Raw genomic sequence first — 72,089 nt, forward strand, 5'->3', positions numbered from 1 at the left:
CCCAACATAAATGTGAAAGACTGGTGGAGAGCATGCCAAGACGCATTAAAGCTGTGATTGAAAATCAGGGTTATTCCACCAAATATTGATTTCTGAAGATAAAACATTAGCATTGTGTTGTTTAAAAATGAATATGAACTTATTTTCTTTGCATTTTTCGAGGTCTGACAACACTGCATCTTTTTGTTATTTTGACCAGTTGTAATTTTCTGCAAATAAATGCTCTAAATGTCAATATTTTTATTTGGAATTTGGGAGAAATGTTGTCAGTAGTTTATAGAATAAAGCAACATTTTTAAACACATACCTATAAAGAGTAAAACCAGAGAAACTGATAATTTTGCAGTGGTCTCTTCATTTTTTCCAGAGCCGTATATCTAAATTAGGGGTTCAACAATGGGTTCTTCTAAAATCATATGGGTTCTTGCAATAAAAAATGCCTCTAATGGTCTTTCTTATTGAACAGACCCCAATAGTTGGTGGGGTTCTTAGAGGAACCCAACTGAAAATGAACTAGGCAAGTCAGTTAAGAACAAATTCTTATTTACAATGACCACCTACTGGGGAACAGTGGGTTAACTGCCTTGTTCAGGGGAAGAACAACAGATGTTTGCCTTGTCAGGTCAGGTATTTGATCTGGCAACCTTTTGGTTAGTGGCCCAACACTCTAACCACTAGGCTACCTGCCACCGCAAATCTACAGTGCCTTCAGAAAGTATTTGTACCCCTTGACTTATTCCACATTTTGTGTTACAGCCTGAATTCCAAATATATTAATATGCTTATTTTCTACAAACAATACCCATTAATAACAAAGTGAAAACATGTTTTTATAAATTGTAGCCAATTTATTGAAAATGAGAAACTTAAATATATCATTTACATAAGTATTCACACCCCTGAGTGTGAATGTTAGAATCATTTTAGGCAGCAATTACAGCTGTGTCTTTCGGGGCAAGTCTCTAAGAGCATTGTACACCTGAATTGTACAATATTGCACATTAGTCTTAGAAAAATTATGCATGCTCTGTCAAGTTGGTTGTTGATCATTGCTAAACAGCCATTTCCAAGTCTTGCCATAGATTTTCAAGCATATTAAAGTCAAAACTGTAACTTGGCCACTCAGGAACATTCAAAGTCATCCTGGTAAACTAGGGATTTGATTAATTTGTCACTAAAATTATAACATCATTATACAAAGTGTACTTGGCAAGTATTCAGACCCCTTGACTTTTTCCACATTTTGTTGTTGCAACCTTATTCTAAAATGGATGACAGTTTTTTTCCCCATAATGACAAACCAAAAACAGGTTTTTCAACATTTTTGCAAACAAATAAAAAAGTGAAATATGCCATTTACAGCACCATATTCAGACCCTTTACTTTTGTTGTCAGTTAAGATTAAGATCAAATTCAAATCTTTCCATCTTTCTTGACGGCCTACCCTAGCCAAAGACAGACGACGCTGGGCCAATTGTGCACCACCCTATGGGACTCCCAGATGTGATTCAGCCTGGATTCAAACCAGGTGTCACCTCTTGCATTGAGATAACTGCGCCACTCGGGAGCCCAAACAACACAACATTTTCAGTCACCTCTTTGTCTGAAGGACAAGTGGATAAACCAGTAAACGTTTTATTTTACCTTTTTTTTATCTAGGCAAGTCAGTTAAGAACAAATTAATATTTACAATGACAGCCTAGGAACAGCGGGTTAACTGCCTGTTCAGCGCTGCCTGTTCAGCTCCCTGACCAAGGCCCTTCTCCCCCGATTGCTCATTTTGGCGGGGCCTGCCAGCTCTAGGAAGAGTCTTGGTGATTCCAAACTTCTTCCATTTAAGAATGATGGAGGCCACTGTGTTCTTCGGGATCTTCAATGCTGCAGAAATGTTTTGGTACCCTTCCCCAGGTCTGTTCCTCGACACAATCCTGTCTCGGAGCTCAACGGACAATTCCTTCAACCTCATGGTTTGGTTTTTGCTCTGACAGGCACTGTCAACTATGGGACCTTATATAGACAGGTGTGTGCCTTTTTTAATTGATTTTTTATTAAACCTTTATTTAACTAGGCAAGTCAGTTAAGAACAAATTCTTATTTACAATGACGGCCTACCCCGGGCCAAACCAGGCCTTTCCAAATCATGTCCAATCAATTGAATTTACCACAGGTGGACTACAATCAATTTGTAGAAACATCTCAAAAATGATCAATAGAAACAGGATACACCTGATCCCAATTTCTAGTCTCATAGCAAAGGGTCTAAATACTTATGTAAATTAGGTATTTCTGTTTTATTTGTTATGAATTTGCAAACATTTCAAAAAAACTGTTTTTGCTTTGTCATTATGGGGTATTATGTGTAGATTGATGAGGTGGGGAAAGTAATTTCATCCATTTTAGAATAAGGCTGTAACATAACAAAATGTGGAAAAAGGGAAGGGGTCTGAATACTTTCCAAATGCACTGTATGTATATTTTGTATATATATATATATATATATATATATATATATATTGTGTATTATTATTTATTTATTTTTATACATATTTTATTTATGAATTTTCGGTTTTACAAACATACAGATAATGACAGAAAACAATACATTGAGAATACCCCCTCAACTGAAAAATAAATAAATAAGGAATTAAGGTATTGGCACCTTGCTTCGTTGATATTTGACCTACTGTAAAGTATAAGGACTATGCTGGGCATTAAAAATAATGACAGTGGATCAGGGTTGGTTGCAGGTTGTGTGTTGTGTTTCCCATCATCATATGAAAGATACGCGATAAAGGGCTGCCATATCCTAACAAATGTACAGTTGAAGTCGGAAGTTTACATACACTTAGGTTGGAGTCATTAAAACTCGTTTTTCAACCATTCCACAAATCTGAACGTACTTTGGTGCGAAAAGTGCAAATCAATCCCAGAACAACAGCAAAAGACCTTGTGAAGATGCTGGGGGAAACAGGTACATACAGTATATATATCCACAGTAAAACAAGTCCTATATCGACATAACCTGAAAGGCCGCTCAGCAAGGAAGAAGCCACTGCTCCAAAACCGCCATAAAAAAGCCAGAATACGGTTTACAACTGCACATGGGGACAAAGATCATACTTTTCTGAGAAATGTCCTCTGGTCTGATGAAACAAAAAACTGTTTGGCCATAATGACCATCGTTATGTTTGGAGGAAAAAGGAGGAGGCTTGCAAGCCAAAGAACACCATCCCAACCGTGAAGCACGGGGGTGACAGCATCATGTTGTGGGGGTGCTTTGCTGCAGGAGGGACTGGTGCACTTCACAAAATAAATGACATCATAAGGGAGGAAGATTATGTGGATATATTGAAGCAACATCTCAAGACATCAGTCAGGAATTTAAAGCTTGGTCACAAATGGGTCTTCCAAATGGACAATGACCCCAAGTAAAAAAATAAATCTCCAAAGTTGTGGCAAAATGCCTTAAGGACAACAAAGTCATGGTATTGGAGTGGCCATCACAAAGCCCCGACCTCAATCCTATAGAACATTTGTGTGCAGAACTGAAAAAGCGTGTGCGAGCAAGGAGGCCTACAAACCTGACCCAGTTACAGCAGCTCTGTCAGGAGGAATGGGTCAAAATTCACCCAACTTATTGTGGGAAGCTTGTGGAAGGCTACCCAAAACATTTGACCCAAGTTAAACAATTTAACTTGGCAATGCAATGCTACCAAATACTAATTGAGTTTAAATGTATTTGGCTGAGGTGTATGTAAACTTCTGACTTCAAATTGTAATTTCAGCTAACCAGGTTTTAAAAACAGGTACTGTCTCCTTATTCCAAAGGCTTAAAATGTTTATTTTTGCAATAACCATGCCATATTGTATCTGTTCCCAGTGGGTTAAAGTCGTTAGATGAGGTGACCTGCCTAAAACTGCAGTGTCCAGGGCTGGTTTGAGGTTGAAGCTGTATACACCTGAGAAGCACTTAAACAATTCTGCCAGAATGTGTGCAGTTTGGGGCATGACCAGAAGAGGTGACCCAGGGTACCCTCTGCAGATGTGCACTTAGGGTATATCGGAGAGACCAAGGGGTAGAACGAGTGTAATTTGGTACAGGAATAGTGTAGTCTGTGAATCACTAAGTTGGTGTCAGGAGTTTATCGAGCACAAGTGAATATCTCGAAGGCAATCAGCCCAACAGTCATCAGTAATCTCCATACCAAGGTTTTCCTCCCAGGTCTACCTCAAATGTTGTGAGGATACAGCGTAATATGCTGTAAAGTGATCTACAAATCTGGAAATCAAACTCATGGAGCCAGGAGCAAGGTTCATGAAAATATACAATTCGCGGGCAGGTGTAATTGCCTCAAAATGTGGGATATTTAAACTAAAGTAGTTTCTTATCTGAAGATATCGGAAGAAGTCCGATACAGGAGGTCGTACATTTCCCTCAACTGTGCAAATGTGGCAAAAATATTATTGATGTAAAGGTCTGCAATAGTAGTAATGCCCTTCCTCTTCCAGCATAAAACGTCTTGTCAGTTAGTGAGGGGGAGAAAGCATGGTTATGGCAAGTAGGTGTACAGACAGGGGTCTCTGGGAGACCAAATACTTTCCTTATTTGATACTAAGTTTTTAATGCATTTTTTGCATAAAGTTATTGCCAGGAATACATGTATGGGATTTAGCTGATGAAAAGAGAAGTGCTGGAAGAGAGGTGTTGTGCATATCTTGTTCAATAGCGAGCCATGAAGGGGTGGAGGGATCCACCACGCCAGGGTATGCATCCTGCTAATAAACCAGTGCTCTAGCATTTGCTGCCCAATAATAATGCTGAATATTTGGCAGACTCAGGCCCCCTAATTCTTTGGGCTTGATTTTATGTTTTTTAGAGATATAGTGTACTTTGCATCCCCACACAAAAGTCAAGATAATAGAATCCAAGGATTTGAAAAAAGCTTTACTCAAACAATATAGGCAGATTCTGAAGAGATACAGGAATCTAGGGAGTGTAACCATTTTAATAGCATTAACACGGCCAATCATAGATAGAGGCAACACTCTCCAGATCTCAATGTTACGCTTCAACTTCTCTATCATGTCGAGATAGTTCACTTTATAAATCAAGTTAGGGTCCTTAGGGATGACAACCCCTAAATATTTAATTTTGTCTTCTGTGACTTTAAAATTAATATGTTTAAGGAACTCTGGGTTTAAGTCACCTTTAAAAGGCATACATTCACTTTTATCCCAGTTTTTGGTGTATCCATAGAGTTCTCTAAAATGATTCAATGAGCTCCAACAGTGGTGGAAGTGACTCTTCGGGGCGTGAGACGAACAAGATGATATCATCCGCATAGAGCGAGATGCTGTGATCAACCTTTCTTATGTTTAGCGGAACAATGGTAGGATGGCTTCTGATCCTGATAGCTAGGGGTTCCATAGCAATGGCGAATAGCAACGGACTCAAGGGGCATCCCTGGCGGCAGCAACGTTGAAGTGAAAACGGAGGTGATTTATTGTAATCAGTGAGAACTGAAGCCATATTATTTCAACCCAAGAGACAAAACTCTTGCCCAGACCAAACTCATTTATCACTGTCAGGATGTAGTTCCATTCCACTTGGTCAAATGCTTTTTGAGCGTCAAGTGCAAGTATTGCAACTTTAGAATCTTTGTCATGTTTGGAATACATGATATTCACCAGTTGCCTAACGTTGGAAAATGAAAATCTGCCTGTCGAAATGCATTTATTTAGTCTGTTCGCGAGTAATTTAGTAAAAACCTTGATCGCATCCGAGGAGGGAAATAGGACGATATGAAGATGGATCTGTTTCTTCTTTATCTTTCATTAATATTAGGGAGATATTAGCGGAGTATAAAGATTCTGGGAGTCTGTGAGTTTCAATAGAGTGTTTTAACATCCTGAACATAAGAGGAGTAACCTTTTCTGAGTAAGCTTTGTAAATGTCATGTACTGTCATGTTGTCTTGTCTCTGTCCTTTCCCTTCACCCTGTCTCCCTCTGCTGGTCGTGTTAGGTTACCTTTTCTCCCCCGCTTTCCCCCAGCTGTCCCTTGTCTCCTCTAACTACCCATTCACCTCGTTCCCCACCTGTTCCCTTTTTTCCCTCTGATTAGGTCCCTATATCTCTCTCTGTTTCTGCTCCTGTCCTTGTCGGATTCTTGTTTGTTTGTGTCATTCATGCCTGAACCAGACTGTCGTCATGTTTGCTGTAACCTTGTCCTGTCCTGTCGGAATCTGCCGGTCCATCTGAGCCTACCTATGTTTGGTAATTAAAGAAGCTCTGTTTAAGTTGATTCGCTTTTGGGTCCTCATTCACGCACCGTAACAGAAGAATCCGACCAAGAATGGACCCAGCGACTTCGGATCCTCTCCACTCAGCCGTCGAGATCCAGGGAGCGATGCTAGGCAGACACAAGCAGGAATTGTCTGCTGCTCGACATGCCGTTGAGACCCTGGCCACCCAAGTCTCCAACCTCACAGAACAGGTTCACCATCTCCGCCTCGATCCACCGGCCACTTCCAGGGCTTTCGAATCTCCGGAGCCCAGAATCAATAACCCGCCGTGTTACTCTGGGGAGCCCACTGAATGCCGCTCGTTCCTCACCCAGTGTGATATTGTGTTTTCTCTCCAGCCCAACACTTACTCCAGGAGCACTGCTCGTGTCGCCTACGTCATATCTCTCCTTATTGGACGGGCTCGTGAGTGGGGCACGGCAATCTGGGAGGCAAGGGCTGAGTGTACTAACCAGTATCAAGACTTTAAGGAGGAGATGATACGGGTTTTTGATCAATCTGTTTTTGGGGAGGAGGCTTCCAGGGCCCTGTCTTCCCTATGTCAAGGCAATCGATCCATAACAGACTACTCTATTGAGTTTCGCACTCTTGCTGTCTCCAGTGGCTGGAACGAGCCGGCCTTGCTCGCTCGTCTTCTGGAGGGTTTCCGCGCAGAGGTAAAGGATGAGATTCTCTCCCGGGAGGTTCCTTCCAGCGTGGATTCCTTGATTGAACTCGCTATTCGCATTGAGCGACGGGTTGATCTTCGTCACCGAGCTCGTGGAAAGGAGCTCGCGCTCTCCGTCGCCTCCCTCTCCGCATCACTACCATCTTCCTCTGCCGGCTCGGGTGCTGAGCCCATGCAGCTGGGAGGTATCCGCATCTCGACTGAGGAGAGGGAACGGAGAATCACCAACCGCCTCTGTCTCTATTGCGGTTCCGCTGGTCATTTTGTCACTTCATGTCCAGTAAAAGGCCAGAGCTCGTCAGTAAGCGGAGGGCTACTGGTGAGCGCTACTACTCCTGTCTCTCCTTCAAGATCTTGCACTACCTTGTCGGTCCATCTACGCTGGACCGGTTCGTCAGCTTCCTGCAGTGCCTTAATAGACTCTGGGGCGGAGGGCTGTTTTATGGACGAGACCTGGGCTCGGGAACATGACATTCCTCTCAGACAGTTAAAGGAGCCCACGGCCTTGTTCGCCCTGGATGGTAGTCCTCTCCCCAGGATTCAGCGTGAGACGCTACCTTTAACCCTCACTGTTTCTGGTAATCATAGTGAAACCATTTCTTTTTTAATTTTTCGTTCACCTTTTACACCTGTTGTTTTGGGCCATCCCTGGCTAGTTTGTCATAATCCTTCCATTAATTGGTCTAGTAATTCTATCCTCTCCTGGAACGTCTCTTGTCATGTGAAATGTTTAATGTCTGCTATCCCTCCTGTTTCCTCTGTCTCTTCTTCACAGGAGGAGCCTGGTGATTTGACAGGGGTGCCGGAGGAATATCACGATCTGCGCACGGTGTTCAGTCGGTCCAGGGCCACCTCTCTTCCTCCACACCGGTCGTATGATTGTAGTATTGATCTCCTTCCGGGAACCACCCCCCCCCCCGGGGTAGACTATACTCTCTGTCGGCTCCCGAACGTAAGGCTCTCGAAGATTATTTGTCTGTAGCTCTTGACGCCGGTACCATAGTCCCCTCCTCCTCTCCCGCCGGAGCGGGGTTTTTTTTTGTCAAGAAGAAGGACGGGTCTCTGCGCCCCTGCATAGATTATCGAGGGCTGAATGACATAACAGTGAAGAATCGTTATCCGCTTCCTCTTATGTCTTCAGCCTTCGAGATCCTGCAGGGAGCCAGGTTTTTCACTAAGTTGGACCTTCGTAACGCTTACCATCTCGTGCGCATCAGGGAGGGGGACGAGTGGAAGACGGCGTTTAACACTCCGTTAGGGCACTTTGAATACCGGGTTCTTCCTTTCGGCCTCGCTAACGCTCCAGCTGTCTTTCAGGCATTAGTCAATGATGTCCTGAGAGACATGCTGAACATCTTTGTTTTCGTTTACCTTGACGATATCCTGATTTTTTCACCGTCACTCCAGATTCATGTTCAGCACGTTCGACGTGTCCTCCAGCGCCTTTTAGAGAATTGTCTTTTTGTGAAGGCTGAGAAGTGCACTTTTCATGCCTCCTCCGTCACATTTCTCGGTTCTGTTATTTCCGCTGAAGGCATTAAGATGGATCCCGCTAAGGTCCAAGCTGTCATTGATTGGCCCGTCCCTAAGTCACGCGTCGAGCTGCAGCGCTTTCTCGGCTTCGCGAACTTCTATCGTCGTTTCATCCGTAATTTCGGTCAGGTGGCAGCTCCTCTCACAGCCCTTACTTCTGTCAAGACGTGCTTTAAGTGGTCCGTTTCCGCCCAGGGAGCTTTTGATCTCCTCAAGAATCGTTTTACATCCGCTCCTATCCTTGTTACACCTGACGTCTCTAGACAGTTCGTTGTCGAGGTTGACGCGTCAGAGGTGGGAGTGGGAGCCATCCTTTCTCAGCGCTCCCTCTCTGACGACAAGGTCCACCCATGCGCGTATTTTTCTCATCGCCTGTCGCCGTCGGAACGTAACTATGATGTGGGTAACCGCGAACTGCTCGCCATCCGGTTAGCCCTAGGCGAATGGCGACAGTGGTTGGAGGGGGCGACCGTTCCTTTTGTCGTTTGGACTGACCATAGGAACCTTGAGTACATCCGTTCTGCCAAACGACTTAATGCGCGTCAGGCGCGTTGGGCGCTGTTTTTCGCTCGTTTCGAGTTCGTGATTTCTTATCGTCCGGGCTCTAAGAACACCAAGCCTGATGCTTTGTCTCGTCTCTTCAGTTCTTCAGTAGCCTCCACTGACCCCGAGGGGATTCTCCCTGAGGGGCGTGTTGTCGGGTTGACTGTCTGGGGAATTGAGAGGCAGGTAAAGCAAGCACTCACTCAAACTCCGTCGCCGCGCGCTTGTCCTAGGAACCTTCTTTTCGTTCCCGTTCCTACTCGTCTGGCCGTTCTTCAGTGGGCTCACTCTGCCAAGTTAGCCGGCCACCCTGGCGTTCGGGGTACGCTTGCTTCCATTCGCCAGCGTTTCTGGTGGCCCACCCGGGAGCATGACACGCGTCGTTTCGTGGCTGCTTGTTCGGTCTGCGCGCAGACTAAGTCCGGTAACTCTCCTCCTGCCGGCCGTCTCAGGCCGCTTCCTATTCCCTCTCGACCATGGTCTCACATCGCCTTAGATTTTGTCACCGGACTGCCTTCGTCAGCGGGGAAGACTGTTATTCTTACGGTTGTCGATAGGTTCTCTAAGGCGGCTCATTTCATTCCCCTTGCTAAGCTTCCTTCTGCTAAAGAGACGGCACAAATCATCATCGAGAATGTTTTCAGAATTCATGGCCTTCCGTCAGACGTCGTTTCGGACAGAGGTCCGCAATTCACGTCTCAATTTTGGAGGGAGTTTTGCCGTTTGATTGGGGCTTCCGTCAGTCTCTCTTCCGGCTTTCACCCCCAGTCTAACGGTCAAGCAGAACGGGCCAATCAGACTATTGGTCGCATCTTACGCAGTCTTTCTTTTCGCAACCCTGCGTCTTGGTCAGAACAGCTCCCCTGGGCAGAATACGCCCACAACTCGCTTCCTTCGTCTGCGACCGGGCTATCTCCTTTTCAGAGTAGCCTCGGGTACCAGCCTCCGTTGTTCTCATCTCAGTTCGCCGAGTCCAGCGTCCCCTCCGCTCAGGCTTTTGTCCAACGTTGCGAGCGCACCTGGAAGAGGGTCAGGTCTGCACTTTGCCGTTATAGGGCGCAGACTGTGAGAGCTGCTAATAAGCGTAGAACTAAGAGCCCTAGATATTGTCGCGGTCAGAGAGTTTGGCTCTCCACTCAGAACCTTCCCCTTAAGACGGCTTCTCGCAAGTTGACCCCGCGGTTCATTGGTCCATTCCGTATCTCTCAGGTCATTAATCCTGTCGCAGTGCGACTTCTTCTTCCGCGATATCTTCGTCGCGTCCACCCGGTCTTCCATGTCTCCTGTGTTAAGCCCGTTCTTCGCGCCCCCGCTCGTCTCCCCCCCCCCCCCCCCCCATCCTTGTCGAGGGCGCACCTATCTACAGGGTCCGTAAAATCTTGGACATGCGTCCTCGGGGCCGTGGTCATCAGTACCTAGTTGACTGGGAGGGGTACGGTCCTGAGGAGAGGAGTTGGGTTCCCTCTCGGGACGTGCTGGACCGTGCGCTGATTGATGATTTCCTCCGTTGCCGCCAGGTTTCCTCCTCGAGTGCGCCAGGAGGCGCTCGGTGAGTGGGGGGGTACTGTCATGTACTGTCATGTTGTCTTGTCTCTGTCCTTTCCCTTCACCCTGTCTCCCTCTGCTGGTCGTGTTAGGTTACCTTTTCTCCCCCGCTTTCCCCCAGCTGTCCCTTGTCTCCTCTAACTACCCATTCACCTCGTTCCCCACCTGTTCCCTTTTTTCCCTCTGATTAGGTCCCTATATCTCTCTCTGTTTCTGCTCCTGTCCTTGTCGGATTCTTGTTTGTTTGTGTCATTCATGCCTGAACCAGACTGTCGTCATGTTTGCTGTAACCTTGTCCTGTCCTGTCGGAATCTGCCGGTCCATCTGAGCCTACCTATGTTTGGTAATTAAAGAAGCTCTGTTTAAGTTGATTCGCTTTTGGGTCCTCATTCACGCACCGTAACAGTAAAACTCGATACCAAAGCTGTCAGGGCCAGTCGCTTTTGCATTAGGGAAGGAACAATTTTTATTTATTTATTTCACCTTTATTTAACCAGGTAGGCTAGTTGAGAACAAGTTCTCATTTACAACTGCGACCTGGCCAAGATAAAGCAAAGCAGTGCAACACAAACAACACAGTTACACATGGAATAAACAAACATGCAGTCAATAATACAATAGAAAAGGTCTATATACAGTGTGTGCAAATGAGGTAGGATAAGGGAGGTAAAGGCAATAAATAGGCCATTGTGGCGAAATAATTACAATATAGCAATTAAACACTGGAGTGATAGATGTGCAGAAGAGGAGTGTGCAGGTAGAGATACTGGGGTGCAAAGGAGCAAAATAAATAAAATAAATAACAGTATGGGGATGAGGTAGTTGGATGGGCTATTTACAGATGGGCTATGTACAGGTGCAGTGATCTGTGAGCTGCTCTGACAGCTGGTGCTTAAAGCTAGTGAGGGAGATATGAGTCTCCAGCTTCAGTGATTTTTGCAGTTCGTTCCAGTTATTGGCAGCAGAGAACTGGAAGGAAAGGCGGCCAAAGTGGGAATTGGCTTTGGGGGTGACCAGTGAGATATACCTGCTGGAGTGCGTGCTACGTGTGTGTGCTGCTAAGGTGACCAGTGAGCTGAGATAAGGAGGGGCTTCACCTATAGATGACCTGGAGCCAGTGGGCTTGGCGACAAATATGAAGCGAGGGCGAACCAACAAGAGCATACAGGTCGTAGTAGTGGGTAGTATATGGGGCTTTGGTGACAAAATGGATGGTGCTGTGACAGACTGCATCCAATTTGCTGAGTAGAGTGTTGGAGGCTATTTTGTAAATTACATCGCCGAAGTCAAGGATCGGTAGGATAGTCAGTTTTACAAGGGTATGTTTGGCAGCATGAATGAAGGATGCTTTGTTGCAAAATAGGAAGCCGATTCTAGATTTAATTTTGGATTGGAGATGCTTAAAATGAGTCTGGAAGGAGAGTTTACAGTCTAAACAGACACCCAGGTATTTGTAGTTGTCCACATATTCTAAGTCAGAACCGTCCAGAGTAGTGATGCTGGACGGACGGGCAGGCAGGTGTGGGCAGCGATCGGTTGAAGAGCATGCATTTAGTTTTACTTGCATTTAAGAGCAGTTGGAGGCCCCGGAAGGAGAGTTGTATGGCATTGAAGCTTGTCTGGAGGTTAGTTAACACATTGTCCAAAGAAGGGCCAGAAGTATACAAAATGGTGTCATCTGCATAGAGGTGGATCAGAGAATCACCAGCAGCAAGAGCGACATCATTGATGTATACAGAGAAAAGAGTCGGCCCGAGAATTGAATCCTGTGGCACCCCCATAGAGACTTCCAGAGGTCCGGACAACAGGCCCTCCGATTTGACACACTGAACTCTGTCTGAGAAGTAGTTGGTGAACCAGGCGAGGCAGTCATTTGGGAAATCAAGGCTGTTGAGTCTGCCGATAAGAATGTGGTGATTGACGGAGTCGAAAGGCCTTGGCCAGGTCGATGAATACAGCTGCACAGTATTGTCTCTTATCGATGGCGGTTATGATATCGTTTAGGACCTTGAGCATGGCTGAGGTGCACCCATGACCAGCTCGGAAACCAGATTGCATAGCGGAGAAGGTACGGTGGGATTCGAAAGTCGGTGATCTGTTTGTTAACTTGGCTTTCGAAGACCTTGGAAAGGCAGGGTAGAATAGATATAGGTCTGTAGCAGTTTGGGTCTAGAGTTTCTCCCCCTTTGAAGAGGGGGATGACCGCGGCAGCTTTCCAATCTTTGGGGATCTCAGACGATAGGAAAGAGAGGTTGAACAGGCTAGTAATAGGGGTTGCAACAATTTCGGGGGATAATTTTAGAAAGAGAGGGTCCAGATTGTCTAGCCCGTCTGATTTGTAGGGGTGCAGATTTTGCAGCTCTTTCAGAACATCAGCTACATACTGCAGAAACAACCTCTTCTAAAGTTCTCTGGATTTAGCTCCATTTGAGCAGCACCCCATAAATTAGGTAGGGAAAGGGAATGGAGGAAATCAGACATTTTCGCGGCATCTGCAGGTGTAGAGGTCTTGATAACACTTTGTTATCACTTTGTGTTCTTTTGGGTCTGTAGTAACAGCTCCTGTACTAGATGTAATTATATGAATAGCTCTATTGGCCTGTATACCTCTCAGCTGGCGTGCCAGTAGTTTATCCGGTTTGTTAGCCAACTCTAAGTATGTTTGTTTAATCTTTAATAGCATTGTGTTTACTTGGTTAGAGAGAATAGTATTGTATTCATATTTGAGTTTTATTATGTCATTCAACTTGGAAGATAAGGGCGGTTCCATATAGACTCTCTCAAGCACCGGGAGCTGGGCCTCAATTTCTAATAATCTTCTCTGCCTACATTTTTTCATGGTAGCCTCATATATTATATGCCCACACATAACAGCCTTAAATACCTCCCACAAAGTCGAGTCGGATACATCAGCAGTATCATTCTGAGACATATAGTCCGTAATTAAATTGGCTGTTTGTTGGTGAAATTGTTCATCATTGAGCAATGTTGGATTAAATCGCCAACTGAATTGCGGCCTTGTTCTGCCGAAATCCATTTGTAATAAAATGGGGCTGTGATCGGAAGTTATTATATTATAGAGGTGACGTTAGATGTCAATTTAGAGCCTGTTTAAAAAGTAGTAAATTCTTGTGTATGATTTATGCACATGTGAGAAGAAAGAATAATCCTTATCCGTAGGGTGTTGTAATCTCCACATATCGACAAGGTTCATTGTTCCAATTAAATGATTCAAGACAGTAGTGGAATTCAGTGAAGTGGTAGGGCGAGTAGGAAGCCTATCCATATAATGATCCAAAATGCAGTTCAAATCTCTGCCTGTAATTAAATGTGTGGTTGATAAATCTGGTAAGAGACTGAAGACATTCAAAAATAACCCTGGTTCATCGAGGTTCGGTGCATAAAGATTTATAAATGTTACATGTCGTGATAGAATGTGGCCTATTACTATAATAAAGCGGCCATTGTGGTCGCTTATAGTTGAAATATGTTTGAATGGGACAGTTTTTCGAAATAATATGGCTACACCTCTAGTCTTGGATGAAAAAGTTGATTGGTAAATCTGTGATACCTAACTACATTTTAATCTCCATTGCTCTGTATGCTTCATGTGAGTTTTTCGTAGAAACACAATATCTCCAGATAAAGATTTCAAATGTGAGAAAATGTTTCCTCTTTTCAAATTCATTCTCAAACCTTGTACATTCCACGAAAGAAGGGTAATGTAAAGAAGTAATTATCAGTAGTCATAAGAAATAATTATTTGGTCCTCAAATACATTATAATTGTAACAGTAGGGTTGGCGCAACATGTAAAGAGCAAAGGACAAATGAAAAAAAATGAAAAAAAATGAAAAAAAATGAAAAAACATTCTCCACCTCCCTCCCCCGTCCACTTCCCCAAACAAAGTGGAATATAAATTCCCACATAAACATTGTGGAACTGCTGGACACTACAGGGAGGCATAGGTTTGCTAACCAATGTATAGTGAAACTAAATTTGTGTACCTTCAGGTGGTCCGACTGGGCCCCCTCACTCTTATGTCTATAACAATTGCTCTTAGAAAATAACTGAATTGAGCCAAACAATGTTGTCAATATGTCCCTACTGAAACAGGGAAATCGGTCAGGTGCAGATTTACCCGCCTGTAGGACTATGACAGCACTGTCATATCTGAAAACTGCGGGATAAACCGGCCCACCGATCACTGTGAACAGCTGCTCTGGCCGGCCCTAATGGTCCTAGGCCTTGGTGGCTATAGAAGTAATCCTGTCAATGAAAGACTTGGCATCCTGTGGTTTTTAAAACACCTTCTCTACCGTACCATGGGTAAGAATCAGCCAAGCAGGGAAGAGGAGGCCATGTCTGATTCCTGCATCTCTGAGCTTCTTCCGAGCTCCATCAAAGGCCTGGCGCTACTTGGTTACCTCAGCAGTGTAGTCTGGGTATATGTTAACCTGAGCTCCGTTGAAGGATATGGGGAATTGCTGGCGGGACAGGCGCAGAATCTTTTCCCTCTCGGGGCCGTGGTGTATTTTGGCAATCATGATGCGGGCAGCGCAGCGGAGAGCCACTTTCGGCCTTGGGGGAAATGGTCAATCCCTAACAGTTTTGGTATAAATACTGCCAAGAACTGTGTTGGTCTGCCCTTCTCAATTTTTTCTTCCAAGCCTGTGATTTTGATATTTGAATGCATTGAATGTCCCTCAAGGTCAATTAGCTTGAGTTTCAAAGCTTTGTTTGCTGTTAGTAGCTCTTCATACTGTCCCTCGAGGGTGGCGATGCGTGTCTCGTGGTCACCTGCGTTTCCTTCCAGATCAATAATGCGGGTTGTATATTCAGCCATGGAGGCTTGCACTGACTGTAAGGATGAGTGGAGATGATTAAATTGAGTGTTCATGTCCTCTTCCATTTTCTTGATAGCTGCTAATATAATAGTCGGTGAGGGCTCTGAGTCAGGGTTAGCCATGCTAGCAATTACAGCCAGGCTAACGCAAGCATCACCATCCTCGTCTTGTGCTGTGGTGGGGACTTTGCCGTCTTTCATTTCTGTTTTTTGATTAATTAGTTTTCCCTTGGCCTTGTTTCTCATGGAGTTGCTCATTGTAACATTTTGGTCGGGCAAAAGTAGAATTTAAATCAAATTTAAGCAGGGGTGAGGAGAAGGTAGTCGTCTACTCCATGTGGTGCTCACTAGTATTATTATTATTTATAAAGAGAAAATATATATATACTGTATATATATATATATTTACAAAGAAAATATATGATGCAGACAATTACATTGATGGAAGCTATAATCTATCTGCTATATTAAAGCTGATCTACCCCCTAAAACAAAAACTAAAATAATTTGTTGGTAAATGACAAGTCTGTAATGACTGAACAATGTGTGTGCTATATGAGATAAGACAACCTTTCACATGTTTAGGTCTGTTGCTCAACCAAGGAATTATGACCATATGACACACAAGTGTACACTTTCCCACAGACTGGGGATTTATGTTCTCCTTCCTTCCTATGATGACACAATGGAATTGGTTGTGATTGCAAAACTCTAGTTCCACTTTCAGCTTGTTAAATGACAATAGCATTAGAACTAGTTTAAGACAGGTTCTACAGGTTGCTACAAGGAAAATGGACGAGAAAACACCGCTAATAATCAAGCCCACATCGCGCACAAGGTAGGCTACAATCATATAATTTATGTGCTGCTTTCTATCAAAGCCATCAGAGATTCTGACCAAATGCTATTTAAAATAAAATAAGTTGTTTATTCGTATTACTTCCTTTTTTTCATTCACAGCAATGCCAGGCTATACCTCGCTGTTTTTTCTGCTGTTTTGGGGAATTTCAATTTCGGCTATGCCTTGGTGTACCCCTCCCCAGTGATCCCTCAACTCAAAAACAGTGATAACCCCCAATTGAGAATGGACACAGAACAGATAGCCTGGTTTGGGGTGAGTGAGACAGAGCGGGAAAAACAACAGATGTCTTCTCATTCATTCAGTGTCTCCTTCATTAAGAGAATGTTGTCCGATGACAGCCAATAAGATAATGCCTTAACTCAATGATAATGTATATATATATTTTTTGAAATAAAAGTACAGATATATTGTCAAGTCAATCAGACAATCCATATACTTGACCCATTCAGTATAAAGTGTGAGATGTAAGTGTAAGTAGCACTATGTCCTGAAACATTCCTCTTTAGTTTTAAGCATGTCCCTATTTGACTGTGCAGTGACTGTTTCTTTTATTAGTCTATTTTCACACTGGGGGCAGCAGCAGGAGGACTTGGTGCCATGCTTCTGAATGACCTGATTGGCCGGAAGTTGAGCATCATGGTGTCAGCAGTCCCCTCAACAGTAGGGTACGTAAGCTATGTACACATGTTCTGGATGGAAATATACATTTTCTGGTTATTTCCTGAAAGAACAAGGAACAAATACATTACTTTGTCATTAAGTGTAGATTGATGAGGGGAAAGAAAGTAATTTAATCCAATTTAGAATAAGGCTGTAATGTAACAAAATGTGGAAACGGGGAAAGGGTCTGAATACTCATATACACTACTACCAAGATGGCACCGATAGAGTTGGCAGCATCGCTTCTAATCCTTAAGAAAATGTGCAGTATTGTTTTTTTAATGTATTATTTCTTACATTGTTAGCCCAGAAAACCTTACGTGTTATTACATACAGCCGGGAAGAACTATTGAATAAAATTAACTGAAATTAAGCAGGAATTCATTGACAAAATGGACGAAAATGCAGAGATGCAGTTGGCAGAGCTACAAATTCAGGTTAGCCAGCTGAGAGAGGAGCTGAAAACTTCCACTGAACAGGCTAGATCCAACCAGAGAGACGTCAACTTACCATCACAACCAGCACTACGACCAGGAATACCACTTTCCCAAAGTGGACCCATTTGAACTGATTCCAGAGGCTGACCCAAAACAACGCTGCCGGAGGAGAGGGTGCCGGAGCGGTCTTCTAGTGAGGCTTCGGATGCGTGCCCACCACCCACCGTATCCTAGTACTGTATACTACTCGTTAATGTTCAATCCCTAAGTTAAAAAAGTCAACAAAATCAGGGCAATATTTGCTTTCCAAAGGCTCAAGGGTGGAGCGGCGCCATGTGAGACATACTTTTCTGAGCTCCTCACTAGAACATTTAAATATTTGATTGGTATCGTTGATTGTTGGCGTAGAGCTGGTCCCGGCCCCGGGCGCTCCAGTTGATAGATGTAACTGTTGCTGTGAAGAATATCTATCTATGCGCTCATGCTCGATACCGTTATCTAACAAAATACCGTTTGTTCTTGCAACACTACGTTCTGAATGTGCCCCCCCAACTCATTGCACTGTTCCTGTCTTCATGTTATTCTGTATTTTTCCATCATGAGAAAGGCCCATGGCCCTGAAACTGTTAACAATGTTTCAAGTCAGCTATGTTGCATAACACGTATATACATCCACACAAGCCAACAGCAGATATTATTCAATCACATATATGGTAACGGGCTATAGTGCATAACACAGAATGGCGAATGGACAAGAAGGTATTCTACAGGCATTAACAGAAATTAAGCAGGAATTCATTGCCAAATGGACGAAAATGCAGAGATGCAGTTGGCAGAGCTACACATTCAGGTTAGCCAGCTGAGAGAGGATGACCGCATGACCAGCCTGGAGACAGCCAGCCTGGAGACAGCGGCTAATGGCCACTCAGACTCGATCACCACGCTGGAAAGGCATGTTCTCCAAATGAAAAAAAGGAAATCAAGTAACTTCAAGAGAACAACTACAATTTGGAGGCTTTATCCCGTCATACGAATTTACGTGTGGCGGGTGTGAGAGCGAGACAAGAGGATGGCAAGCGCACTACAGAGTTCATGGCAGAGATGCTACAATTGGCACTCGGACTGGATAAAGTCCCACTGCTAGACCGCGCACATCGCGCTCTACGAGAGAGACCGGGAGATGACCAGCCACCACAAGCATTCGTGATAAGATGCCACTACTACCAAGAGAAAGAATAAATCCTCCGCAAAGCAGGCGAGGTCAAACAAGTGATATCCACATTTGGATTCGAATCTACCCTGACTACACTCAAGCGGTTACCAAGCAGAGGGCTATGATCAGGGGCTGTGAGGGAATCTGTTATGCCCTGTGGTACCCTGTGGATTTGAGGATAACAACCCCAGATGGCGTTCGGAAAAGCATCTCAGAACCAGCGCTAGCTAAGGGTTTCATTCTGAAGAATTTGACACACAAGTGAAGATCGAACACAACAGTAATTCAGTTCTCTTTCTAATGTTGGGTGAAATGTTAGCCTAACAAACCAAGCTAGGAAGCAACGGGCTATTTGGCAATCAGGAGGTAAACTATGCTAGCCAGTTTAAGGACTGAACTGGGCCATCCAGCTGCACGGGCGTTACTGTTGTTGATCTGTTAACAGACTGGTTACTTGTGCTGCAAGGGACTGTAACTCCACCTGGAGAAGATGGGTAACTAGCTATGACATTATGTGAATTTTCCCAGTAATCATCATTTTTGATTATGATGGCCCATGTTAATGCCAGATTAGTTAGTTAGCTAACATTTATGTTACAGATCTGACCTTTTTAGCTAACTTTAGCTGACATCACTTGTTCTCAATCTCAGATAATTCGGACAAGAGCACATCAGCATTAATATTCATGATGCTTAGACCAAAAGTGAAATAATACTTTAGTAATCTTGTTATTTTGCTTAGATGGCTACATAGTACAACATATATTGCACATTATGTACATCTAACGATCTCACTAGTTTGTTTAGCTGTCATTTTTTGAGGCAACCATTAGTTTACATATAATTTACAGCAAAGCGTTTCCCTTTTTTGGTTTAATGCTGGTCTTTTGCTTCTGTATCGTTAATCCATGGTGCAAGCGCAACGCAGCCATAGTTGTTATCTTTCCCCTGCATAGTTTGGAGTTATACATCTAAATTATCGTTGTAGATCATGGGCTTTCTACAAATCTTTGCATTACATGTCATACCAACTAAATTCACTAGAGGGTATACAAGTTAATGGTATATTTATTGACCTGCACAGCCCTGCTATTTTAGCAGTAAGAGCTGTTTGAACTGGGTGTTTTGAAAGGGGCTATTGTGAATTGCGGCACGTTACAGTATACTCAAATCTGTTTGTTATTGTTATATTTTTAAGGGAGTTTTGTTTCCTCTCCTTTTAATAGCCTGTTGACTGTAATGTGAGGTTATCTTAAATTAACAAAACATAATTGAAGTGTTACAGAACACAAAAGTAACAGGGTAACCACACTGAGATATTTACTCTCAGACACTATAAATTACATAAAAATGTACATTGAAAGTTTGGATGTTATGCCATATGGCAAGTGTAACAGTACAAATTTAGACCGTCCCCTCGCCCATAGCCGGGCGCGAACTAGCGACCTTCTGCACACATCAACAGTCACCCTCGAAGCATCGTTACCCAAAAGCCGCGGCCCTTGCAGAGCAAGGGGAACTACTACTTCAAGGTCTCAGAGCAAGTGACGTCACTGATTGAAACGCTATTTAGCGCCCACGCTAACTAAGCTAGCCGTTTCACATCCGTTACACAAGGAATTCACTAATCAGTGTGTGTGTGTGTGTGTGTGTGTGTGTGTGTGTGTGTGTGTGTGTGTGTGTGTGTGTGTGTGTGTGTATTTGGATAAATTCGGGTGAGGCTCAGTCTCTCTAGGTAAACTGTTATCGGTATGCGGTGTAAGTGTGTACGAGGGGTTAGTGCAGCATCTCATTTGGGGAGAGGCCAGTACTGTTCATACTAGTTCTCCTCAATGTGAATGTATGTTTTTAATTAAATGTTTTATTATAATTACTATTATTTATTTTGTTTTATTTATTTATTTTTATTCCTCTCCCCACCTCCCTGTCCCCCTTGCAGAGGTTTTCAAAGGTTTTAAAGGTCCTTACTCTTAACTATGGCATTGCCAAATAGGCTAGGCAGGGCAGTAGCTACATTTGTCAGTTGGAACACCGCATTTGAACCACCCAGTCAAATGTAGTAAGGTATTTTCCCATTTACAGAAATTAAAGGCAGATATAGAGTATCTCCAGGAAACACATTTTTGCATTACGGATCATTCTAGACAGATTCTCACAGATATTCCATTCCAAGTTTCATGCTAAATGCCGTGGCTCTGCTATTTTGATTCCCAGAGATGTTCTGTTCGTAGAGCCGAAAGTGATATCGGACAAAAATGTATATATAAATTCAGCAAAAAAAGAAATGTCCTTTTTTCAGGACCCTGTCTTTCAAAGATAATTCATAAATATCCAAATACCTTCACAGATCTTCATTGTAAAGGGTTTAAACACTGTTTCCCATGATTGCTCAATAAACCATAAAGAATTAATGAACATGCACCTGTGGAACGGTCGTTAAGACACTAACAGCTTACAGACGGTAGGCAATTAAGGTCACATTTATGAAAACTTAGGACACTAAAGAGGCCTTTCTACTGACTGAAAAACACCAGAAGAAAGATGCCCAGGGTCCCTGCTCATCTGCGTGAACGTGCCTTAGGCATGCTGCAAGGAGGCATGAGGACTGCAGATGTGGCCAGGGCAATAAATTGCAATGTCCGTACTGTGAAACGCCTAAGACAGCGCCCCAGGGAGACAGGACGGACAGCTGATCGATCGTCCTCGCAGTGGCAGACCACGTGTAACAACACCTGCACATGATTGGTACATCCAAACATCACACCTGGTACAGGACACCACCACGACTGGTACAGGATGGCAACAACAACAGCAACAACAACTGCCCGAGTTACACCAGGAATGCACAATCCCTCCATCAGTGCTCAGACTGTCCGCAATAGGCTGAGAGAGGCTGGATTGAGGGCTTGTAGGCCTGATGAAAGGCAGGTCCTGTTGCTGTACATTATGTACTGTCTTAATATCTACTTTTAAAAACCAATAAAAAACTATTGCAAAAAATGAGTTGCTTTCCAAAGAGATATCCGGGATTGTAACATACTCTGTTTCATGTAAACATGGCTAGCTGGGGACAACGATGAGACAGCCTACAGGGAGGAGGGGAGGGCCCTCGGAGTGTGGTGTCAGGAAAATAACCTCTCACTCAATGTCAGCAAAACAAAAGAGATGATCGTGGACTTCAGGAAACAGCAAAGGGAGCACCCCCCTATCCACATTGATGAGACAGCAGTGGAGAAGGTGGAGTTTTAAGTTTTAAGTTCCTCGGTGTACATATCACCAACAAACTGAAATGGTCCACACACACAGACAGTGCCCCTTTAACCTCAGGAGGCTGAAAAAATGTGGCTTGTCATCGAAAACCCTCACTAACTTTTACAGGTGCACAATTGAGAGCATCCTGTCGGGCTGTATCACCGCCTGGTACAGCAACTGCACCGCTCACAACCGCAGGGCTCTCCAGAGGGTGGTGCGGTCTGCACAACGCATCACTGGGGGCAAACTACCTGCCCTCCAGGACACCTACAACACCCGATGTCACAGGAAGGCAAAAAAGATCATCAAGGGCAATAACCACCCAAACCACTGCCTGTTCACCCCGCTTCCATCCATAAGGCGAGATCAGAACAGGTGCATCAAAGCTGGGACAGAGAGATTGAAAACAGCTTCTATCTCAAGGTTATCAGATTGTTAAACAGCCATCGCTAGCACAGAGAGGCGGCTGCCTACCTACAGACTTGATATCATTGGCCACTTTAATAAATGGAACACTAGTCACTTTAATAATGCCACTTTAAGAATGTTTACATATCTCGCACTACTCATCTCATGTGTATAATGTATACTGTATCCTCCAGTATCTATTGCATTTTAGCCACTCTGTCACTGCTTATCCATATATTTTATACTTATGTATTCTTATCTCATTCCTTTACTAGATTGTGTGTATTAGGTTTTGTTGTGCAATTGTTAGATATTACCTCGGGTCTAGAACCATAAGCATTTCACTACACTTGCAATAACATCTGCTAACCATGTGTATGTGACCAATAACATCTGCTAACCATGTGTATGTGACCAATAACATTTGATTTGATTGTATTTACAAAAAGCCCCAATGCATTAGGCCACATTACATCATAAGGTAATTATTAACAAAGTTGTTTGGATAAAAATAAAAATATTTGTTGTATACCTCCTTCCAACCCTTACAGGTACATTCTGATGGGAGGGGCACAAGCTACTTGGATGCTACACCTAGGCAGGTTCCTGACTGGTATCGCTGGTGGCATGACTGCTGCTTCCATACCTGTAGGTCTGATAATGTTGTGTGCTCTCAGTGGTGGAAAAAGTACCCAATTGTCATACTTTAATAGAAAATGACTCAAGTAAAAGTCACCCAGTAAAATACTAGAGTAAATGTCTAAAGGTATTTGGTTTTAAATATACTTTACTGTCAAAAGTAAATGGAATTGCTAAAATATACTTAAGTATCAAAAGTAAAAGTATAAATCATTTCAAATTCCTTATATTACCCATTTTTATGTTTATTTATTTATTTATTTATGTATAGCCAGGGGCACACTCCAAAACTTAGACATCATCTACAAGTGAAGCATTTGTGTTTAGTGATTCCGCCAGATCAGAGGCAGTAGGGATGACCAGGGGTGTTCTCTTGATAAGTGTGTGAACTGAAACATTTTCCCGTACTGCTAAGCATTCAAAATGTAACAAGTATTTTTGGGTGTCAGAGAAAGTGTATTGATTAAAAATGACATCATTTTCTTTAGTAATGTAGTAAAGTAAATGTTGTCAAAAATATAAACAGTTAAGTCATTTTTGGGGGTATCTGTACTTAAGTAGTTCTTTAAAGTATTTTTTACATAAGTACTTTATACCACTGTGTGCTCTTCTGATGCTTTATCCAATAACAAAGAGTTGGACCATTTAGATACTGCTGTGGACTTCAGAATATGTCCTTAGTAAACTGGTTAACCTGATCTATTGATGTGTCCTGAAATCCCCTCTCCAGGAAATATAAACCCATCTTAGACAACAGGCTTATGGGCTTACTGTCACACCTTACATTAGTGATGATGTTGTTGTGTTCTCTTCTCTTGCACTGCTCCAGGTGTATATATCGGAGATCTCCCACCCCAAAGTTAGGGGGGCTTTGGGATCGTGCCCTCAAATCACTGCTGTGTTTGGAGCCCTGTCACTCTATGTCCTTGGTAAGAACCAATCTCCCTCTGACACATCTCGTACATGGGTAGATACTGTAGGTGGCCATCCAGGAGGTCTATGTTGCTGTTAAGATCTGTGAATTTGTATGCGTTTGGTGAAGGGCTGGTGGTTCCATGGCAGTGGCTGGCTGTGGTGGGGGAGATCCCAGCTCTGCTCATGCTGCTGCTGCTGTGCTTCATGCCCAACTCTCCCCGCTACCTCATCATCTGTGGCAAACAGGAGCAGGCCTGCAAGGCCCTGGAGTTTCTGAGGGGGCCCGACTCAGACTTCATGACAGAGTTCAACAGGATTGAACTCAGTATCTCGTCTCAGGTACACAGACAGTACTTTGGTTTGACTGCCTCCAAAGACTTATTGGAGATGTTCGGATTGAATACATTTGGTGTTTCTCCTTTCCTCCAGGGGAGAATCAGGTGGTCCGATTTGACAACAGCATTTTACTACAAGCCCATCCTGATCTCCATAGTGATGAGGTTCCTTCAGCAGATGACTGGCATAACTCCCATCCTGGTGTATCTGGAGCCCATCTTCCACAAGACTGATGTCTTCCTGGTACGTGTCTTTTGTTTCCCTGCTATGGGGCTTTTCACACTACTGAGCCAAACCAAGCTGCACTGAGCTGGTCTGGTTACGCATCTACCATAGTTTCTGAAACTGCTGGAATATTTAGAAATATCTGAGCCAGCACAGTTTGGTTCAGGTTGGAACGATCGTGAAAAAAGGGTAATGGATTAGGTGGGATCAAGTTAAACTGTATCGGTGTAACAGGCATTGTGCTGCTTAGCAGTATTGCTTCCCTGCTCACATCTTTACCGGTATTTGGTCTCGTGCCCTCTGCCTCGCCAACACACGTATCCGCCCTGTTTGTCAACGTACTAACCAGCTGCGCCACAGAAAAGCTAGCAATTCGGCTGCGCCAGTGGAGACATTTCAAGCTGTGGGGTGAGTTTACGACACAATCTGTTCAAGCTGTGGGGTGAGTTTACGACACAATCTGTTCAAGCTGTGGGGTGAGTTTACGACACAATCTGTTCAAGCTGTGGGGTGAGTTTATGACACAATCTGTTCAAGCTGTGGGGTGAGTTTACGACACAATCTGTTCAAGCTGTGGGGTGAGTTTATGACACAATCTGTTCAAGCTGTGGGGTGAGTTTATGACACAATCTGTTCAAGCTGTGGGGTGAGTTTATGACACAATCTGTTCAAGCTGTGGGGTGAGTTTATGACACAATCTGTTCAAGCTGTGGGGTGAGTTTATGACACAATCTGTTCAAGCTGTGGGGTGAGTTTATGACACAATCTGTTCAAGCTGTAGGGTGAGTTTACGACACAATCTGTTCAAGCTGTGGGGTGAGTTTACGACACAATCTGTTCAAGCTGTGGGGTGAGTTTACGACACAATCTGTTCAAGCTGTGGGGTGAGTTTACGACACAATCTGTTCAAGCTGTGGGGTGAGTTTACGACACAATCTGTTCAAGCTGTGGGGTGAGTTTATGACACAATCTGTTCAAGCTGTGGGGTGAGTTTACGACACAATCTGTTCAAGCTGTGGGGTGAGTTTATGACACAATCTGTTCAAGCTGTGGGGTGAGTTTACGACACAATCTGTTCAAGCTGTGGGGTGAGTTTATGACACAATCTGTTCAAGCTGTGGGGTGAGTTTACGACACAATCTGTTCAAGCTGTGGGGTGAGTTTACGACACAATCTGTTCAAGCTGTGGGGTGAGTTTACGACACAATCTGTTCAAGCTGTGGGGTGAGTTTACGACACAATCTGTTCAAGCTGTGGGGTGAGTTTATGACACAATCTGTTCAAGCTGTGGGGTGAGTTTATGACACAATCTGTTCAAGCTGTGGGGTGAGTTTATGACACAATCTGTTCAAGCTGTGGGGTGAGTTTATGACACAATCTGTTCAAGCTGTGGGGTGAGTTTATGACACAATCTGTTCAAGCTGTGGGGTGAGTTTATGACACAATCTGTTCAAGCTGTGGGGTGAGTTTATGACACAATCTGTTCAAGCTGTGGGGTGAGTTTATGACACAATCTGTTCAAGCTGTGGGGTGAGTTTATGACACAATCTGTTCAAGCTGTGGGGTGAGTTTACGACACAATCTGTTCAAGCTGTGGGGTGAGTTTATGACACAATCTGTTCAAGCTGTGGGGTGAGTTTACGACACAATCTGTTCAAGCTGTGGGGTGAGTTTATGACACAATCTGTTCAAGCTGTGGGGTGAGTTTACGACACAATCTGTTCAAGCTGTGGGGTGAGTTTACGACACAATCTGTTCAAGCTGTGGGGTGAGTTTATGACACAATCTGTTCAAGCTGTGGGGTGAGTTTATGACACAATCTGTTCAAGCTGTGGGGTGAGTTTACGACACAATCTGTTCAAGCTGTGGGGTGAGTTTATGACACAATCTGTTCAAGCTGTGGGGTGAGTTTATGACACAATCTGTTCAAGCTGTGGGGTGAGTTTACGACACAATCTGTTCAAACTGTGGGGTGAGTTTATGACACAATCTGTTCAAGCTGTGGGGTGAGTTTATGACACAATCTGTTCAAGCTGTGGGGTGAGTTTATGACACAATCTGTTCAAGCTGTGGGGTGAGTTTACGACACAATCTGTTCAAGCTGTGGGGTGAGTTTATGACACAATCTGTTCAAGCTGTGGGGTGAGTTTATGACACAATCTGTTCAAGCTGTGGGGTGAGTTTATGACACAATCTGTTCAAGCTGTGGGGTGAGTTTACGACACAATCTGTTAGATCAGGAAATGGCTCCTTTACCTCAGTACCTTGATGTTACAGAACATGTCATTTATAACCCAGGACATTTTATATTACCTTTGCCAGTTGAAAAAAATGCATCCACTTTGATCTAGGAACCTAAGTATGATGCTGCGCTGGTGGGAACAATTCGACTGCTGTCTGTGGTGATTGCTGCCAGTTTGATGGACAAGGCCGGAAGGAAGGCCCTCCTCTATACCTCAGGTGGGTGCGTTCGTAGGCCAAGTGACAATAACATGTTACGTACTCTGACAGGGACCAGAGTCATGATTTTCAAACAAGTAAAGCCATAAAATCATCACTGAGCTCTGCAAATAGGCCTTTCAGAAGTGACCCACAGATTTAATCAGTGTACCATAAGTGTAACTGTGTTATCGTGAATTTTTTAAATAAAAAAATATTTTTTTTATTTCACTTAATTTCTGTTCACTTGTTCTTCCTCTGCAGGGTTCCTGATGTTTCTCGCTACCCTTACAATGAACATGTACTCCCACACCACACCCTGCCCCTCCGGTAACCTGACTGGTACTGTGCTCCCCACAGACCTCATAGCACAGCAGGGGGAAGCTGCCTTCAACACCATCACCCTCATCCCATTAATAAGCACCATGGTCTTTATATTTGGTAAGATTCTTGAGAGTCTTGATTGAGGAAATACAGATTTAATGCGTAATTTCCCAAACACACTCAACACACTTGGCTGGTTTCACATAGGCCTGCTGTAATCTTTTTTGCCCGTGCTGCTCCTTTCTCATCAAGGTTATGCTCTGGGATGGGGCCCAATCACTTGGCTTCTGATGTCTGAGATCTTGCCTCTGGGAGCACGGGGGGTCGCGTCAGGCCTGTGTGTGGGGGTCAGCTGGTTGACTGCCTTTGTCTTGAGTCATGTCTTTATTCATGTGGTGGTGAGTTCATTGCTCCATTACTCTGACTACTAATCCAATGTATGGGTACATTTTAATGACAAATATTTAACATACTACAATTAACATAAATCCTCTTACTATGACATTCAAAAACTGTAATTCCCCTACCCATCTCTTTAACTGAACTTGAGGGGATCTGGGTTAGCATTTATTGCATTCAATTTGGAACCGGACTGCCTCCTGGGCTTGAGCAGGGTGCCAGTTCTGGCCAACTGCGAAGTTGGTTAAGTATGATTCAGTGTGATTCTGTGTTTTCACATGCAAAAGTGATTGCTTTTGATTAAAATGCTTTATCTGCCTCCCCAATGAAAAACTAGTTTTAAAATAGAGCATGTATTTTATGGAAAAGAGATGTATGTATCTGAATGATGCACTGTTGCATTGTTGACATTATGATAGAGCAGCTGCAGATTAGCGGTCACGTAACGGGCCATAGCTCGGCTCAGCCTGGGACAGCTTAATCTAATCGCATCCGTGTATGTTGTTAATGTGAAATATTCATCCTTGTCCCTTATACATTATTACTCACCACCAAACAACATCCCAAATTACAATCCTACATTCAACGACTAATAGAAAATGGTTTTGTGTTACAAAGCTCTTGTAATGAGATGTTGTCCATGTTTTCTACAGGAGACCTATGGACTGTTTGTTCCGTTCCTGTTCTTCTCGGTGGTGTGTGTGGTGAACATAATTTTCACCGCCGTGTGTGTCCCTGAGACCAGGAACAGATCACTGGAGGAGATTGAGAACTATTTCCGGACTGGACGCAGTTTCACCATCATTGACACATAGCACCTCTTTGCTGTTGCTTACTGGAGCATTGTGGACTTCATCAACATGATGCAGTCATTTGTATGAATTGATTTTATTCAGGTGTTCAATTCCGGGATTTAAATGTTTTTTAAAGGACAAAGACACTGTTCTTAGATCTTAATGATATAGTTGTATTAATCACATACATATATTTAATTGTAAAAGGACTTTACATACATACACATGTAAAAATACCATTGTCTGCCTGTCAACTTCATGTACCTGTAACAAAAGGTTATAGATTTGAACATTGGGAATGGAGGTTAGACTTTTAAGTAACACACAGACAAATTAACCATAAACCAGTTTCAGAATTAGACGGCTCAATTCCCTTTAGGTATTCAAACTCAACCTTACCCTTTTGCCTTCTTCTACAAACAGCAATGAGACGTTTCCTTTTACAAAAAAAAGTGAAGATGATCATACACAATTACAGTGGCAAGAAAAATATGTGAACCCTTTGGATTTACCTGGATTTGGTCATCAAATTTGATCTGATCTTCATCTAAGTCACAACAATAGACAAACACTGTGCTTAAACTAATAACACATTATTGTATTTTTCTTGTCTATATTGAATACATCATTTACACATTCATAGTGTAGGGTTGAAAAAGTATGTGATCCCCTAGGCTAATTACTTTTCCAAAAGCTAATTGGAGTCAGGAGTCAACTAACCTGGAGTCAGGAGTCAGCTAACCTGGAGTCAGGAGTCAGCTAACCAGGAGTCAGGAGCTAACCTGGAGTCAGGAGTCAACTAACCAGGAGTCAGGAGCTAACCTGGAGTCAGGAGTCAGCTAACCTGGAGTCAGCTAACCTGGAGTCAGGAGTCAGCTAACCTGGAGTCAGCTAACCTGGAGTCAGGAGTCAGCTAACCTGGAGTCAGCTAACCTGGAGTCAGGAGTCAGCTAACCTGGAGTCAGTTGACCTGGAGTCCAATCAATGAGAAGAGATTGGAGATGTTGTTTAGAGCTGCCTTGCCCTATAAAAAACACTCACAAAATGTCAGTTTGCTATTCACAAGCAGCATTGCCTGATGTGAACCATGTCTCGAACAAAAGATCTCAGAAGACCTAAGATTAAGAATTGTTGACTTGCATTAAGCTGGAAAGGGTTACAAAAGTATCTATAAAAGCCTTGATGTTCATTAGTTCACAGTAAGACAAATTGTCTATAAATGGAGGAAGTTCAGCACTGTTGGTACTCTCCTTAGGAGTGGCCGTCCTGCAAAGTTGACTGCAAGAGCACAACGCAGAATGCTCAATGAGGTTAAGAAGAATCCTAGAGAGTCAGCTAAAGACTTACAGAAATCTCTGGAACATGCTAACATCTCTGTTGACGAGTCTACGATACATTAAACACTAAACAAGAATGGTATTCATGGGAGGACACCACAGAAGAAGCCACTGCTGTCCAAGAAAAACATTGCTGCACGTAAGAAGTTTGCAAAAGTGCACCTGGATATTCCACAGCGCTACTGGCAAAATATTATGTGAACAGATGAAACTTCAGTTGATTTGTTTGGAAGGAACACACTACACTATGTGTGGAGAAATAAAGGCACAGCACACTAACATCAAAACCTCATCCCAACTGTAAAGTATGGTGGAGGGTGCATCAGTTTGGGGCTGCTTTGCTGCCTCATGGCCTGGACAGCTTGCTATTATCATCGACGGAAAAATGAATTCTGAAGTTTATCAAGACATTTTGCAGTAGACTGTTAGGCTATCTGCCGCCAATTGAAGCTGGTGTATGTAAACTTCCGACATCAACTGTCCACATGGGCAGCAGGTAGCCTAGTGTTTATAGCGTTGGACTACTAACCGGAAGGTTGCAAGATCGAATTGCTGAGCTGACAAGGTAAAACATATGTTGTTCTGACCATGAACAAGGCAGTTAACCTACTGTTCCTGGGCTGACTTGCCTAGTTAAAAATAGGGTCACTGTGGGAATGATGTCATTGTACTTATTGATGAAGCCAGTGACTGATATGTACTCAATGCCATTGGAAGAATCCTGGAACATATTCCAGTCAGTGCTAGCAAAACAGTCCTGTAGCTTAGCATCTGCTTCATCTGACTACTTTTTTTATTGACATTGTCACTGGTGCTTCCTGCTTGAATTTATTCTTGTAAACAGGAATCGGGAGGATAGAGTTATGGTCAGATTTGTCAAATGGAGTGCAAGGGATAGCTTTATACGCATCTCTGTGTGTGGAGTAAAGGTGGTCTTGAGTTTTCTTTCCCCCCTGGTTGCACAATTAACACACTGATAGACATTTGGTGAAACAGATTTAAGTTTCCCTGCATTAAAGTCCCCGTCCACTAGGAGCGCCACCTCTGGATGAGCATTTTCGTGTTTGCTCATGGCGGAATACAGCTCATTGAGTGCGGTCTTAGTGCCAGCATCAGTCTGTGGTGGTATGTAGACAGCTACGAAAAATAAAGATGAAAACTCTCTAGGTAGTGTCACAATGTGGCTCTTTTGGGGTATATATCGTGGCTCCCCCCCTCTCACTCTCTCTCCCACATCAGGTTTTTCAATGGTCATAAATTCCTGATAGAAACTCTCTCTCTTTGCTGCCATGGAGTGTGGAGGGAGAGAGCCTATGGAGAACAAAGACATTATTCTTCCCAAAACGTCTAATCCCCAAAATTGATGAAGTAAACAATATTTATATTTTTGAGAATAAGGGAATAGTCTGTGGACACTTAAGGGACAGTCATGTCAAGTGTATTTCATTTGGTGATCTCATGAAGGACAGGAAACACACATAACTATATCTTTTAAAGTGTACATATTCCAGCTGTCAGGTTTACTTCTGAATGTAAGGAATGTAAGGAATAAGAATACTTTTGAAAAGGTAACAATGTGATTTAGTCTTCTAAATGAGAATTGGTTGTTTTATGGTAACTTATGCACAGTCAGAGGTCCACGCCCAGTTGGGCACAAATTTGATGAGACGGCCCCTTTGCTACCCAAGTATAAAAGCCCCCGTGACGCAATTTACATTAGACCATGCAAACCACGGTGTAAGCTAAGGTTGCAAATGGTTGAATTTCTAAGACCAGAAAATATAAAGCGGGAGCTACAGTGAGGGAAAAAAGTATTTGATCTCCTGCTGATTTTGTACTTTTGCTGACTGACAAAGAAATGATCAGTCAAAAAAATGTAATGGTAGGTTTATTTGAACAGTGAGAGATAGAATAACAACAAAAAAATCCAGAAAACGCATGTCAAAAATGTTATACATTGATTTGCATTTTAATGAGGGAAATAAGTATTTGACCCCTCTGCAAAACATGACTTAGTACTTGTTGGCAAAACCCTTTTTGGCAATCAGAGGTCAGACGTTTCTTGTAGTTGGCCACCAGGTTTGCACACATCTCAGGAGGGATTTTGTCCCACTCCTCTTTGCAGATCTTCTCCAAGTTATTAAGGTTTTGAGGCTGACGTTAGGCAACTCGAACCTTCAGCTCCCTCCACAGATTTTCTATGCGATTAATAAAGGTCTGGAGACTGGCTAGGCCACTGCAGGACCTTAATGTGCTTCTTCTTGAGCCACTCCTTTGTTGCCTTGGCCGTGTGTTTTGGGTCATTGTCATGCTGGAATACCCATCCACGACCGATTTTCAATGCCCTGGCTGAGGGAAGGAGGTTCTCACCCAAGATTTGACAGTACATGGCCCCGTCCATCGTCCCTTTGATGCGGTGAAGTTGTCCTGTCCCCTTAGCAGAAAAACACCCCCAAAGCATAATGTTTCCACCTCCATGTTTGACGGTGGGGATGGTATTCTTGGGGTCATAGGCAGCATTCCTCCTCCTCCAAACACGGCGAGTTGAGTTGATGCCAAAGAGCTCCATTTTGGTCTCATCTGACCACAACACTTTCACCCAGTTGTCCTCTGAATAATTCAGATGTTCATTGGCAAACGTCAGACGGGCATGTACAGTATATGTGCTTTCTTGAGCAGGGGGACCTTGCGGGCGCTGCAGGATTTCAGTCCTTCACGGCGTAATGTGTTATCAATTGTTTTCTTTGACAAGATTCTCCTGTGTAGTTCTGGGCTGATTCCTCTCCATTCTCATGATCATTGCAACTCCACGAGGTGAGATCTTGCATGGAGCCCCAGGCCGAGGGAGATTGACAGTTCTTTTGTGTTTCTTCCATTTGCGAATAATCGCACCAACTGTTGACACCTTCTCACCAAGCTGCTTGGCGATGGTCTTGTAGCCCATTCCAGCCTTGTGTAGGTCTACAATCTTGTCCCTGACATCCTTAGAGAGCTCTTTGGTCTTGGCCATGGTGGAGAGTTTGGAACCTGATTGATTGATAGCTTCTGTAGACAGGTGTCTTTTATACAGGTAACAAACTGAGATTAGGAGCACTCCCTTTAAGAGTGTGCTCCTAATCTCAGTTTGTTACCTGTATAAAAGACTCATGGGAGCCAGAAATCTTTCTGATTGAGAGGGGGTCAAATACTTATTTCCCTCATTAAAATGCAAATCAATTTATAACATTTTTGACATGCGTTTTTCTGGATTTATCTGTTGTTATTCTGTCTCTCACTGTTCAAATAAACCTACCATTAAAATTATAGACTGATAGTGCACTAAGGAAGTCTCAAGGTTTTGCTCACCTGAGGTAGAGTATCTCATGATAAGCTGTAGACCACACTATCTACTGTCGTGTCTGTGACTATCAACTCTCTATGTGTAATTATTATTATGTGATTAAACTAATCATGTAAACTTTAATTAACTCGGAAGTGTGGTCTACAGCTTATCATAAGATACTCTACCTCAGGCGAGCAAAACCTCGAGACTTCCTTAGTGCACTAGTTGTTGTTTACAAATATACATAGTCTGGCTCGTCGGACTCGTTAAAGGAAAAAAAAGCTTCTGCCAGTTTGTGGTGAGTAGTCGCTATTTTGATGTCCAGAAGTTATTTTGGTCATAAGAGACAGTAAAGGCAACATTATGTACAGAATAAGTAAAGAAGTAAGTTACAAACAATGCCAAAAAACAAACAAAAAAACATAGTTGGTTAGGAGCACGTAAAATGTCTGCCATCTTCTCAGGCGCCATGATACATGGCCAGTACATGATCGAATATCCTGGTAGTTGGTAAACTTCATGATGCCGTTGACCTTAACTTAACAAGGGCCCCAGGACCAGTGGAATCACAATAACACCGCCTAGAGAGTGTAAAACGGCATTGGCACTTGGATTGGAACCAGTGCTATTGTCAAAAGACATGAAAATAGAGGTCTTTGTCCATCCAAACCTGCGGTGGATTTGGCCTTTGCAAAAATATGCATAAATATCCTAGTCCTTACTGTAAAAAACTGGGGAAACAGGGGATCCAATAACCTATATTCTATTTTCGTTTTGTATTACTTGTTAAACAAAATCTCTTTCTCTGAGCAATTGTATTAGTATAAAATTGGAGCATACAAATACTGAGCTATATTGTATGTATTTATTACAGTCTTTTTTTCTCATCTTTATCAAGGGATCCAATAATTCCCGGACCCCACTGTATATCTGTTTCAGTGAAGACAATTTAAAGGTGATGTCACATTGGGATGTAACCTACAGTAACCTACATGCTGTTTAGCTAGAAGATCTTGTAACTGTACCTGCTTTGTCTCCCCTTGATGACACAGGATTTGTTGATGTTGATCATTGCTTGGCAATATTCTTCCTCGCTTGTCTTTTGAAATGTATTCAGGAAATTCTCCTCATCACTTGACCACTGGCTGATGAAGCAATAAAGCATCAGTAACAGGGTTCAGATCAGATGTTATAGCTGGCTTTAAGGGACACAAATGCATAGTTAGAAGTACACAGGTACTGCCTTGGAAAAATTCCAATGCAGGCGCTTTTATCTCAATATCAAATAATATCTGGTTAAGTACCTTACTTATATTATGTATTGTGTGTTCATTGGAGTTTTTTGTCAACTTAGGGCAGACTGTCGTCCTCTCCCATTTATAATCTGGGCTCGTTTGCTCATTTCTATCACCTGAGACCTGAACTACTAGCGGTCATAGAGCTGGAAAGAGGGCACACCTCCTACCTACACTCTTACAGAAAAAGCTTTTAAAAGGACTCTATCAATTGCTTCATATATGGCACCTCTAAAGGTTCTATACAAAGCCCAATTAACCCTTTCCTCCATAAAGCAATAATGTGCTTCATATATGACACCCCTAAAGGTTCTATATAAAACTCAAAATAAAACTTGTTTCAAGAAATAGTCTATATAGAACCTTTAGGTGTCAGATATGAAGTACACGATAGAAACCTTTTGGGTTCTATATAGAACCTTTTTTTCTATTTAGAACCTTTCTGAAAAAGGCTTTGTTGCAAGTGCTGTCCATCTCTATGGGTGGATTCAAGGTCTAGCAACAGAGCCAATAAGATCTAAGAACAGCGCACCCTGCTGTTGCGTTGAACATATATATCAAATCACATTTTTAGTTGTCATATGCACGGGATACAGCAGGGTGTATACGGTACAATAACATAATTACTTGTGAGCTATCCTCTCAAACAGTGCAGTATCAATATAAAAAATATATATTCAATAAAGGCAATAGATTGGGAAGAGGTACTGTATGCACAGATGACCACTATTTCCATATTTGCTTGTTTCAACACTTTGGTCCATGGATATTTTACAGTCTTTACTCCAGACCTCCCACTCCCAGAACTTTGTCACAAATATAAAATGTGTCGTAACAAAACCAGAAATGATTCCACTCAGAAGCCAACTCGGAAAGAACTCAGAAGCCAACTCTATACACACATTCTGCTTATGTTAGTAGGCCACGTTTCCTCTTTCCCCTCACAGAGTTCCTAAATTAATGACTTTAGCTCATTCTATGGGCAATTGTAATCCTGTTAGGTCACAAAACACAAATGGCAAATCATGCGATAATCAGTGTGCCGTGGATTTAAGAGGATTGTCCAGTATTTTACCCTGTGTAAACACTGTAATGTTATACAGGTCAGAGGTAAACATTCTAAATTATAGGCCTAGCCCTAGTATACCTGTGCAATATGCATGTATTGTACACACCCCATTCTAATGATTAACCAAGTGGCTAAGAAGATTATATGATAAGTTTGAATTGTGACACTGCATTTTACTTTAGTGGTGTTACTGGTGTAAAAAGAATTGCTGGTCATTAAAGTGAAATAGACCAGATTTGTTTTGGTTGGGGGGTTACCCTAATTGTTCTGGAATTATTGATCAATAACTAACATGTTTGAAATATATACCAAATATTATCTTATCACTCTGCTAATGTAACAGTACTCGTCTTGCGTTGTGTACAATCAGTCATCGACACGGAACTCCAACATGTAGCACCAGTCATGTAGCTTTATTCTGATAAGAACGACACAAAATTGCACGTCATGCAATGCACGTCTCACCATCCAACTCTGCACTCACGCACGCTGGTTTGGTGCTTGTTCACTGGGACAGTTACCAAAATAATACAATTACAATATACAATATAATATATTTAACAATGTACCTGATAAGAACGACACAAAATTGCACGTCATGCAATGCACGTCTCACCATCCAACTCTGCACTCACGCACTGTACAAAATATATGAACCCCCCCACCAGACACAGTAAGTTGCTAGCTAATACTGGCGGGAATTCTCTACAACAAAATGCACAACAAATATTCTCAAAAAAACGCTGCATCTTATCGAATAACATTTACAAACAATTTGATATAAATTGTACATTTAAATTATCACTTGAGAGTATAAAAATCACTTTTGATGTACAGTGCTTTGCAACCAACAACTTACCGCTGGTTTGGTGCTTGTTCACTGGGACGATTCTAACTGGAACATCCCCCCTTGTAAGCAAGCTACGCAAACCAGCCAATAAGATGCCATGTTGAGTAGGTGAAGACAAAACAAACTCAAACCAAAAACCCATTGGCTTAACAATAAAGTGGCAAGTGGAATCACCAATATAACCCTGTTACACTAAGATAACAAAAAATTGCATCAAGTTTAGCAGGCATTATTTCGTTCAAAGAGTTCATCTTCTTGTTCATTCATTGGGTTACACTAAAGTCATAATTTATATAATTATGCAAGTAGCCTACACTCGAGTCCTCAAAAGCGATTGGTCGACCAGAAACAGGAGGATTGTCCCCTGTAGAGCGAATCCCTCATCGCCTGCCATCGACATAGCTCCCATCCGTGAGTTTCGTAAGGGTCTTGTGTAAGGCTGTTGTTACATAGCCTTCAATGGCTATTACATATATATGTAGTAGCTATCTACAGTGTTTCCAAAAGTCCGGGAAAATTGTCAGTCGCTCACGTCGCATGTGAAGATGTATCCAAAAAGAAAAAGTGCATTGGATAGTCAAATTATTTCGGCAGAAATTGCTTTAGGTCTTGTTCTGTGTACAGCATATCGGATAATTTCGAAGAACATTTTCAGTCAACAGGTAGGCTATGTTTACATTACTTTGATACAAGCTGAATTTATAATGCTAAAATAAAATAACATTAGGTAGAGGTTAGGATAAATATAAAATGAAAATGTAAGATGTTACTGCATGAGTAAGAAATCAATAGGCCTAGTTTTTGTCTTTTGACATATGCATTTTGAAAGTGTTATTTTCCCTTTTGTTCATGATCATTTCAAATTATAGCCCACTGTTTCTTGTCTATTGATTCTTGAATAAGCTTTTCTCTTATAACATCAGTAACCCCATACGGTTGATTTAGATCTATTGCTGCGTTCATGTGCTAATCGGAACTAGGAAACTTACATTTTCTACTTGCAAATACATTATGTTTGAACGCGGCACGTATAACAACAACCAGTAAGTCGAAGATGTCCAAGAGTCCTAGTTCCCGACTAGCATATGAACGCGGCATATGTGAGTCTTTGTAAACCTTGTAAACAAACAGTGTATACAGTAGCTTCAAAATATATATATATAAAAAACTGTGGGGCTGCCATTTGTTTGCTTGAATTCAGGATTGTGACTTTAATCTGTGCATTTATTTTCTATTTCTTAGGAGGAGAGTCAACCGGTTGACAGTGAAAAGTTTAAGCTAACAAGGTCACTAGTGTGTGTATGGCTTGCAAGCAACATAAAGTTCCTACTCATTAAATGCAACAGCAATCCTGTTTCACTGTCTGCACATTCAACATCCAGGCTGATTGTGAGTACTCCAAATCTCTCCTGAATTCATTAATTCATTGATTGTTTGTTTTTGACCAGGTAAGTTCACTGAGAACACATTCTCATTTACAGCAACAACCTGGGGAATAGTTACAGGGGAGAGGAAGGGGATGAATGAGGCTATTGGAAGTAGGAATGATTAGCACCACAAACATAGGCACGGACACATGCATACAAAAACACAATATTGTGTTGTAGATATGTGGTAGTAGAGTAGGGGCCTGAGGGCACACACTTAATATGTTGCGAAATCTGTTGTGAATTTATTAGAATGATTTTAAAATTGTAGAACTGCCTTAATTTTGCTGGACCACAGGAAGACTAGCTGCTGCCTTGGCAGCAGATAATGGGGATCCATCATAAATACAAATTAGGTGGCCATGATGGTATGAGGGACAGACTGTAAATTTGCCAGGACACCGGGGTTAACACCCCTACAATTACGATAAGTGCCATGAGGTCTTTAGTGACCACAGAGAGTCAGGTCTCCCGTTTAACGTCCCATCCGAAAGACGGATTGATTGATACAACCTTTTATGTTATCACTCTGCTAAGAAAAAACTAATTGCAGCAAGTTTAGCAGGTATTATTTCGTTCGAAGAGGTCATCTTCTGGTTCGTTCATTGGGTTACAATAAAGTCATGACTTGTATAAATATGCAAGTAGCCTACACTGAAATCCTCAAAAGCGATTGATCGACAAAAAACAGGGGGATTGTCTTCAGTAGATTGATTGATTTATTGAGTAATTGTCTATTTACAGGCATTTCTGGCACTTCTACTGGATAGCTGCTACGGAATTAATTATCAGAGACTATATACTAACGAAGTAAGTCACCCACTATTATTTGGTTGATACAGTATTGAAAGGTTAGAAATGCTTTTATCATAGGCTACTTGCTACTGCAAATGTTATTTCAAGTTGGTAATAGATTATTATTCTCAGCAGTGCCATATAACTATGAATAGAATAAGCCAGGGGTTCTTAAACGTTTTGAGCACGAGTCCAAAATGAGAAATTGACCATACCATGACCAAAATCGTCCTCCAACGACCCAATTTAAGAAGAAATTGTGTGTATTATAGATGTATTCTCGTAACTCGCAACCCACCATGCCCAGGACCCACTTTGGCTTCCTACCCATAGTTTAATAAGAAACCCTGGGTTAGGTTGTATGTGTCTGTCAGGCTTTAAGTGCATAAATATTTTTTCTCTCTAACGTTTTAATGATTTAATGATTAGATGTTGGATTGCGATTGTTTTCACTGACAGTCATTTTTTTCTCCTTCTAGCGGCCTACAGTGGACATGGCCGTGTGTTCTTTCTTCATAGTGAGCAGTGTTGTCCTCTTCTTTTTGGACCACAGCCAGCTGCAGAGCAGAGTGGACTTGCGCATGATCTTCAGTGACTCTCAGAAGTTCTTCCTTCAGATGGACTTTTTTGCCACCTTTGTCTTTGGCCTCCTCTTGCTGGCCTTCCCCGATTGGCTCCTAGGATTCCAGGTAGGCTCTTAGTACCATAGAAATACTATGGGGCAAGATTTCACATTGTGGAGATGCGGGATGACCTAGAAAAGTCAGTAGCTTCCAGGTTCCAGTTTGAGAATGTGCTGTTACAAGAGGTGAAGAATGTTTCTGGAATAAATGTTTGCTTCACTCTTTCAGCCCATTACAGGTTCTGAGGACATCTTCCATCTTCACCTCAGTAGAGCCTTTGGCGCCATGATGGTGGGTGACAGTTTTGTCTCTTTTACAACACAGAATTTCCAACCCAACAAAGAAAAGCCATCCGTGTTCATAAGCCGAGCAGTGGTATGTGATATTTCAGCAATCTCTCATTTTTTTGTCTTTTTTTTTTTTTTTTACAATAAAGAGTTCTGATGCTTCCATATAAATACATAGAATCCATTGAGAATAATACCCCATCATACACACCCCTCCCCACCCACACAAAAAGTTAATGTCAGGCAAGGCTGTGACTAGGTGGCAGTTTCACACAATGAAGGCCTACATGCCATGCTCCTCCCTATTCTGACTTGAGACCTGCATGCTTAACTGGAATTATCATGCAAGTCTGCCATTGATGTCACTGAATAATTTATGTGAAAGGTGACTGCAGTGTTTTCTCTTGGTTTTTCAGGGCAGCTTGGTGCTGCTGGTGTTCCTGGTCCACTCTCAGCTGACCACCTCTGCCTGGGCCCCTGCCCAGATCTGGTTTGGCCTGGTGGGAGCCAGCCTCTGGACAGGAAACTCCATCTTAGGTTACCTCAGCTCTAAACAACAAAATATGTAAGAAGTCCATTCACACAGACACTGAACACAACAGTCACAACATAACGTGCAGAAGTTACATTGAACCCTCTTCTGTGTCCCACAAGACTGTTAGCCCGCTTAAGTGAAGCTGATCACGTGAGCATGGTTAATCAAACCACAGCTGTTGCACAGAAAGCAGAGGCAGATTCTATGGGAACCTGGAGTGACTTCGAATGAGTGATTATTTATTGTTAAACCATTTCCATCCTATGTTGTTCAGTCTTATGATTTTCATACTTCACCATCAATGAGATGGTGATGGTCATTGCTGACAGAGGTGGAAAGAGACTCTTTGGAAATCTAAATGTCTAAATATACTGTACTGTACATTTGTAAATGTGTAACTCCTCTGAGAAGAGGTTAGAAGCCATCGGAGATTGTAAAAGACACTTGACCCTACCATTCCACTGTACAGAAGTGAATAGTAAGTATGCAGGCTCAGCCTTAGAAACATAATTATGAAATAACTTTTTAGGAACTATTGATGGGAAGCGTGGAGGTGTTGTAGCTGCACCCATAGATGTAACTGACATTGAAATTCTGTCAAGGAATAAAAGTGAAGTGAAATGTTACTCAGAAACATTGTGATATTCTAATCTAGTGCTTCCTTTTTATTTATCCTGCTCCAAGGCTAGAACTCTCTGTAACCACTAGATGGTGGTATCCACATGGCCATGGAGTGCCTCTGAATGGATTTGAATCATAGGGAATCTATGATTTAATAGCCCATCATTCCTATCATTATATTTCCATGACATAATCTAACCAGTTGAATCCAGGTGAAAGCTATCATCCCTTACTGATGTAACTTGTTAAATCCACTTCAATCAGTTTAAATGAAGGGGAGGAGACAGGTTAAAGAAGGATGTTTAAGCCTTGAGACATTTGAAACATGGCTTGTGTACGGGGTGAATGGGTGTGAAACAGCTAGCTTAGTTAGCGGTGGTGCGCGCTAAATAGCGTTTCAATCGGTGACATCACTTGCTTTGAGACCTTGAAGTAGTAGTTCCCCTTGCTCTGCAAGGGCCGTGGCTTTTGTGGAGCGATGGCTAACGATGCTTCGTGGGTGACTGTTGTTGATGTGTGCAGAGGGTCCCTGGTTCGCGCCCGGGTATGGGCGAGGGGACGGTCTAAACTGTTACATGGGCAAGACAAAATATTTGAGTGCCTTTGAACGGGGTATGGTAGTAGTAGGTGAGTGTGTCAAGAACTGCAACACTGCTGGGTTTTTCACTCTCAACAGTTTCCTGTGGTCTACTACTCAAAAGGACATCCAGCCAACTTGACACAACTGTAGTAAGCATTGGAGTCAACATGGGTCAGCATCACTGTGGAATGCTTTTGACACCTTGATACCTCGGCAAATTGAAGCTGTTCTGAGGGCAAAAGGGGGTGCAACTAAATTCTAGGAAGGAGTTCCTGTTTTGTACACTCAGTGTATATGTTAGCTGTTGTGAATACTTCAAATTATATAGCACAATGAGTATATATTTTGATGATTGTGCATTGACAGTAATAGGTACACTCACTTCATAGTACAATTTTGGTTGTGAGCTAAAAACACTGACAGGTGCCCTGGCTTTCTATAAAACATCCTCACAACTGTTAGTCAATACTGACACCTTGACCTTGACCATGATCATGCTTATAAGAATTCACAACAACACAGCATCAGAGAACTATAGAGGTTATTTAAATCAGTACAACTGCCAGTTGAGTACAGCAGAGAAGATTGAGGTTGAGGAAAAGGTTACTTGGCTCCACTGGTCCTGACTGCTGATGTGGTTGGATTACCAAACTTCCATTGCTCTTCATGTGCACTTCTCTCAGCTCGCCACATCCTTTGTAGTCACCCTAAGAAAAGGTGACTGGACAATGAAAAACGGATACCAAATGGCTGACTGTGCTCCGGTGTCTAATGAGCACACAAATGAAGCAGGTAAGCAGTTTACAGAGGAGAGGACAAACCTGGGACAATGAGCAAAACTGGTTGGAAAGATGTCTTTTTAACCAGTTTTGATGTTGAAAAGACATATTTCAAACCAGTTTTGACTTTGAAAATACGTATTTTTTAACAAGTTTTGCTTACTGTGGGGTGGTAATGGGTGCATCTGCAATGGCACTTTATTCCCTACGTAGTGCACAACTTTTGAAGTTGAGCACTACAAAAGGAAATGGGGTGCCATTTCAGACAACGTCTAAGTCACAACATGTCCTTACAGATTTCAAATAAATCAGTGTGGGTTAGAATGATCCATCCTCATGAATGATGCAGATATTCTGTGAATAATAACAACACAAGTGTACTTGGTTATAACAGATATTTAAACATTTTAATAAAGCTGCTTTCCTCTCATCAAGAGGTCAAGCAGGAAGTAGCACTCTATATATTTTGAGTTTGGAGTGTTGCGCTCGCAAGTCAATAAGAGCCAGTGAGGTTGTTAGAGCCAGTGTGATCACACTTAGTGATTCACAATCACATGACAAAGGCATTGGCAGCAAAGTATCCCCAGAGCCCAGCAATTCAAAAGTTGTCTATCTGGATTAACGCCTATAGGATAAGATTAAATGCATAGAAATATAATGAAAAGAACACGAGTCCCCATTCTAGTCAATTATTTGTCCATTCTATTCATTTCAATCCTATCCAATAGGCAAAATCCTGATAGGTAACTTAAATCCCTAACAAAGGGATAGTTGATATATACAATTAAACATGTCCCCATTAATGCAAATCCACTAGGCACAGATGTCAATTCAATGTTTAGTTTTGATTTAAATCTGGTTAAGTTGTCAACTAACGTGAAATCAACAACAACAAAATCATAATGTCATTGGATTTAGGTTAAAAATGCGAAATTCCCTTACGTTGATGACTTTTATCAAATCCAATCAGTTTTCCAAGTTGATTCAACGTCATCACATTGAATTTATTTTGTTTAAATGACGTGTAAACAGCGTTGATTCAACCCGTTTTTGCCCAGTGGGAAGGCTTTTGCACACCAATCATTTCCTGGTGTGAGAGGATTAGACTGTGCTGATAGCACACAAACACAAATCTGAAAGGCAAAGGCAATCAGTTGCTTCAAACTGCACTCCCGTGACATAATGTTTCAGTGTGTGTATCTTCTTCTCAATGGCATCTGTTCGCTCTTCCACTCATTTCTATGTAACAATTCACAAATCACAACTTTATATATAAAATGATCCTGTGAACCCTGTCAATGTTTGTTTCCCCAACAGTTCTAATAAGAATCTGGCAATAAACTATCCTATGTCAATAATATTAAACTCTGAGTTCTGAAAAACATTTTTAAAATAAAAAATGTTAACGTCATTGTACAGCACTTTGCTCCTCGTGACTCACTCTTCCTGTCTGCCAAAATTTCTAGGTAGATAGAAAACCCACATTTTCCCAAAGTATCATCACCCTGCTGCTACAGACAGGATTCAATTAGTATTTGCTTGCCAAATACTTTAGCTGCACTTGATTGAGCTTGTCTGGCGCAAAGTAGTCAATGGAGTAGTCCTGAAAGTGGAAAACCCATCTAAGCCTTCCAGGTAGGCTCAATCAAACACATAACATTTTAAAAAGAAAACAAATAATATTCAAACCCCGGTCTTTCATGCTAATGAGTAGGGAATCATGAACATTCGGTAGCCTGTGACCAAGTCTGGTCTGCCTCAGCGATCAACACATGCACACATTCGCCTCTAATCTGTCTGCCCTCTCATTCCTATCTGTATAATAACAATACAATAGGAGAGCAGAGTTGTAACCTATATCGTATGTTGATCATAGGCCTTTGCCTTCAAAGGTATTATTTTCCACTAACAATGTGAATTTGCCAGCTGAAAAACGCATGTTGTTGCTGTCGGATGAAAACAGATGAAGAATTGAGAAAAAACATTGCTATATTTACCATTAACAACAAAGAATTTCAAAACTTCAGAAGCTATTTTAAATTAATTGTATTGGTCCTAGAGTCATGAAATGTCCAGAGCATATTGAGGAGAGTTACTAATTTGAATACATGTAAAACAAAATGAAAATTGTCAAAGATTGAGTTTCAAGGTTTTCATCAGACAGCGACGATGTACATTGAGTGTACAAATAAGGTGAATCCAGGTGAAAGCTATGATCTCCTATTGATGTTACTTGTTAAATCCACTTCAATCAGCTTAGATGAAGTGGAGGAGACAGGTTAAAGAAGGATTTTTAAGCATTGAGGCAACTGATACATGGATTGTGTATGTGTGCCATTCAGAGTTTTGTACACTCAGTGTATATGTATACCTGTGTTGTATGAAAGTATCCTCAAGATTCTTGTGTTTGGGGTTGAGTGAAATTATGGATGAACAACAACTTCAGGTAGAGTAACCTACAGAGCATAACCACTGTCATCCCCCAATCACCAGCTGACCACCTTACTGCTGTAGGTTTCCATGTATTCAACCTGTGATTTCTGTCCCAGGGCCTTCCAACCCCATGCCCCAAACATACATAAAGTAAATATACTAATTTTCCATCTTTTAAACAAATGACTGCTCTAGCCTTCCAAGGTCAGAAGAGACAAGAGTGGTTGTGATGAAGTTAAGATTATTGTCTGAGCTGTTCTAGCAATGCCCTTCTGTTAAACACTCCTGTGTGAATTATAATGACAAATGAATTCTGCACAGCTGAAGGAGGTATCATTGGTCTCTAGTACTAGCACATTGTGAGAACCATAATCATCCTTAGCTCTGGTGGTCTGAATCTGACCAGTCATTTTTCCAATTGCAATTCAAGGATGTATGGCCGGGGTTGCCTGGTTCCGGGCAGGAGAGCTCAGAGGACCAGGTTCAGTTTTGTAATTAATTTGTAGCAATTTCTCTGTGCGTTTGGCAGCTGTTTAAAAAGGCAAACTCGGGGAAATTCACACATGTTTTATTGAGATTTGTGAGCTGCTCATTTAATCTACTGTAAGTGTGTCTCTCAAAATGACTAGAGGTCTGCTGCCAAATCTCAAGATTAATAGAAATGAAACACATTTAAGGGGTTGTAGAAAGATTTCTGGCATTGAAAGTTACAAGTATAGCTAAATGATAATGTACTTTTGGGCCAATGTCAATTTTTTCACATTCACTAATTATCCAGAGGTCAGGGAAACATAATTTGAATATAGTGATCTTCCTTGACATATCCCTTTAGGTATTATCACCTCTCACTGCATTTGCATAATACTCTATAATATTACATTCACCTGTCCTTTAGTTTGATTTGATTTGCCATAGGGGAAACATTAACAAAAATTAGGTAAAAAAAAGAAGGCAATCAAAACTTTCATACAGTTTGTTGTCCCCATCTGTACAATGAGATAGGTATACAGTTACTGCCAGTACCAAGGGATTATACTGTAAATATGAATCTATGAAATATACAGAATGCTGCTGAATGTGTCTGAGAGATGAGGTCATCTACACCCTGCTAACACTGTTTGAGCTATATGAACAGTGATGCTGTCATACCAGATCCTGGGCTGTTGCTGCATTCTGTGTTTTTTGCTGCTGTGTTCTATGCTGTGTTCTGTGTTGCTGTGTTCTGTGTTGCTGTGTTCTATGTTGCTGTGTTCTGTGTTGTGTTCTGTGTTCTGTGCTGCTGTGTTTTGTGTTACTGTGTTCTGTGTTTCTGCGTTCTGTGTTGCTGTGTTCTGTGTTATTGTGTTCTATGTTGTTGTGTTCTGTGTTACTCTGTTTATGTTGCTGCGTTCTGTGTTCTGTGTTGTTGTGTTCTGTGTTGTGTGTTCTGTTTTCTGTTTTGCTGTGTTCTGTGTTGCTGTGTTCTATGTTGTTTTCTGTGTTGTTGTATTCTGTGTTGTTGTGTTCTGTGTTGCTGTGTTGTGTTCTGTGTTCTATTTGTTGAATTCTTTGTTCCGTGTTGTTGTGTTATGTTTTGTTGTGTTCTGTGTTGCTGTGTTGCTGTGTTCTGTGTTGTTGTGTTCTGTGTTACTGTTTTGTGTCTTTGTTATTTTTTCTGTGTTTCTGTGTTGTGTTCTTTGTTGTTGTGTTCTGTGTTGCTGTGTTCTGTGTTGTTGTGTTCTGTGTTGTTGTGTTCTGTGTTGCTTTGTTGCTGTGTTCTGTGTTGTCATATCTATCCTGTGAGGATCAGAATGGGTCCGATCAGACCGGCGAGATTGTGACAGTAACCAGTTCTCTCTCTCTCCCACAGAGGGGAGAGGGGGAACTGCTGGGTGGGCGACAGTTCACACTCAGTCATAAATTACAAGAGAGGGAGGTTCTCTTCCTTGCTCTTTAGTATCAACCATAGGAATGTCTTCGTTCACAAACATTTTTGCCAGCCGAAAATCCAATGTTCAAAAAGTGATAATGGAACAATATTGTTAACATACCAATGTGGGAAGTGGTCAGTGGGGAACTATGGAAAACTAATGTCATATTGTTTGTCATTTTGTAATGTTCTAAAATCTGTACGGACCAAATACTGTAACTTGTAAAGCATACACCCTTTATCTGTTCAGTTTTCATTCAATATGTTGTGAAAACAATATGAAAAGTGATGAAGGAATTTGTCTTAAGATATGAATGTGATTTTATTTTTCCAATTAGATAATAGTTTTGATATCCTTTGCACATTAAGTAGCCACGCCCCAAATGAGGTCACAGAGCTTGTCAGCATGACGGAACACACCTTTTGACCAAGATTGCATAAAGGCTTTGAAGAGGAATCAACCTTTATACCAAGAAACATGAAGCGGAGAGCTACACATTTGAAAATGTTGAAACTTTCAACCTCAACAAGAGGTGAATAAAATTAACTCACCTACCAGACCAGGACACTGCCAGTCTGCAGCTGCACGTGTAAAGTGATTTGGAACTTTGACTAGCTACCACTGGTACAGTAAGTAAGTAGCTGTTCTGAGGAATGAACACCGATGGACATTGCGACCTCAGATGGACAATCAGAGCATGTACAAGTGGCCCACAGGAAAGGCCCACCAAACCCTTTCCAAGAAGGCTTGGTTCTGACAGAGATAAACGACAAATGAAGGCATTCGGCAGGGTAGCCTAGTGGTTAGAGTGTTGGACTAGTAACCGAAAGGTTGCAAGTTCAAATCTCTGAGCTGACAAGGTACAAATCTGTCGTTCTGCCCCTGAACAGGCAGTTAACCCACTAGGCCGTCATTGAAAATAAGAATTTGTTCTTAACTGACTTGCCTAGTTAAATAAAGGTAAAAAAAAATTAATAAATAAATCCTGCATTAATGATTTCTTACTCCATAACGGGCGATGGTTCGTGTGGAAACTATTTTATTTTGATCTTATTTTATTAGGATCTCTTTTGGTCCCTATTTGGACTAGTCTTCCAAGAGTCCTTAAACATTAAAATACAATTTATAATAGGATCATATTTTCAGATATAACACACTGTTACCAACAGACATAATACGCTAACATATTGACCAGATAAATACTCTAACAGTATAAAAAGATAGATTGATTCTTTATCTACCATAGTCCAGCACAACTGTCCTATGTATTATATTTAAATGGTTTAAAGTATTGTTGGAATTTATATATTGAAAGGTTTCTGGTTTGCTCAGATGAATTATTACATTTCTTTATTGATCTAAATCAAAATGTTATTTTTCCCATTTCACTTTTCTGTCTGGATAACACATGGACAATTGATTCCTAGTATTTACTGAATGTCTGTCTCTTACCAACTTAATACTGTTGTGACTAGAGTTTGGCCTTTTTAAATGGTGTATATTATGAAATAAAATAAGCATGTTTTTTGATTATCTTGTTGATTGATGACCAACCATGAGAATTGAGCATGACTACAACAGAATAACCATATCTCCACCTTAAAACAATCCTTACTGCTTTGTTCCGTTCAATTTGCAGCCTCCTAATTTCACGTTCATTTCCCCAGACCACAGAACAGTAGTTCACCTGACTCCCAATTAATGCTTGGGTTATTTGCTTACACTTTCCTGGTAAATATCTAGCTATCCTTCTGATCATGCATGCAGTTTTAATATTTGTTTTTACATAGATTAGTTATTTGAGACGACCATGATAAGCAGTTGTCTAGCTGCACTGCTAGTATTTTGGTTTCTGCCACTTCCTCAATTTCTAATGTGTGTGTTTCTAGTTCTGACCATGCAGTAATATCTAACAAGTAATCTAACAATTTCACAACAACTACCTTATACACACACACAAGTGTAAAGGAATGAATAAGAATATGTACAAATAAATATATGGATGAGCGATGGCCGTGCGGCATAGGCAAGATGCAGTAGATGGTATAGAGTACTGTATTTACATATGAGATGAGTAATGTAGGGTATGTAAACATTATATAAAGTGGCATTGTTTAAAGTGACTAGTGATACATTTATTACATCCAATTTTTAATTATTAAAGTGGCTAGAGCTTGATGTACCTGTTGAACGGATTGTCTTGCTCTATAAATTGTAGTATCATCTGCAAATATAGTAGCTTGAGTTTCAGATAAGGCATAAGGAAGGTGGTTGGTATATATTAAGTAAAGAAGTGGCCCAAGGCAGCTGCCCTGCGGTATTCCACAGTTTAAAGCACGAGGGGAAGAAAATTAACCATTGATATAGGTGGACTGTTCTTGTCAGTTAGATATGACTGTACCCAATTCAATGTTACCTCCTTAAAACCATAATGCATTCATTTGGTCAAAATGTATCCACTAAATCAAATGCTGCATTAAAATCTAAAAATAGTACACCCAAAAGCCCGCCCTTATCTATAGCATTGAGCCACTGACTGAAGTTACTGTGAGAATAATTCTGAAATGTCTAAACAATAAGTGTGCATTTCTCCCTCTCCCTCTCTCTCTCTCTCTCTCTCTCTCTCTCTCTCTCTCTCTCTCTCTCTCTCTCTCGCTCTCTCTCTCTATCGTCGGAGTGCATGCTGGGAGTGAGTCGGAAAGCAGGAACTATTCTGAGAGCGACTGAAATGTTTTCTCTTTATTGGGTTTTGGTGTTTTCAGTGTGTATATATCTATATATTGATTTGTTTATTTGTTTTATGGTTATATTTGTCTCATTGTCACTAAGCACGTATAGGGGAGGTGTGATAGTTCAGGTTGTTTTTCTCGAGGGCGCAACCAGCAAATGGGGCTGGTTGCAATGGCCCCTCGCGGAGGGTTGGGGTTTGAAAAGCTTAGTCAGCCGCATGGAGTAAAGATTCCTGCTGCAGCAGGGTGTTCGGTGGAAGAATGCAGCTTAGCAGCTAGCGCTATCATTGGGTATGAAAAAATCTGCCTCAAGGATGAATAGCGCTGTAGTGATATTCTTAGATTCCATTGAAAAGGTGAATATGATAGTTGAGAGTGGTGTTGTATTACGGGATACGCAGACGTTGATATTTCCTCTTATAAATCCGGCAAAGAAAGTTATACTTTATAATGTGCCACCATTCATTCGAGATTAAGTGTTGGAGCGAGAGTTATCTCCTCATGGTCAAATTGTATCTACAATAAAAAATATTATTTTTGGATGCAAATCTCCTTTGCTGAAACATGTCATGTCTCATAGGAGACAAGTGCACATTATTTTAAAGAAGGATACTGACGAACTGAATTTAGCATTCAGTTTTAAGATTGACGGATTTGATTATGTGTTATACACTTCTACTGAATCAATGAAATGCTTTCGCTGTGGAAGAGAGGGGCATTTGGTACTTTATTGTCCCGAGAACAAGCTCGCAGAGCCCGGTAGCAGCTCTAGCGCTGGTGCAGCTAATGCACCACCGCGAAGGGATGAATGTGCCAAGGATGCAGGGGAAGGGAGAAGGTGGGCAGATGTGGTTAGAAAAGTAGGAAAGGAGAGCGGGGTGACTATGGGGGAAATTGTGGTGGACCAGAGCAAAGATAGAGGGCAAATAGCCAGTGAGACGGCGACTGGGGTCGCTGACCAGTCGCTGAGTCTGTGTTGGAAAATGAAAGTGGAGTTCAAGATGAGATTGAAACAATGGAAAATGAAGCAGCTGTATTTAAAAAACAGAGGATTAAGATGAAGAATTCAAAGGGTGATGAATGTTATAATTCTAAGAGAAAGGTAGAGATTGATAAACCAGTTGAGAATAAACAGGTTGTAGAGATGGTGGAGTTTCCTCGGGGGAGGATAGCGAGAGTGAGTCATCTGCTGCATCATAACAACATAGTGAGAGAAATGGAGTGGAAGGGAGCTATGGGATTGAGAACGTATGTCAATTTCTGAAATTGACAAAATAAATATAAGAAGGCTAATAATTTAACAGATTTTTTTCCTGAAAGTAATTTGTTTATTGAATCAGCAAAGGTTTTGATATAAAAAATAACGGGGGGAGGTTTGACAAGCCCTGAAATAGCTAGACTCAAGAAAGTTGTTATGACAAGTTATATAAATTATAAAGGAAATGAAAGAGTTCAGTCACAGTCTTAACTCTGTAAAGAGATATGTTTTCTGTCTCTTCCTCTGTATTTTTTCCAGCCATGAGCAGTTTTAAGATTTCTTCTTTAAATGTAAATTGGGCGAGAGATGTTAAAAAAAGAGCTATGGTGTTTGAGTTAATGAAGGGAAAGGGAAGTGACGATTTCTACAGGAAACACATAGTAATATTGAAAATGAAGCTATGTGGCAACAGGAGTCTGTGTTGGGGACAGTGGTGTGTAGTCATAAAAGCTCAAACAGTGGGGGTGTGGCTATCCTGTTCTCAAAGGGTTTTTTGCCTTTGTCATATGAGGTTGAAGAGGTAGTTGAGGGGAGTTTATTAAAAGTTAGAGTGAGGTATGAAAACATCACTATGTGTTTAATAAATGTATATGCCCCAGTAGTGGCAGTTGAGAGGGTATGTTTTTAGAGACATTATGAAATACCATTAAGAAATGTAACACTGAGGATGATCTATTTCTTGCTGGGGATTTTAACTGTGCAGTCTGTGATTTAAATAGAAACCACAAAGAACCTCATACATCCTCAAGGACTTTTTTTAAAACGCCTTATTGTAACACATGAAATGTGTGATATTTAGCGGAGCCAACATGGAGGCACGAGACAGTACACATTGGGCCAAGTGAGAGAGAACATCTCTCTGGCCAGATTAGATACGTTTTATTGTTTTGAGCATCAATCTCAGGTCTGTACATTTTCTGATCATTGTTTAATAAAAGAGGTGGTGTACATTAACGCTGTAAAACCCCAAAGTGCATACTGGCATTTAATATAACTTTATTGAGTGATGCTCACTTCAGGAAATGTTTTAGTTTTTTGTGGGAGAGGTGGATGTCTCAAAAGGATAGTTTTCAATCCCTTCAACAGTGGTGGGATATAGGGAAAATCCAGATTCAACAATTCTGTAATCAATACACGATGAGTGTCACCAGAGATATCACCAGATCAATGAACGCTTTAGAGTATGAAATAGTGGAACTCCTGACGTTGGTTGAGACCACAGGAGATCAAGGCCATATTCAGGCCCTCAAGAGAAGAAAAGCTGCATTGGCAGACCTGCTGGGTATCAGAGCACAGGGGGCGAGGCATTGGTGAGAAGTAAGTTTCAGGGAATCTCTGAAATGGATGCCTCATCCAAATTTTTCTTTGGTTTAGAGAAGAAGAATGGACAAAGAAGAATTATTAATTGCCTCAAATCAGTTGTTGGACAGGAGCTCACTAGCCCAAGTGAAATTAGAAAGAGGGCAGTAGAGTTCTATGCTGAGTTCTGCAGGTGTGAGTACGAAGAGGATATAACAGTGACACAACAGTTCCTTGATGGGCTCCCACAGGTGGCAGCAGAAGCTCAGGTTGAGCTAGATCAACCATGGTCTTTGCAGGAGCTATACACTGCATTAAAAGGCATGGAAAATGGAAGGGATGGGCTTCCCGTCTTTTTGGACTATGTTGGGAGAGGATTGGCAAGCAGTAGTTAACAATAGTTTGACCGGAGGGTACTGGTGATATGCAATGCAGGGTTTGATTGCAGTTAACACATTTGTTTCTTTCATTAACTCAGATGTTGGAGATGGATGTCCTTTTTGTCATATAAGAGAGACAATGTTTCACTGTTTTATGAAGTGTGAGAGGATAAAGCCTCTCTTTGAAATAATAGAGTCTTTGTTTACAGCTGAAGGGGAGATTTTCAGTAACACTGTTTTAATTTGTGGGTTTCAATATAGTAAGCAAAAGAAAAGAAAATATTTCAACTGTAAAATGTTATTTTGGGACAAGCTAAGATTTTTCTGAGTAGGAAATAGACACGGAATATGGGCAGGATGTAAGATGTGTTTTGAAGGGATTAGTCAAAGCGAGAATAAAAGGGGATTTTGAGTTCTTCTTGGGTGTAAAAGATTTCCCATTGTTTGAGGAGAAGTGGGCTTAAGAAGGAGTTTTGTGGAGGAGGGGGAACTACATGTATTTTTTGTTGATGAAATTAGTTGAATGCTTTTCTTATTTTTAATTTTAAAAAATTATTTTTGTATATATTTTTTTATAATTACATGTGTGTCACGCCCTGGCCTTAGTATTCTGTGTTTTCGGTATTATTTTGGTTGGGCCAGGGTGTGACATGGGGATTTATGTGGTTTGTTTTGTCTGGGGTTATTTGTAGTTATGGGATTGTGGTTAGAGTAGTACTCTAGGTAAGTCTATGGTTGCCTAGAGTGGTTCTCAATCAGAGGCAGGTGTTTATCGTTGTCTCTGATTGGGAACCATATTTAGGCAGCCATATTCTTTAGGTCTTTTGTGGGTGATTGTTCCTGTCTCTGTGTTTGTTTTCACCAGATAGGCTGGATAGGTTTTCTCACGTTTATTGTTTTGTTAGTTTGTTCATGTGTAGAGTCTTTAAAGAACCATGAATAGAAACCACGCTGCATTTTGGTCCGCCTCTCCTTCATCGGAAGAAAACCCTAACAAGGTGTTGTTTAATTTCTGAAAAGGCACAGTGTGCCATTATTTGTGTTAATACTTGAGTATAAAATAAAGGTTTATTAAAAATAAAAAAAACTCTCTATCTTTCTGTTCCCCCCTCTCCATCTATGTTGTAACAAGCCGTCATATTTTGTCAGTCCACTAGGGACCTTTGTCTCATGTAAAGGGTGTATGTGTATTCTGTGTTACTATTTAGTTAGCTAGTAAATACATAATTAAACCTATTTGTATGGTACTGAAAAATGAGCAAGGCTTGGGTTTTTGCAGATCCAAGAAGTTTATGATCGTTCAGAATGATGATATGATAAGAGGTAATGATTAATAAGAACTGTTTATCGATGAAATAGGTAAAGACGTTATAGAGTTTAATTTGGGAGATGGTAACTCTCTAAACAACTTCTGTGGTGCCCTAAATACTAATGAGTTAATTGTTATGTGATTATTTTCATTTGGTAACAATTAAACATAGTTAGTGGAATAAATAAATAGCAGTCATCAGTTTAATGAAAGTAAAGTCATGACAGTGTTCTCTGTTGTTGTATTGTGTGTTTCTGCGTTTGGTTTTCTGTGTTTCTGGGTTGTTGTGTTCTGTGTTCTGTATCGTGTATTCTGTGTTGCTATGTTCTGTGTTGCTGTGTTCTGTGTTGTTGTGTGCTGTGTGCTCTGTTCTGTGTTCTGTGTTGTTTTCTTTGTTGTTTTCTGTGTTGTTGTGTTCCTTGTTTTTGTGTTGTTTTATTCTGTGTTATATTCTGTGTTCTGTGTTTTGTGTTGTGTTCTGTGTTGTTGCGTTCTGTGTTACTCTGTTCTGTGTTTCTGTGTTGCTATGTTCTGTGTTGTTGTATTCTGTGTTTCCGTATTGTATGTTGTTGTGTTCTGTATTGTTGTGTTCTGTGTTTCTGTGTTGTATTCTCTGTTGCTGTGTTCAGTGTTACTGTGTTCTGTGTTTCCGTGTATTGTGTTGCTGTGTTCTGTGTTGTTTTGTTCTGTGTTTGTGTGTTGTTGTATTCTGTGTTGTTATATTCTGTGTTGTTGTGTTCTGTGTTGCTCTGTTCCGGGTTTCCGGGTTTTGTGTTCTGTGTTGTTGTGTTCTGGGTTTCCATGTTCTGTGTTGCTGAGTTCTGTGTTCTCTCTTGAAGTGTTTTCTGTTGTTGTGTTCTGTGTTCTCAGCACTTTGACACTATCAGCCAGCCCACTGCAGCTGCAACAGATATTGTTGCTTTCTGTTAAGTGTTTGATGGAATAGGTGTTACTGGCTGCAGATGTTAAGCAATCCACCATTGAAATGTATGTTATTGGGCCATCAATGCAACATTTAACATAATAGATTATTGTCTTCAATTCAACTTTTGCTTTCAAAAGCTGCTCAAATATAGAACATGTAAGAATTAACTATAGCCATTGAATTCTACCGTGCAAATATACCTTGCATTACAGGTAAATATCGCACACCCTAGAATGCCATTAAGCCAACCACAAATGAGCATTCAACAATGCCATGGTATAAACTGCAGCTAAACTCAGTTCAGGATGAAAGGCTCATGTCCTGTAAAGTATATAAAGGATGGGTTGGTACCATATTCTTGGCCATGGCTATGTTGCAGGGGAACGACCTAGTGACAGTGTTCTGACCTGTTGTCACTAAAAACAGTGTGGTCGTCTATCCCGTCAGAAAGCTTTGTCTGCATTAGAAAGTCTGTGGAGAGAAAAGGCTGGCGGCGCTCTCACTGAGCCAATATTCGGGGCTCATTGTAGTCGTAGACATTGTAGATCAACACCATTTAGTAATCCCCCCAGCATCCTCAGTTAACCTCTAGTGGAGATTTTTTATGGCTAATATGGAAGTAATTTCCTCGTATTCTCTTCCTCTGCCCTCGCTGCCACTTTCAGTAGAGGGATGTATGTAGTCTCTCTGTGCACGGCTAAAACCACAACCACAGCATGCATGCAGGAACAAAAACAAAACTGCCAGAATGATCAAATCTCCTCCCCCTTCGCATACTTAACTGAGCCACACTTTACTTCTGAGTGAGACGGAATCTGTTTCCAAACGTATGCATGTTTTAATCTTTATTTAACTAGGCAAGTCAGTTAAGAACAAATACTTATTTACAATGACGGCCTACAGCAACCAAACCCAGACGATGCTGGGCCAATTGTGTACTGCCCTATGGGACTCCCAATCACAGCTGGTTGTGATACAGTCTGGAATCGAACCACGGTGTCTGTAGTGACACCTCAAGCACTGAGATGCAGTGCCTTAGACCGCTGTGCCACTCAGAGGCATATCATTTGGAGCATCCTACGACTCCCATTGTTTTGCACCCAACAATGCTACACCTTGGATCTACTCTGGATTCATAGACTGCTTTCTTGGTATCCATAAGGTGAGGTAAATGACTCCTTTAACTGACCACTTGTAGCAGCTAGAGGTAGCTATACGGTCAAGACTCTTTATCATGCTGAATAAGTCACTGGTTGGGTAGTTAAATGTTCCCTTTATTTTGGACTGTAATCTGCATTTTAAATGAGTTTCCACAATTAATTATGCATGAGCTTGAAAGTGTTATTGGCTCTGTTAAGTGCATTTTAGAGCTTTGTTTCTTTATTGAAAGTTCTGTTGTATTTGACAGTAGAAAAAAAGTGGTAGTTCATAATAGTCATTTATTACATCAATGGTTGGGTGATGTTTAGTATGAGGAGATACTCTCTCCCTCTTCCTCTCTCTCTATTTCTTTCTTGATTAATTATTTCCCTCTAATGTGTTCAGAACATGGGGCTTGTTCAACGACATCTGCCTGTAGAAAAGGAGCAGTGAAAGAGTCCTTGAGAGACGCTGCTTAGCCCCTTCCTTATGTCGCTGGGAAATGTGATCCTCTTCATCACAGCTAGAGGGCTGTTATCACAGTCTGCATTTGCTCAAGGCTTTATTTATTATTTAAACGCACAGGGTGACATTTTGACAGTACAACAATGCAAGATGTGGCCACAATGCTTGTGTAGCCTTCCAGCAACAAAGGTGAAGCATACTATAACCTCGAGAGACGCTCTCCCTCAGTTGCTGGTAGCAAACCAGATATCAACCTGCTTGCAATGACATCATTTCATCCAGATATCAATATGGTTGCAATTATGTAATTTCAACCAGATATCAAATCAAATCAAAGTTATTTATAAAGCCCTTCTTACATCAGCTGATGTCTCAAAGTGCTGTACAGAAACCCAGCCTAAAACCCCAAACAGCAAGCAATGCAGGTGTAAAAGCACGGTGAAATGTATGTTTTAGACCTCTATCCTACCAGGTTTTCCTTTGTCCTTTCAAACAAGACACTCATCCTTTGTGATCGTCAGACATTGTGGAGACCCAAGCACAGTGGACTATGCAAAATCCTCATCACTTCCTTCGCTGTGACATTTTAAAAGGAGGTACTGTGGGATCGACCGACCTGCATGTGGGTAGTCAACACTTCTCTTATTGGGGTTAAATCACCGAACCACCAGCATGCTTTTTCATTATGCGTTGCTGTGTTGATTGTGTTCAGCATACATCAAGAGAGAGGGAAAGATGGGTACAAACATTTATCCAAGAGCCTTTTGTAGAAGGACGTGTGATTTGCAAAGAGAGCTATGGAGGACATAATGGAGTGCATAGCCTTTTTCTGGAGAGAGAGAGAGAGAGAGTTATTTGATTTCTTCGAACAAACTCAGCCTCTCCTTGTCCACTGACTCAGCAGCAACCTGCTGAATGCATTCATGTCAATCTCCAGGCCGTGTATTCAGACGGGCCAAAGCTAAATCAATCTGCTCATATCTGGCCAAACAGCACATAAGCAAGAAAATACAGACAGCTTTATAATCTATGCTTTAGTCTGTTGCATGAATAGATTCACATTGGGATTTTATGTTGAGTTTTATCCCCTCAATTCCACCCCATACAAGCACACAATATTAATATTAATGCTGTTCTTGTTCAGTGTGTAATTTCCAACCCATTTGGCAAATCTGACCATAATTCTATCCTCCTGATTCCTGCTTACAAGCAAAAACTAAAGCTAGCAAAGACTGGAATATGTTCCGAGATTCATCCAATGGCATTGAGGAGTATATCACCTCAGTCACCGGCTTCATCAATAAGTGCATTGACGAAGTCATCCCCACAGGGACCATACGTACATATGCCAACCAGAAGGCTAGAGCTGACGCTTTCAAGGAGCGTGAAACTAATTCGGACGTTTTTAAGAAATCCCGCTATGCCCTTAGACGAACCATCAAACAGGTGAAGCGTCAATTCAGGACTAAGAATGAATCCTACTACACCGGCTCTGACGCTTGTCGGATGTGGCAGGGCTTGCAAATTATTACGGACTACAAAGGGAAACCCAGCCACGAGCTGCCCAGTGATGCAAGCCTACCAGATGGGCTAAATGCCTTTTATGCTCACTTCAAGGCAAGCAACACTGAAGCATGCATGAGAGTAGCAGCTGTTCTGGATGACTAAGTGATCGCTCTCTCCGTAGCCGATGTAAGCAAGACCTTTAACCCTTTCATGAGTGAGTTCCAAATATCTCTAACGGTCGCCCCAGCGTGAGTTTTTTTATGCACGTGATGTTAGAACGTTCTTTCCATTCCAGAATGTGATTGTTCGGTAACAGTACATTTAATGTACTCTGCCCTCAAACCAAAGCACGCAGCCTGTTTTATTTGTCCATTTTTAATTATTTTCTAATAACAGTTTGAACTGAGGTGTGTTCCGCCTCATTCATTCACATACAGGTAGTTATTTTTACTTTTGCGGACCAATTAATTTTTTGGACATTTCTGACCCGGACAAAATTCCCCAAACACTTCTCAATTGTTTGTGCAGTTCAAGTCTGCAGACATTTGCTCATCTGCCGTCCTGCACACACGTGTTCATATTTTCCAACTGTCGCCTGCATCGCAATCAAAGTTGTTTTCGTTACCAATAATAACTTTGGAAATGTGTGCGTTTCTATCAAAGTGCCTTATTACGTTATAATAGTTTCTGCATGTCGTTTCTACTGTAGCATAATGTTTTTGTTTATATTCCTTATAACTGAGGACACGCGATGTAACGTTAATAATTTCATAACATTTATGGTGTTATACTCAATGACTAGGTAGCTAGCTACATTATTCTATTAGCTCTGGAAAACAATGCTAATTGCGTCAGGGAAGTATTAGCATGTGTTGTATTTTGAAGCTACCCTGGCCTTATGACTCCCAAGTGGCACAGCGTCTCCGTGCTAGAGGCATCACTACAGACACCCATCTTCAAATCCAGACTGCGTTTCTATCAAAGTAAGTGCCTTATTACGTTATAATAGTTTCTGTGTGTCGTGTTATACCGTTTATACTGTACTGCTACTGCTCACTGTGTGTATGGAGCATAATATATTTGTGTATATTCCTTATAACCGCGGACACGCTAGGTAACGTCACTCACCTTTTATGGTGTTATGTTCAATCGTGCTTATGTAGCTAGTTACATTCTTCTATTAGCTCTGTAAAACAATGCTAAACGCATCAGAAGAAGATGTTGTATTTTGACGCTACCCTGGAAAAATGTAAATATATCTTATACCACTTGGATCTCTGCTCCAGTATTCTCTTAGGATGTTCTTCTTTACTGTCACCAGGAATGTATACATTTCACTAATTGTGGCTGTCCCCCCACTCCTGGCTCTCTCTTCTCCTGTAGCTCCAAGGCATAGCGATTGGTCTCTACTATGTCTCCCACCAGCTCTTCTGTCAGAAGCATCTTGAAGCACTCTGCCTCAGATGGAAATTGCAAGGGGCGTTGCACTCCAGACTGGGACTCATCAACACAAACAGCAGGGCCAGGAGGGGTGAAATGGCTGGCAACCTTCCAGCTACCACAGAACTCCTATACTATCGGTCTGCCTCCATCACCACCAGCATCTTTGAAGGGAACTGGGACTTTGTCAGTGGACAAGGGGTCGGTCCTCTGTCACTGTCAGAATCTGATTCCTGACTTTCAGACTCATTGGCAGAACATTTTTTAAATCTAAATTTCTGCATTTCTGAGTTGTCTCCTTTTGAAAGACATTGCTAATGCTACAGCTTAGCTCATTAGCTACGTACATAACAACACTGAATGGCTCAGAGTGGGAGTGAGAGGTTACGTGATTGACTGCCTGCACGCGCCATTTGTATCAATAAATCACTTTCAGAAAATGTTTTGTGTGGTGTTGATATATTTACTATTTTATTCACGTTTTTCAATTACCGGTGATAAATCATGCATTCTGATTTTTGCATAGATTGTAAAGGGCACATAGTATGTGTGTAAAATAATGTTTTGAAGGTTGTACTGATTATGAGCTAAGCTAATTCCAGCTATGCGTGTGGAGCCATGTTTGTTGACATACAATGCATTCTGGGTTTCACTTGATCGTCTGTCGGACCAAAGATGTTATAGCAAAATGAGGTGAGTAAGAGTTCACAAATATTTTGAGGATTAATTCATTAATGGTGGGATGTGAACGATGGTAGATGACACACCCCTTCAACATGCATACTATAAACAGATCAAACTCATCTAGTCTTCTCTTATTATCTTCGGTTTCTGTGAGGAAAAAATGCATGGCTGTGCGCTGAAACTAATCGTCGGTTTACTTTCGATTTCTATAAAGTGTTTTACCTAGTTATTTCAATCAATGGTGAGCTCACCCGTGATGTGATTAATTATACATAGTAATTGCTATTAGCTAATTCATATTGTAGTTTATGTCAGCCGAGAGTTAGAAAATATGACTGCTTGTGTTGGGTCAATTTTTCCTCAGTTAGTGCAAGGACAAATGTAGCCTACATTTTTCCGGTTAGGATGATTGTGTTATGCTATATATACTTCTGTGAATATCTGAACATTGCATCCAAAAATAAACTGCTCACATTCTGGACATAACTTTGTGAGGACTGTGTTTGTGTAAATAGTTTCTGAAAAAAGTGTGTCCAGCTCAAACGCTGATTGTTGCGTCATTCGAAACTGGACGTTCTAAACGAGCATTCTAAATGAGTGTTCTAATCACACGGGGTGTGATCATATGCTTCAGGGACCACTGTAGAGCGATCACACCCGTGTGATGGTACGTGTGAAAGGGTTAACTTCTTATGGCTGGGGGGCATTATTGAGTGGCTTGGATGAATAAGGTGCCCAGATGTGCCCAGAGTAAACTGCCTGCTCCTCAGTCCCAGTTGCTAATATATGCATATTATATATTTGGATAGAAAACACTCAGAAGTTTCTAAAACTGTTTGAATGATGTCTATGAGTATAACAGAACTCATATGGCAGGCAAAAACCTGAGAAGAAATCGAACCAGGAAGTGGGAAATCTGAGGTTGGTCGATTTTCAACTCAGCCCCTATTGAAGTTACAGTGGGATATTGGTCATGTTGCACTTCCTAAGGCTTCCACTAGATGTCAAACGTCTTTAGAAACTTGTTTGAGGCTTCTACTATGAAGGGGGGCTGAATGAGAGGGGAATGAGTCAGAGGTCTGGCAGCAGTCACACGCTGGTCATGCGCATTTCACATGAGAGGTATTATCTCTATTATTTAAGTTTTATGTTAAAAACATCCTAAAGATTGATTCAATACGTCGTTTGACAAGTTTCTTCGGACTGTAACAGAACTTTTTTAGATTTTGTCTGCAACTAGTGAACGCGCTTCATGAGTTTTGATTTGTTTACCAAACGCGCTAACAAAAGTAGCTATTTGGGCATAAATTATAGACATTATCGAACAAATCAAACATTTATTGTGGAACTGGGATTCCTGGGAGTGCATTCTGTTGAAGATCATCAAAGGTAAGTGAATATTTATAATGTTATTTCTGACTTCTGTTGACTCCAACATGGCGGATATATGTATTTGTTCTCTGAGCGCCGTTCTCAGATTATTGCATGGTTTGCTTTTTCCGTAAAGCTTTTTGAAATCTGACACAGCGGTTGCATTAAGGAGAAGTATATCTTTAATTCCATGCATAACACTTGTATTTTCATCAACATTTATAATGAGTATTTCTGTAAATTGATGTGGCTCTCTGCAAAATCACCAGATGTTTTTCGAACTACTGAACATAACGCGCCCAAAGTATACTGAGATTTTTTTATATAAATATGAACTTTATCAAACAAAACATACATGTATTGTGTAACATGAAGACCTATGAGTGTCATCTGATGAAGATCGTCAAAGGTTAGGGATTAATTCTATCTCTAGTTCTGATTTTTGTGACTCCACTCTTTGGCTGGAAAAATGGCTGTGTGTTTTTGTGACTTGGCTCTGACCTAACACAATCGTTTGTGGTGCTTTCACTGTAAAGCCTATTTTAAATCGGACACTGTGGTGGGATTATTATTACATTTAAAATGGTATAAGATACTTGTATGTTTGAGGAATTTTAATTATGAGATTTTTGTTGTTTTGAATTTGGCGCCCTGCACTTTCACTGGCTGTTGTCATATCGATCCTGTTAACGGGATTTCAGCCCTAAATTAAACGGGTCAACATTTACAAGGCCGCGGGGTCAGACGGATTACCAGGAAGTGTACTTAGAGCATTTGCAAGTGTCTTCAGTGACATTTTCAACCTTTCTCTGGCCGCGTCTGTAATGCTTAGATGTTTCAAGCAGACCACTACAGTCCCTGTGCCCAAGAGATCGAAGATAAACTGCCTAAATGACTACCATCTTGTAACACTCACATTGGTAGCCATGAAGTGCTTTAAAAGGCTGGTCATGGCTCACATCAACACCATCGACCCGGAAACCCTAGACCCACTCCAATTGCATACCGCTCCAACAGATACACAGATGACGTAATCTCAATTGTACTCCACACTGCCCTTTCCCACCTGGACAAGGAACATCTATTTGAGAATGCTGTTCATTGACTACAGCTCAGTGTTCAACACCATAGTGCCCACAAAGCTCATCACTAAGCTAAGGACCCCGGCACTAAAAACCTCCTTCTGCAACTGGATCCTGGACTTCCTGACGTGCCGCCCCCAGGTGGTAAGGGTAGGAAACAATACATCTACCAAGCTGATCCTCAACACGGGGGCCCCTCAGGGGTGCATGCTTACTCCCATCCTGTGCTCCCTGTTCATCCACGACTGCGTGGTGAAGCACAACTCCAACACCATCATTAAATTCGCTGATGACACAACGGTGGTAGGCCTGATCACCAACAATGATGAGACAGTCTATAGGGAGGAGGTCAGAGACCTGGCAGTGTGGTGCTAGGACAACAACCTCTCCCTCAACGTGAGCAAGACAAAGGAGATGATCCTGGACAACAGAAAAAAGGAGGACCGAACTTTCAGCCCCCTTTCATATCGATGGGGCTGTAGTGGAGCAGGTCGAAAGTTTCAAGTGGCTTGGTGTCCACATCACCAACAAACTATCATGGTCCAAAAACACCAAGAAAGTTGTGAAGAGGGCACGACAATGCCTTTACCCCCTCATGAGACTGAAAAGATTTGGCATGAGTCCCCAGATCCTCAAAAAGTTATACAGCTGCACCATCGAGAGGTTGCATCACCGCCTGGTATGGCAACTGCTCGGCATCCGGTAGTCGGCATCCGCTACAGACGGTAGTGCGTATCGCCCAGTACATCACTGGGGCCAAGCTTCCTGCCATCCAGGACCTATATACTAAGCGGTGTCAGAGGGAGGCCCCCAAAAATGTCAATTGATTCCAGTCACCCAAGTCATAGACTGTTCTGTCTACTACCACATGACAAGTGGTACTGGAGCGCCAAGTCTAGGTCCAAAAGTCTCCTTAACAGCTTCTACCCCCAAGCCATAAGACTGCTGGATGATTCATCAAATGGCCACCCAGCATAGTCACTTTACCCCTACCTATATGTACAAATTACCTAGACTAACCTGTACTGCCACACACTGACTTGGTACCGGTACCCCCTGTATATAGTCTCATTTTTGTTACTTTATTGTATTACCTTTTTTATTTTTTATTTTTTATTTTAGTTTATTTAGTAAATATTTTCTTAATTCTATTTTCTTAGAACTGCATTGCTGGTTAAGGGCTTGTAGGTAAACATTTCACGGTAAGGTCTACACAATTTGATTTGATTCGATTTTATAAACGTGTTAGCGCTGTAGAGTGTTGGAAACTGATGAATGTAATGGTATGCACAATTAGCTCAGGGTAGAGGATAGAAAAGACAGCCCCATTGCCTTTGCTCTCTGCAGCAGATGTGACACTTGCTGCAGTTTGTTGCTCTGTGTGTTTTCTCTGCAATTACCCAGCTGGCAGTGCCAACTCAACACTCCCATTTTATGGATGGGTTTTAGAGTGTGTCAAAAAGAGCAAGAGAAATCACATCTCACGAGTCTACATTCCTCACCAGTTTGAATATGAGTTATCTGTATGGGAAGCAGTTAGAGAGCAGTGTACAGTTCAAAGCTTGTAAATATTTCATATCTTTAAGGAAAAGACATGTCCAATGCTTTTCCAACAGTGTTGCTTTGCAAGACCTTTGGCAAACATACAATTGTTATTACATTATAATAATATTTAATAATCAAATGTTAAATCAATTATTCTAATTGAAATTAATGATAAATGTCTAGTGGATGTAGAATATATTACTGTCCAACTAAAACTATTATTTAATACTAGTATACTCTATCATGTAAATGATAATTGTGATTTTTTGATTACCTTAGTTAATTACAGTGTTTTTTTATTCCCTAAGTTGATCATTAGACCTAGCTTACATACATTAGCTGCATACATTTCCTAGTTAAATGAAGGGTAAATCAAATAAATACAAAACAGATTTGTGTATTAAAACGTGTATGTGCATTAGATATTCTCCTCTGTGGCAGGGTTGGCTTTGTGGGTGAGCCCCAGGGGTCCGCCCTACCGTACACCCTTCTCCTTCCAAATAAAATATTTTCAATATTGATCATTTATTTGACAGAAACGCGGGCCGACAGAAAGACGCATCCATCTCAGTTAAAGCATCCGAGTGAGTGGAACAGTGCCCCCCTGTCTCAGTATGTGTAGACCATGTATCCGATGCTGTCTGAACCAAAAGAGTATGTCATGTCATACTATTTCTGTCCAGACAGCATCAGTTACATGGGCTACATGTAGAGGGGCACTGTTTCGCTCACTCAGTTGCTTTCTCCGGTAACATAGTTTCAGCAGAGAGGAGAGGCAAAAGCGTGAGGGCTCACTCACCAACATCTGTCCAGAATAAGCACAATGTGTTTCAATGGGCATAATACGCAGACCTAAGCTTGTCACCTGCCTTCCAGCCTTTGGGACAAAGACTCCTTTTGTAAGGGCGGGGACATGAGCATCTCGTCATTATATACAGATACCTGGTTTCAGCCTCTTGCGAATTGGAAATGAAAGTTGGCTGGTGCACTGCACTTTTTGAATGCTGGGTTGCCCTAAAGTAAAATGATGTTACTCCAAAATTATATAATTACTGCTGTCTAAATAAAATCATTCAAAATACTTCACCTGGGAGCATGACAGCCAAAAAGGATCAAATAAAATAAAATGTTATTTGTCACATGCTCCGAATACCTTACAGTGAAATGCTTACTTACAAGCCCTTACACAACAATGCAGTTTTAAGACAAAATAATTGTTAATTAAGAAATAATTAAATAAACTGAAGTAAACATTAAATCAATAAACAAAATATAAAATAACAGTAACTAGGCTACAGTTGAAGTCTGAAGTTTACATACACTTAGGTTGGAGTCATTAAAACTCCTTTTTCAACCACTCCACAAATTTCTTGTTAACAAACTATAGTTTTGGCACATCTACTTTGTGTATGACACAAGTCATTTATCCAACAATTGTTTACAGACAGATTATTTCACTTATATATCACCGTATCACAATTCCAGTGGGTCAGAAGTTTACATACGGTTACAGAATGAGACTAAGGTGCAGCGTGGTAGACGTACATTTTGAATTTATTAAATGAACAACCCAAAAAAACAAGAAAGATAAACGACACGTAAAGTAATGTAGCGCTAAATCAGCAACTAACAAAAACAAGATCCCACAACAGAAAGTGGGAAAAAGGGCTGCCTAAGTATGATCCCCAATCAGAGACAACGATAGACAGCTGCCTCTGATTGGGAACCATACTCGGCCAAAAACAAAGAAATAGACAACATAGAATGCCCACCCCAAATCACACCCTGACCTAACCAAATAGAGAAATAAAACGGATCTCTCAGATCAGGGCGTGACACATACACTAAGTTGACTGTGCCTTTAAACAGCTTGGAAAATTATGTCATGGCTTTAGAAGCTTCTGATAGGCTAATTGGCATCATTTGAGTCATTTTTGAGGTGTATCTGTGGATGTATTTCAAGGCCTACCTTCAAACTCAGTGCTTCTTTGCTTGACATCATAGGGAAATCAAAAGAAATCAGCCAAGACCTCAGAAGAAATTGTGTAGACCTACACGAGTCTGGTTCATCCTTGGGAGCAATTTCCAAACGCCTGAAGGTACCATGTTCATCTGTACAAACAATAGTATGCTAGTATAAACACCATGGGACCACGCAGCCATCATACCGCTCAGGAAGGAAACACATTCTGTCTCCTAGAGATGAACGTACTTCGGTGCAAAAAGTATAAATCAATCCCAGAACAACAGCAAAGAACCTTGTGAAGATGCTGAAGGAAACAGGTACAAAAGTATTTATATCCACAGTAAAACAAATCCTATATCGACATAATCTGAAAGGCCGCTCAGCAAGGAAGAAGCCACTGCTCCAAAACCACCATAAAAAAGCCAGACTACGGTTTGCAACTGCACATGGGGACAAAGAGGGTACATTTTGGAGAAATGTCCTCTGGTCTGATGAAACAAAAATAGAACTGTTTGGCCATATTGATCATTGTTATGTTTGAAGGAAAAAGGGGAAGGCTTGCAAGCCGAAGAACACCATCCCAACCATGAAGCACGGGGGTGGCAGCATTATGTTGTGGGAGTGCTTTGCTGCAGGAGGAACTGGTGCACTTCACAAAATAGATGACATCATGTGGAATGATTATGTAGATATATTGAAGCAACACCCCAAGGAATCAGTCAGGAAGTTAAAGCTTGGTCGCAAATGGGTCTTCCAAATGGACAATGACCCCAAGCATACTTCCAAAATGGCTTAAGAGTGTCTCTGGTGGTAAACTGAATACTTGGCAGTGTCGTGTTGTTTGTTAGAAGAGATCCTTTGTCTGTCCTTTCCAAGCCAACGTTTACAGCGGCCGCTGCTAACTCAACGGCTAGGAGGTATCACTTCTGTAGTGAATAAGAGTTCAAAGTTCATACTATTTGCAACCAAAGCTCAGGCTGAGGTTGGCTTAGTTCTGTAGTTATTATCTGAATCCTTCTGACATCGGACCGTCGCTCTAATGTACCCGGAACAGCAAGTTATTCGCCCTTTTAACTCAGAGGCTGCAGGGCTCGCGTACTCGGAACAGGAAGTTATATTTTTGTAAAGGGCTTATATAGTGGAGGGAGAGAAGGGTGTGTTTCATAGTTTATAACCAATGTCTCTTCACATGGGCGGGCCACTGAGTAAGCAGAGCTCTAACCTTATGAAAACCCAATTCTCTCATTTGGAAGCTAAAATTCCATTGAATCTTTTCACAAATAGTTTCATATTTAAACATTTAAATTGCACAACAATTCCATGTGAATCTGATAATGATAATCTGATAACTATAATGTGTAAACTTTCCACGATACAGTTTATGTCATCCTATCATTAATAAGAATGTCTCAGATGACAACCGAACTGACAGCATATTCATTAAGTGCCAACGCATATTTTCAACTGGTTGGATTACCGAAATATGGTTACTTTCCCCCCAACTTTTTATGTTCCCCGACTCTCTATGTTTAACAAAGGCTTTTCAAGAGTCCTTCAGTAGAGTCAAGAGAGGAAAGGGAGAAAGGTATTTATGGGTGGTCATAAACCTTACCCACAGGCCAACGTCATGACAGTTATATTATCTATAGTATACGATTGTGGCCCAATAGGCCTGACATGTTACCCCTTTCAAGGTGCTTTCTGTTTTAATAGGGTTATTTTGCCTAAAAACCTTTAGTCCTACATATAGAAAAAAAACAGAGTGGACTGAAGGGTGTTCTGCAAGCGCAGACAGGGTATTCTCCGCTGCTGGCCTGCTCTCCAGGCAGCATTGCATGAGCCTGATGCCAGACTCTGGCCAAACTCGTGTTTCTAAAAAGGAATTCAAAGGCACTGTAAACTGAGCCTAATAAGGGATTTTTTGTTATATTTGTATTTATTCTAAGTAAGTCATAGCCTATGTGTGCAATGTATTGGCTATAATAAAACAAGAAACCATTCTGTAAACTTCTGGCCCTTCTTTGGACACTGTGTTAACTACCCTCCTGACGAGCTTCAATGACATACAACTCTCCTTCCGTGGCCCCCAACTGCTCTTAAATACAAGTAAAACTAAATGCATGCTCTTCAACCGATCACCGCCCGCACCTGTCATGTATTGTCATGTTGTGTCTTGTTTCTGTCCTTTCTCTTCACCCTGTCTCCCTCTGCTGGTCGTATTAGGTTACCTTTTCTTACCCTCCTTCCCCCAGCTGTTCCTTGTCTCCTCTAACTACCTCGTTCACCCCTTTTCCCACCTGTTCCCTTTTTCCCTCTGATTAGGTCTCTATATCTCTCTCTGTTCCTGCTTCTGTCCTTGTCGGATTCTCGTTTGTGTTTCCCATGCCTGAACCAGACTATCGTCGTGTTTGCTGCAACCTTGTCCTGTCCTGTCGGAATCTGCCAGTTCATCTAACCTTGTCCTGTCCTGTCGGAATCTGCCTGTCCATCTGAGCCTACATGTGTTTCCTCATTAAAGAAACGCTGTTTTGTTAATTCGCTTTTGGGTCCTCATTCACGTACCGTAACAGAAGAATCCGACCAAGAATGGACCCAGCGACTTCGGATCCTCTCCACTCAGCCGTCGAGATCCAGGGAGCGATGCTAGGCAGACACGAGCAGGAATTGTCTGCTGCTCAACATGCCGTTGAGACCCTGGCCACCCAAGTCTCCAACCTCACAGAACAGGTTCACCATCTCCGCCTCGATCCACCGGCCACTTCCAGGGCTTTCGAATCTCCGGAGGCCAGAATCAATAACCCGCCGTGTTACTCTGGGGAGCCCACTGAATGCCGCTCGTTCCTCACCCAGTGTGATATTGTGTTTTCTCTCCAGCCCAACACTTACTCCAGGAGCACTGCTCGTATCGCCTACGTCATATCTCTCCTTACTGGACGGGCTCGTGAGTGGGGCACGGCAATCTGGGAGGCAAGGGCTGAGTGTACTAACCAGTATCAGGACTTTAAGGAGGAGATGATACGGGTTTTTGATCGATCTGTTTTTGGGGAGGAGGCTTCCAGGGCCCTGTCTTCCCTATGTCAAGGTAATCGATCCATAACAGACTACTCTATTGAGTTTCGCACTCTTGCTGCCTCCAGTGGCTGGAACGAGCCGGCTTTGCTCGCTCGTTTTCTGGAGGGTCTCCGCGCAGAGGTAAAGGATGAGATTCTCTCCCGGGAGGTTTCTTCCAGCGTGGATTCCTTGATTGAACTCGCTATTCGCATTGAGCGACGGGTTGATCTTCGTCACCGAGCTCGTGGAAAGGAGCTCGCGTTCTCCGTTGCCCCCCTCTCCGCATCACTACCATCTTCCTCTGCCGGCTCGGGTGCTGAGCCTATGCAGCTGGGAGGTATCCGCATCTCGACTAAAGAGAGGGAACGGAGAATCACCAACCACCTCTGTCTCTATTGCGGTTCCGCTGGTCATTTTGTCACTTCATGTCCAGTAAAAGCCAGAGCTCATCAGTAAGCGGAGGGCTACTGGTGAGCGCTACTACTCCTGTCTCTCCTTCAAGATCCTGCACTACCTTGTCGGTCCATCTACGCTGGACCGGTTCGTCAGCTTCCTGCAGTGCCTTAATAGACTCTGGGGCGGAGGGCTGTTTTATGGACGAGACCTGGGCTCGGGAACATGACATTCCTCTCAGACAGTTAAGGGAGCCCACGGCCTTGTTCGCCTTGGATGGTAGTCCTCTCCCCAGGATTCAGCGTGAGACGCTACCTTTAACCCTCACTGTCTCTGGTAATCATAGCGAAACCATTTCTTTTTTAATTTTTCGTTCACCTTTTACACCTGTTGTTTTGGGCCATCCCTGGCTAGTTTGTCATAATCCTTCTATTAATTGGTCTAGTAATTCTATCCTCTCCTGGAACGTCTCTTGTCATGTGAAATGTTTAATGTCTGCTATCCCTCCTGTTTCCTCTGTCTCTTCTTCACAGGAGGAGCCTGGTGATTTGACAGGGGTGCCGGAGGAATATCACGATCTGCGCACGGTGTTCAGTCGGTCCAGGGCCACCTCTCTTCCTCCACACCGGTCGTATGATTGTAGTATTGATCTCCTTCCGGGAACCACTCCCCCCCGGGGTAGACTATACTCTCTGTCGGCTCCCGAACGTAAGGCTCTCGAAGATTATTTGTCTGTAGCTCTTGCCGCCGGTACCATAGTCCCCTCCTCCTCTCCCGCCGGAGCGGGGTTTTTTTTTTGTTAAGAAGAAGGACGGGTCCCTGCGCCCCTGCATAGATTATCGAGGGCTGAATGACATAACAGTGAAGAATCGTTATCCGCTTCCTCTTATGTCTTCAGCCTTCGAGATCCTGCAGGGAGCCAGGTTTTTCACTAAGTTGGACCTTCGTAACGCTTACCATCTCGTGCGCATCAGGGAGGGGGACGAGTGGAAGACGGCGTTTAACACTCCGTTAGGGCACTTTGAATACCGGGTTCTTCCTTTCGGCCTCGCTAACGCTCCAGCTGTCTTTCAGGCATTAGTCAATGATGTCCTGAGAGACATGCTGAACATCTTTGTTTTCGTTTACCTTGACGATATCCTGATTTTTTCACCGTCACTCCAGATTCATCTTCAGCACGTTCGACGTGTCCTCCAGCGCCTTTTAGAGAATTGTCTTTTTGTGAAGGCTGAGAAGTGCACTTTTCATGCCTCCTCCGTCACATTTCTCGGTTCTGTTATTTCCGCTGAAGGCATTAAGATGGATCCCGCTAAGGTCCAGGCTGTCATTGATTGGCCCGTCCCTAAGTCACGCGTCGAGCTGCAGCGCTTTCTCGGCTTCGCGAACTTCTATCGTCGTTTCATCCGTAATTTCGGTCAGGTGGCAGCTCCTCTCACAGCCCTTACTTCTGTCAAGACGTGCTTTAAGTGGTCCGTTTCCGCCCAGGGAGCTTTTGATCTCCTCAAGAATCGTTTTACATCCGCTCCTATCCTTGTTACACCTGACGTCTCTAGACAGTTCGTGGTCGAGGTTGACGCGTCAGAGGTGGGCGTGGGAGCCATTCTTTCTCAGCGCTCCCTCTCTGACGACAAGGTCCACCCTTGCGCGTATTTTTCTCATCGCCTGTCGCCGTCGGAACGTAACTATGATGTGGGAAACCGCGAACTGCTCGCCATCCGCTTAGCCCTAGGCGAATGGCGACAGTGGTTGGAGGGGGCGACCGTTCCTTTTGTCGTTTGGACTGACCATAGGAACCTTGAGTACATCCGTTCTGCCAAACGACTTAATGCGCGTCAGGCGCGCTGGGCGCTGTTTTTCGCTCGTTTCGAGTTCGTGATTTCTTATCGTCCGGGCTCTAAGAACACCAAGCCTGATGCTTTATCTCGTCTCTTCAGTTCTTCAGTAGCCTCCACTGACCCCGAGGGGATTCTCCCTGAGGGGCGTGTTGTCGGGTTGACTGTCTGGGGAATTGAGAGGCAGGTAAAGCAAGCACTCACTCAAACTCCGTCGCCGCGCGCTTGTCCCAGGAACCTTCTTTTCGTTCCCGTTCCTACTCGTCTGGCCGTTCTTCAGTGGGCTCACTCTGCCAAGTTAGCCGGCCACCCTGGCGTTCGGGGTACGCTTGCTTCCATTCGCCAGCGTTTTTGGTGGCCCACCCGGGAGCATGACACGCGTCGCTTCGTGGCTGCTTGTTCGGTCTGCGCGCAGACTAAGTCCGGTAACTCCCCTCCTGCCGGCCGTCTCAGGCCGCTTCCCATTCCCTCTCGACCGTGGTCTCACATCGCCTTAGATTTTGTCACCGGACTGCCTTCGTCAGCGGGGAAGACTGTTATTCTTACGGTTGTCGACAGGTTCTCTAAGGCGGCTCATTTTATTCCCCTTGCTAAGCTTCCTTCTGCTAAAGAGACGGCACAAATCATCATCGAGAATGTTTTCAGAATTCATGGCCTTCCGTCAGACGTCGTTTCGGACAGAGGTCCGCAATTCACGTCTCAATTTTGGAGGGAGTTTTGCCGTTTGATTGGGGCTTCCGTCAGTCTCTCTTCCGGCTTTCACCCCCAGTCTAACGGTCAAGCAGAACGGGCCAATCAGACTATTGGTCGCATCTTACGCAGTCTTTCTTTTCGCAACCCTGCGTCTTGGTCAGAACAGCTCCCCTGGGCAGAATACGCCCACAACTCGCTTCCTTCGTCTGCGACCGGGCTATCTCCTTTTCAGAGTAGCCTCGGGTACCAGCCTCCGCTGTTCTCTTCTCAGTTCGCCGAGTCCAGCGTCCCCTCCGCTCAGGCTTTTGTCCAACGTTGCGAGCGCACCTGGAAGAGGGTCAGGTCTGCACTTTGCCGTTATAGGGCGCAGACTGTGAGGGCTGCTAATAAGCGTAGAACTAAGAGTCCTAGATATTGTCGCGGTCAGAGAGTTTGGCTCTCCACTCAGAACCTTCCCCTTAAGACCGCTTCTCGCAAGTTGACCCCGCGGTTCATTGGTCCGTTCCGTATTTCCCAGATCATTAATCCTGTCGCAGTTCGACTTCTTCTTCCGCGATATCTTCGTCGCGTCCACCCGGTCTTCCATGTCTCCTGTGTCAAGCCCGTTCTTCGCGCCCCCGCTCGTCTCCCCCCCCCCCCCCCCATCCTTGTCGAGGGCGCACCCATCTACAGGGTCCGTAGGATTTTGGACATGCGTCCTCGGGGCCGTGGTCATCAGTACCTAGTAGATTGGGAGGGGTACGGTCCTGAGGAGAGGAGTTGGGTTCCCTCTCGGGACGTGCTGGACCGTGCGCTGATCGATGATTTCCTCCGTTGC

The 72,089-nt window shown here is 42.3% G+C and overlaps 2 protein-coding genes across 4 annotated transcripts; both read left to right on the forward strand.

Annotated features, from left to right (window-relative positions):
• The first annotated feature begins 15,995 nt into the window (after positions 1 to 15,995).
• On the forward strand, positions 15,996 to 28,700 carry slc2a6 (solute carrier family 2 member 6). Its single transcript, XM_021605347.3, has 11 exons — positions 15,996 to 16,276; positions 16,399 to 16,552; positions 16,856 to 16,965; positions 22,822 to 22,918; positions 23,739 to 23,838; positions 23,952 to 24,163; positions 24,254 to 24,403; positions 26,737 to 26,845; positions 27,089 to 27,265; positions 27,401 to 27,546; positions 28,201 to 28,700. The coding sequence occupies exons 1-11, from the start codon at positions 16,230 to 16,232 to the stop codon at positions 28,360 to 28,362; spliced, it is 1,464 nt and encodes a 487-aa protein (XP_021461022.3). The 5' UTR covers positions 15,996 to 16,229; the 3' UTR covers positions 28,363 to 28,700.
• A 7,749-nt stretch (positions 28,701 to 36,449) lies between these two features.
• LOC110525325 (uncharacterized) lies at positions 36,450 to 40,515 on the forward strand. Of its 3 annotated transcripts, XM_021605348.3 has the most exons (7): positions 36,450 to 36,876; positions 37,457 to 37,603; positions 38,386 to 38,451; positions 38,916 to 39,125; positions 39,288 to 39,434; positions 39,763 to 39,911; positions 40,001 to 40,515. In XM_021605348.3, the coding sequence occupies exons 1-7, from the start codon at positions 36,760 to 36,762 to the stop codon at positions 40,110 to 40,112; spliced, it is 948 nt and encodes a 315-aa protein (XP_021461023.3). In that variant the 5' UTR covers positions 36,450 to 36,759; the 3' UTR covers positions 40,113 to 40,515. The 3 variants fall into 3 exon arrangements, with proteins under 3 accessions (XP_021461023.3, XP_090093189.1, XP_021461024.3); XM_090237063.1 differs by having other exon boundaries at positions 39,763 to 40,049; XM_021605349.3 differs by lacking the exon at positions 38,386 to 38,451 and having other exon boundaries at positions 36,581 to 36,876.
• The last annotated feature ends 31,574 nt before the right edge of the window (positions 40,516 to 72,089 follow it).

Source organism: Oncorhynchus mykiss, chromosome 6, assembly GCF_057628025.1.
Source record: "Oncorhynchus mykiss isolate SJ-2025 chromosome 6, ASM5762802v1, whole genome shotgun sequence".
NCBI classification, from domain to species: Eukaryota; Metazoa; Chordata; class Actinopteri; order Salmoniformes; family Salmonidae; genus Oncorhynchus; species Oncorhynchus mykiss.

Excerpts from the sequence above, each read along its gene's own strand:
- slc2a6 (XM_021605347.3), top strand. The coding sequence starts at position 16,230 with ATGGACGAGAAAACACCGCTAATAATCAAGCCCACATCGCGCACAAG. Across the intron at positions 24,164-24,253 it reads AACTCAGTATCTCGTCTCAG|GGGAGAATCAGGTGGTCCGA; the intron begins GTACACAGACAG and ends CCTTTCCTCCAG. Across the intron at positions 27,547-28,200 it reads ATGTCTTTATTCATGTGGTG|GAGACCTATGGACTGTTTGT; the intron begins GTGAGTTCATTG and ends TGTTTTCTACAG.
- LOC110525325 (XM_021605348.3), top strand. The coding sequence starts at position 36,760 with ATGTATCCAAAAAGAAAAAGTGCATTGGATAGTCAAATTATTTCGGCA. Across the intron at positions 36,877-37,456 it reads AGAACATTTTCAGTCAACAG|GAGGAGAGTCAACCGGTTGA; the intron begins GTAGGCTATGTT and ends TCTATTTCTTAG. Across the intron at positions 39,435-39,762 it reads TGTTCATAAGCCGAGCAGTG|GGCAGCTTGGTGCTGCTGGT; the intron begins GTATGTGATATT and ends TTGGTTTTTCAG.